Genomic DNA, 71,229 nt, shown 5'->3' with positions numbered 1-71,229 from the left:
GCTGGACTCTTGTTTGTTATATACGCAGCTATCTCTTTGTCTTGCACTGAATTAAGAAAATTTAAACATATCTTATAGACAGGTAAAGAGATCTGCTTAATGGATTCAGAGACTAAACCTTCTGTAGTGACTGTCCGGTGTGACAAACGTGCCGCTCTCCACATCACTCAACAGCTGCACGAACGCCATTTACCTGCTAATGTTGTGTTGATAATGTGCGATTGACCACACGCCTGATAAATAATGCAGCGGCTTGTTTGGGGCCACGAGGAGAATTTAAATAGTATTGATAGGCTAAGCTGCCACGGTGCAGGATGTATGCAGTCAGCGAGCTCCCACTCTATATTGAGTGGGTGAAAAATGGGCTTAAAGCAGAACAGCTCAGACTTTGTGAACAAGTCAGGAGGGTGGAGAAAAAAAAACAACAACAAGAAAAAACAAACAAACAAAAAAAAAACCCTCAAGGAAGCAGAACAATGGCAGGGTGGAGTGATAAGTCAGAGAGGAAAGAAGGTGATTTTCGTGGTGCGGGAAGTACGGGAAGAGGGATGATGAGCAGAGAGATGGAGTGAGAGTTAGACAAGGAGACGTCTGGGGCCGTCCATCCATCCGCTGCATGGCCGGGGGCAGCAGGAGGAGTAAAGTTGTTAACGAGTGTGTGGACAGCGGTGTCAGGCAGAGCAGCGGTCCATCAGGGGAAATGAGAACACTGGGTTCTATTATGGCCCCAGGTGCATTATGGGAGGACAAAAGAAAACTTTGGTGGAAATAGATTACAGACAATGAAAAGGAGCAGAGGGGAACTCACGTGTGGGTTTTATTTTCAATCCGTGAAAGACGAGATTTTTATTTTTGTCTCTTCTGTATTTCTATGGATAAACAGTTGTAGCTGTAATTGTGATCATTTAACACTAATATTAATAATAATATTAATACATTTATTTGCATAGTAACGTGCTTCACAGTTTAAAATGCCGCACATTAAAGTCATCAGTCATTATGCAAATGTACTGTTTATAAGATTTGGGGAAACCTGCAGTCAGCTGAGACTGAAGAAGTCACTCGGATGAGTGATGAAACGTTTCACGTCCAGATGAACAGAATCAACTTTTGGAGATTTACTTACCTGGATGATTGAGCGTGCATCAAGACGCCACACATTAAAGATAAGCATACATGTTCCAACATACAGACACACAGTCAACTACAGGATCCCACATTCGTTCCAACATACACACTTCCATACAGGTAAAAAGATGTACACTAAGATTAATGGAAATTCAGCTCATACTAATTTTTTCTTCAGTCATTTAACACAAATTACAGATACAGCTGACCCGATGGCCAAGTTTGGGTGTCATAACCTCAGAACTGTGATCGCCTCTGGCTTTAAAGTAAGAGCACGGACCAATTACAAGTCCTGCTGTATCTGCTCAAGAGTTTTATTTGCTTCAGTCTGATAAAAGAACGAGATATTTTAAAAAGAAACATTTGATGTTTTAAAAATGTATCTAATTTATTGGCGGTTAAATGCAGCTGACGGTGATTCCTGCTGCTGCATCTCCTACATTAATCAGACTTTTATAGATGCTCAGAAAAAAAACCCTCTGATAAGTTCTATGTTAATGCCATAAACCTTTTTTCTCCCCTTCTGTGATATACAGAGTTGTTCTAATTCATGCAAAGGAAAAACACATTTAATTAAATACATCTACAAACAATCAGATGATATTAAAAAAAACTTTTTTTGTGCAACAATAAGCAAAGTTTAAGACAAGTGTTTCTGAACAATAAAGACAAGCGAATGTAAAGTTCTGTGTGCTAACAGCAGGTTTGACGTGAGACTGCAACTCAAAATCCACAAAGTCAAACAAACAGGGTGGCAGGTGATCCATATGCTGAAAAGCTGACCTGTGTTCTCCCAGCTTTCCTGTCCCCTCCCTACTGTCCTATCACAATAAAGCCAAAAAAAGCCTTCCAAGAAATGTTAAAAATCCAGTAAGTTAATATTGTGATAGTGAACCACAACACTGAAGAGAACCAAAAAGACCGATCGAATACAGAGGTCACAATTCATATTATTTAATTAGCCTTTAATCACCAGGGTCACACAGGTATATTTAACATGGATATTTTTTCAAATTAAATATTAAAATAATTGCGTAAATTTGATGAAGACAGATTGTAGAGGCTAAACAAAAACACTGGTTATCTGCAAACACACTACTGTTGCTCTGATTGTGTCTAAGGCGATATTAATTTCTCTAAAATAAAATGCTTTGTATGTTTATATATGTTTTTAAATGAACACTGGAGAAGGTCCACTTCCTTCAAAGTTTCAGCTCTTCAAAGGATTACTTGTGCTCACACACATAACTCCATCATTTCAATGTGTTTTTCTCTGAATATCTGCTGTACGTTCTAGTATCTGGTGTATATTTGAGAACTTTGTGCTTGGTCTGACAAAGATATTCGTGATAGTCAGAGATTAAAGGAGCACCAAAGCATATCAAATATTTTTCATATCAAAACACACACACAAAACATCTCTTAGCTTGTGTTGTTCTGGATCCTAAGAGGAATTAGCAGCACTTAAAGCGCTATGTCTGACAACAAGCAACTTACCAAAGATACGTATCATGCACCCTTCAGTTATTATGAAGAAACCTCAGCTCTAATCTGTTATGATCAGTATCGCTGAAGGAGAAAAACATGTTTCTCTGACCATTAACATGTACATGCAGAGCAGTGCCATGAGGCCGTGTGCTTAGTGAGGATTGGGATGTGACAGCTTTGGGGCGGGGTGGATTAATGCAGCGCTATCAGATGAGAAAAACACTTCCTGCAGAAGCAAAAACATGCACTAATCAATAGACAACGATAGTATAAATGACCAGATATGATATAAGTCAGGATTTATTGGAGTCTATAGCAAACAGTAGATAAATATCATGACTTTCACCTGGAAAAATGCAATTTTACATGGTTACAACTGCTACCTCAAACGGTTCTCTTAAAAACATTACTTTCTCCTTTCATCTTCAAGTATGTCAAAGGATCATAAGTTCACACTTAGTTTCCAATATTCTAATATATTCTAATATCTATTCTGATAGCTCACCCTATTTTAGCCACCTCCCCTCTTAGCCTCTGATGTTCCCTCTTTGCATGATAAACAGCTTTTCAGCCCTCAGAATATGTATGTGGCCCATATTTATTCATACGTGCGATATATGAGGGCACACAATTCTTTGGCTGCGGGAAGAAGAAATAAAAATATAAATAAGAAAGTAAATAAACAGTCAAATTAAATAGCCAAAGTAATAAGGTTAGCTGTTGGGTTTTTTAAATTTTATATATATATTGATATTTGCAGGGAGAGCTACAGGAGGGGGGAAATTAATGACAGCAAGCATAATGCCATTGGGATACTTAGGAGTGTGTCCAATACTTTAAGTAATAGCGTTAATGGCGAATTTGAAGGAATTTAATTTTCGACATCAAACAGCAGCGCCTTTAGAAAGCCACCACCCTCTCGCCTCCACATGTTTGGGGCTTCCAGAGCGTCTGAACTCGCTTCCTCTCAGAAGGAGGAAGAGGAGAAAATCATCTCTTGGATGGCGGGCATGCAGGGAGGCAGGCGGCTAAAAACTTCCAAGCAGAACAGCCTCTCGACTCACAGGGTGACGCTTGTTAGGCTCAGGCCCAGAGGAGGGAGCATGGCCAGTAAGTAAGGTTATTGGGAAATAATTAGCCTAGCCCGGGAATCAGCAGGGATAGCAAAGTCCTCTGGGGTAGAAACGCCAGTGCCCCTGGCCTCGTTTCCACAGCTAATTAACTTTGAAGAGAGCCCATTAATAAGGTTGTCTTCATGGAAAAAGCCCGGAACTATATGCAGGAGGAACTTTTTGGTTTGGGATTAAATTTATGGTTGAAACACAAAGCGATACGCCAGACAGAAGTGTGGAAATATTAAAAAATGAGATGGACTGGATGGATGTGGTATTTCCAAGGTGCATTGCGGACTATCTAGAAACCTCATCAACCTCCCCCTAAGCGTCAGCTTGTCCAACCAATTCAGATAGAAAATTTACCCCTGATCCCCTGGTCCCCACTTCTACTCGCTCAGTGGACGTCGGCCCCAAGCGGCCACATGTCCCCCTACCTGTCATCCCAGAAACAGCTGGCGTTGCCAGCTCAGGTCCAGGTCTGCTTAAAAAAAAGGAAAAAAAAAATTAAGCCTCATGGCCCGAGGCTGTGGGAGGGTGACGCAGGCCTCAGCACCTAATCACCCCCTCCCACGACACCACTCATCAAGACAGCAGCTTCAACAAATCAATCTCCCTCTGACAGTTCATTTAGACTGAATTAATTTGGAATTAGGGGCCATTACTGCAATTGGCAGGCGTGGATATTCCCCTAACGCAGGCTGTTATCCTGCTTTGGGGATAAAGAAAAAGAGCCGGCTTTTCTTTTTCTTTTTTCCCCCCTCGTAGGATCGACTGGATAAGGTGTTTTTCTTTGCTGATCACAGGGCTGAGGGAGGCAGACATTGGATTTTCAGTTTAACTAAATCATCATTGTTCTCAATCAACAGTCAGACTGTGCTGATTGTTTTTTTTCTCTATCTGTTGATACTAAATGGATGTAAAATAGATTTTTAATGAGGGTCGTTGCTCTATTGACTGTCAAATTGCTGCCAGGGGCAAATTAAGAGTCTGATAGGAGAGTCTGTTGTAATAGCAAAGAAAATGATGAATCTGGAAAAAACACACAAAACAATCAAAGTTTAGGACTTCTAAACTATTTCCGATAAAGGTTTAGCTGGAACAAAAGCAGTAAGTTGTGCCTATGTCACTCTTATTACTGCAGTGCAGAGCCCATTTTTTGAGTGATGCAGTCATTTTCTAATATGTTCCCTAATGTTCAGGGAACATCCTTATTGTTGATCTGCAGCTGACCTGGAGAACAGGCTGACTGAGCCTTTCTCTCATGCTGGGAGGCAGCAGCTTTAAGTTTACCCAGGGTTCACGACCCTATGACCCAGAGGTTTGACCGAAACAGCTCAGCACCATGGAGACGCTGCATTGAAAAGATAAACACTCTAACATCACACACACCACCTCACAAGGATGCACATCGACACGTACACATGACAGAGAGCCTGAACACAAAAATGCACGTGCATGTTCTGCGATGTGAGTTTGAGTCGTTCGTGTGGAACTGATGTCATATTTTGCTGAAGTTTATACATTTATAGGTCAATAAAAAATGTCATCACTGTCTTCTGTCTTTTAACACTTCACAAGACACAAGAAAAGTCCCTCAGAATAAAGAAGCATTTATTTTTAGATAAATTAAAACCCACACACTTCTTTCTTATCCATTTTTAACCTGCTTTATGTGCTAGTTCTCTGTGAGCCTCTGTGAGCCTCTGTGAGCCTCTGTGAGCCTCTGACCTCAAACTCTGTCTGAAATGTGTAGCATTTGCTGCCCAGTGCATTACATTAACCAGCCACTATTTTAGTAGATGGGCAATAAAACTTTCTGCTACAAAGTCCAGGGTCCATCGCTTTGCATTTGATGGGTGCATAAAAATAACAGTAATTATTCAGACAGAGGTGGAAAGACTAGTCCAAACTGCAATGTCCTTCATTAATTCAACTTCACTGTGCTAAACATAAACTCCACTATTTTATTTTATTTTATTTTATTTTTGAGTCAGATATCATCTTGGATTTAATAGCATTTAATTTCAGAGATCAACATATTGGGGACTTGGCAAATTTGGGCAACAAACAAACAAACAAACCTTAGTTTAGGAAAGCCATGAAGTCAAGCCCACACCAACTCATGGCTCAGTCGACACTCTTTTATACTGCCAATTAGTAAATCTCATAGACGGCAGCTGTTTAGCCAACAGTTATTGCATGTCTGCAAGCTGCTTTGCAACCCACCTTAACCCCATATCCAATATATTTGGTGTAGTGCATAAATTAATAAAGAAAATATTTAAAACGCTTACCATTTATTTCATAAGAGCGTTCAAAGAAGAACGTGATTGGTCAGTAGAAATGCTGATCCTTTATTATTAATATTATGACGATGCATGAACAACATCAATGTCACTACACCACAGCTAATGCAGTTAACCTCATGAAACTCCAACATATGTTTTCTAGCTGTAAACTAAGCATCATCTTTATATTTAGAAGTATGCCCTCATATGGGGACGACGGGTTGTATCTTACAGCAAAACATTATGCTATATTTGTACTTGATTGATATAAATCGTATAACATGCTGAAAAGCCAAAACGTAATCTAAAGGCTAAAGGCGTGTGCTGCTGAACTTGGGGAGCCGCTACAACGAGTCTTCAACCTCAGTCTGCGACTGGGGAGAGTGCCCGCCCTATGGAAGACATCCTGCATCGTCCCGGTCCCCAAAAAGAACCGGCCCAATGAGCTGAATGACTTCCGACCGGTGGCACTGACGTCACATCTTATGAAGACTCTAGAGCGGCTCTTCCTCAACCTCCTCCGACCACAGGTACAACATGCCCAGGACCCACTACAGTTTGCATACAAGGCGGGTGTCGGAGTGGAGGATGCCATCCTGTACCTCCTACACAGAGCCCACTCACACCTGGATGGGGGAAAAGGCACGGTCAGGATCCTGTTTCTTGACTTTTCCAGTGCCTTTAATACCATCCGGCCCTGTATGCTTCAGGAAAAACTGAACAGGATGGAGGTGGACCCCTGCCTGGTCGCTTGGATCTCCGACTACCTCACCGACAGACCACAGTACGTCAGGCTGAAGGACATCACGTCTGACACTGTGGTCAGCAGCACAGGAGCACCACAGGGAACTGTGCTGTCCCCTCTTCTCTTCACCCTGTACACCTCTGACTTCTGCTACAACTCTGAATTATGCCACATTCAGAAGTTTGCAGACGACACAGCCATCATGGGGTGTATCTGGGATGATCAGGAAGAGGAGTACAGAAGTCTGGTGAGGAACTTTGTCGCATGGAGTCACACAAACCACCTGCAACTCAACACCTCAAAGACTAAGGAACTGGTTGTGGACTTCGGGAGGTCCAGAGAAGGTCCACTGCCGGTTCAGATAGAGGGGGAGGAGGTGGAGGTGGTCAACAAGTACAAGTACCTCGGGCTGTGGGTGGACAATAAACTGGACTGGTCATGCAACACAGAGCACCTGTATAAAAAAGCCCAAAGCCGACTGTACTTCCTCAGGAGGCTGAGGTCTTTTAACATCTGCAGGAAGCTCCTGAGGATGTTTTACCAGTCGGTGGTTGCTGGAGTACTTTTCTATGCTGTGGTGTGCTGGGGGAGCAGCACAGCAAAGAAGGACTCATCCAGGCTGGAGAAACTGATCAGGAGGGCTAGCTCTGTGGTCGGCATGAAGCTGGACACTCTGGTGACAGTGGCAGAGAAAAGGACATTAAAGAAACTGATGGACATTATGGACAATGCCAGGCATCCTCTGCACACGGCCGTTAACAACCAGAGGAGTCTGTTCAGTGACAGGTTGCTTCTCCCCAAGACAAGAACTAACAGACTTAAAAACTCCTTTGTCCCACACGCCATCAAACTGTTTAACTCCTCTCTGGAGGGGAGAGGGAGGGGAAACAGGAGGACAAAGGAGGGGGGAACAACTAAGCTGTAGTGCCTCTTCACCTCACTGTGCAATACCTTTTGTGCAATACTTTTGTAAATAGTCAACAGTGCAATAGACTCAATACTTGAAATGTGCAATTCACTTGTATTTTTATTTTTTATTTTTTATTCCTATTTATTCTATTTATCCCCTTCGTATATTTTATTTATATTGTCTCTGTATTTATATATATATGTGTGTGTGTGTGTGTGTGTGTGTGTATATATATATATATAATATTCTGTAACTCTGTAACTTCTGTCGGTGCTGTGCTTTTTTGGAAATCAAATTTCCCAGAGGAACCCACCCAAGGGATTAATAAAGTTCTATCTTATCTTATCTTATCTTATCTTATCTTATCTTATCTTATCTTAATCTCGCCATATGACAACGCCGGGTCTCGGGGATGTAATGTAAAGACCTCTGTGACAGAAATTTTGGTGATAAGAATAAAACAATGATTCACAGGAGTTTAATGTTATTTTGTTTCATTTTTTTGGCATTCAGCGTTGTAAACATGGCAAATGAGGTATGAGAGGTGTATGCGGGCCAGTTGGGCCATGAGATCAGAGTAAATATTAACCCTGACACAGTGCTGTGGAAATACCTCAGTGACTTAGAGGGGCTATGGGGAGCAGGGCAGTAGGATGAGTGGGAGGAGAAGAAAGATGAGTGGATGCAGACATTTAGGTGAGCCAAAAGGTAAACTGCAGGGCAGTGCACACACATAATCCTCAGTACACACATGGACAGACACACTGATCCCTGTTAGCCGTCCTCACATTAACGCTCCAAACCCCAAACACCTCGATTCCTCTGATGACACATTCCCTCAGCAGAGCTTACTGAGTGACAAACAAGTTCAACGCAGATCTAAAAACAAGACACAACCCCCCTCTAAAAAATATGGATTTTGTTAAGAATGCAGGCAGCTTTGAAACCTATTTTCTTTTATTATGCAGCGGTATTGTAACAGGACCATGCATTTGCCACATATTATTATTACAACCCTTTTAAACCCTTTGAGAAGGATGTTGTGATCTCAACCCGGCATTAAAGCACATGAGGAGGCTGTGGTTTTGAGAATGATCACATTACAAATACATGCTAAAGCTGAGAGCAGACAGTGCGGCCCTCTATTTATTATGTTTTCAGGCCCGGGCAGAATGTTCCATCAGCTTGAGAAATATGACAGTGATTTCACCGACGTGCTCTCAGGTTTCATTGCAGGTAGGCAGGAAAGTGTGCGTGTGTGTGTGTTGGATATGCATGAGTCACATGTTCGTAGTGAAAAAGGAAGGAGATGGGCGAGAACAGAGGAAGAAGGAAAAAAGAGATGAGAGAAAAAGGAGAGACGCGGTGAAAGTTGCAGCTGAGGTGTAACATTTCAGCACTGGACTGATAATGGAGTCAACATGCTCTGTGCAGGTTTAGGGCTAGAATGATGTATATGAGGAATGCAAGACAAATATATATATTTTTACCCCATAGACTGATACACACTGACTTTTGCATAGTTTTCCTAGTCAGTTAACAGACTCAACCACAACCTCAGTTTTATTCACTGCCCATAAGCATGATTCACAAATAATTAGAAACATTAGTTTGAGTCACAAACCATCTAGTTTCTAGAAAATCTACAATAACTTTCAATTCAGTGACCTCAAGGTGCTTTATATTGTAAGGTAAAGACTACAATAATATAATCTGATGATTACGTGTGAGCAAGCACTTGGCAACAGTGTGAAGGAGCACAGGTACCTAGCATTAACATAGCATGTTAATGTAGCATTATGTTAATTTGTTAATTAGTAATTAATTAACAAATGTTTATTAATTAGTAGGTTTCCATTCATTATGCTAAGCTAGCTTTGTTGGTTTGTGGCCTAATATTTACAATTTAAACAACAGTGGTATTAGTCATTATTCAGGTCCAAATTACAAAAAAGAGTTTTGTATTTTCATGTACACTTACTTTAAATGAATGTTCTTTAGGAAGGGTTCTACTAAAAGAAAAACTACCTGAATATGAGCCCACTGGTGAACCAAAATTCTTCTTGCAATTCTCATCAGTGATGAACTCTTCAAGCAATATTGTGGGAGGCCTTGGATGATTAGTGCTTAAGGCCAAAATGGTGACACATGGCACATGAACAGTGTCATAAGGAAGCAGACAATTACATTATTTATTTAACACAAACAGTATTAAACATTAAAAACTGTAATGTCTTTTTAAAATGGGATTTCGCTGGCATCGTGCTCCTGCACAAACAAGATTTGGAGATTATGAGCAACAGAGATGCAGACTAATCGCTGGATTTGTCATAGTAAATGCCTGAAAAGCCCAGGATTTTCCACTGTGGTTTAGTTTTAAATCCACTATACACAGTGGTACATAGTGGTTCAACATTTTGCCTTTATGACCTCTTGCCTTTACAAGTGTTTTGACAACATGGGGCAATACTCTCAGTGAAAGATCTACAGCTATCCTCACAAAACTCACAAAATAAAACTATGGTACCCTCAACGCCATTATGCTTAGGGTTTTTAAATAGAGGGTGGAAAAAAAGTTATTTTCCAGGCATGTTGCAATCACTTAATTGCTTATTAGTCTATGCACACATTTAACATTGTACAGAGAGAGCTTTCCACATCATCTTCTACGCAGTAGTGAGCAAAACAAAAAACAAACAAAAAAAGAGGATGAAGGGAAAACTGTTTCTAAAGTCTTTTTAAACATTTTTCCAAGCTTAATTTAGAGCATGTCCAGCTTATAATGCAATCTGTCCCAAACCACTTAAGACTCTAAGTCCTGGCAGTGTTTCAGATGAACTTATGGTCTCACGGCGAGGGCCACATCCCAGAGTGCACTGCTAACTGCTACTGAGTGGCGACCGATGGGAGCAAGTGAGGGTGGTGTCAAGGGAAAACACGAGGAAAAGTGCAGCAAAATGGGAGATGAAACAGGTACGAGAGAAAAAAAAACTACAGAAAAAAACTGAGAAAGGGAGACTGTAGGGGGAGGTGAGAGGAGGGTCGGATGGGGGGAACGAGGGTCGTGGTTTTAAGCGCAGGGAATGCTCTCTCTGAGGTAGCAGTGTGGAACCACCCAGGGCCTCGTAATAGTTAAATCATATCAATTAACCATGGGACATGAGGGGATTAGGGGTTAATCTCTCCCATGAGAGAGTGGCAGTAAATTAGAAAGGAAAGAAAGGGGAGGAAAAGAAGAGATCATAAATTGACTTGTTAAACAGGAAACGGCTGGCACGATAATTTAGTAAGCATGAAAAACCCTGTTTCACATAAATAAAAGGAACTGCCTGTGGAGGACTTCTTCTTCGCTTATATTATCAATTACGATGTGACAAATACACTTAAAGAAAATGAGCAGTGCAGCGCTACATTAGCATTTCATTACCAGCACTGAAGGGAGCAGAAGTGGCATTTAGGGATTAAAAATCAACACAAAACAGGAGATAATCCTGCGGCTCGGACACACCCGCCTGGGAACTGGGGACTTACGCTATTTTCATTTTGGATGAAGGCTTCCAAAGAGGTCCGGTATTTTACCACCTTCCCTCCAAAGCCTCATTGCCCCCTCTCGCATTCAGATTTAGAAATTTCACATTGATTGAAAATGAAATCATATGCATGGAGAGATAGTCTGTGGAGGGATCTATATTTGGTGGGATTGGAGGTCTGAGCTTTTTGGGGGGGTTTGAGGAAGAAGAGAGGAGCCCCTCTTTCTTTGGTGTAAATGCAAAAATGGCTGAAGTGGGTAATGGAGCCGTGAGGTAAGAGGATTAAGATTGGCATTGAGTCAGGACTGATAGGGAAGTATGGGCTGATTGGAGGACAAAAGGATGATTGGAAAAGAAAGGAAAAGGGGAAAGAAGGGAGCTGAAAGAAGGGAAAGTGGAAATGGACAGAAGTGGGCAATTTGGAGTGAAAAGATGTGAAATGGAGGATGGAGAAAGTCTTCTTGTCATCCGCTCTCTTTCACAGCCCAAAGACTTGCTTCAGTTTCATACGTGATCATATGAGATCTATGTGTGCCCCCGACAGGGAGCAGCAGGATAATGCAAAACCGGATACCTGAACCAGGGGCCGAAAGTAGCTCTGCGGCCAAGTGACGAGCTTGGATCTAGCAGGAAGGCATGTGGAGACCGGCACGTTTCAGAGTGGAGCTGCAGGATAGCTTTTATAGACGTCAAATTACTTGTCAGCAAGAAAACAGTGTGTCCATGCTGCTGGGTCTTCTTCCTCTTTTCTCCTAGCATCCAAAGGAGTTCCGCAGGGCTCCATATTAGGGCCATTGCTATTTTCTCTTTACATAAACAACCTTTGTGAGAATTTGTCAAATGCAGCATTTCATCTTTATGCAGATGATACAATTATTTATTGTTCATCTCCGTCAGTAGCACAAACCCTGCAATTTCTGCAGTCTGCTTGTGATGTAGTTCAGTCCCATTTAATTCAACTTAAGTTAGTGTTAAATCCAGAGAAATCAAAGTTTATGTTATTCTCAAATGGCAAAGAGTTGTTAGCTACGTCTCCTAAGATTAAAACAATTCAAGGAACTGAAATTGAAATGGTCACATCTTACAAGTATCTAGGGATCATTATAGATCAGAATTTGTCATTTAAAACTCACATTTAAAGGCTTGTGTCGAAGTTAAAACTAAAACTAAGTTACCTTTTTAGAAGTCAATCCTGTTTCTCCCTCCAAGTGAGAAAACACTTAATTCATGCAACTTTTTTACCTTTATTGGATTATGGTGACCTGCTTTTTATGAATGCACCTGCCCACTGCCTGAAGAGGTTGGATACTGTGTACCATTGTGCTTTACGTTTTATTACTGGCTATGGAAATCGTGTACATCATTGTTCTTTGTATGCTGCTGCTAAATGTCCATCTTTCATATTCGCAGACTCTCCCATTGGTTGATCTTTATCTATAAATTTCTCCTTGGGCTGGTTCCATCTTATTTATGTGTTTATATGTGTAAAAACCACAACCAATACAGCCTTCGTTCTCACAATATCATACAATTGATTGTCCCAAAAATCAGAACAGAATTGGGGGAAAAGGCTTTTAAATACGCTGCCCCTGCTTCCTGGAATAATCTGCAGAAGGAACTGAAACTATCAGAATTGTTACTTTGGGAGAGTTTAAGTCTGTCTTAAAGGAACGAGAGAATAGCTCTTTTACTCAGTGTGATTGTTTTTAATGCACTCTTCATTTGATCTGTTATTGTATATTTTTCACATGTTGGTATGGGATATTGTATTTGTTTTAAATGTTATATACTCATGTGGTATGTGTATTTTGACTTTTGTTGCCATGATGCCATGTCTCTCTTGGAAATGAGATTTTTAATCTCAATGAGATTTTTTTTACCTGGATAAATAAAAGACTAATAATAATAATAAAAATGAGTGTGAAGTCCAAGTTAGAAGTCCAAGTTATCTCCTTGTGCAGTAAGGTTAGACATGCACAATTTGACCTGTCTCGACAAACGGGGCATTCAGCCAGTTCCCATGCAGCCTTATGAAAACGTGACAAAATGTCAGTGTTTGCGTGGAAGAGAAGAGTAGACGTTTGGACACATTTTGCATTTGACATCAAGGAAAATTGGCACTTTGCAAACTGTGTGGAGCAACTCTCACTGGTAAAAACATGTCAAACTTTTACATTTTACATTTTAGTTATCTAAATCAACTTTAGATTTAGTCTGCTTTCATCTAAAACTAAAAGAATGCAAATGCTGTCAGAATTAGCACTGATTATAATGACTACATGAGGAAACACGAGCTTGGTGTTGTCAGTTAATGTTTTTGGGGCTTTTGTTTTGCCTTTATTTGACAAAACAGTGAAAACCAGACAGGAGAGCAGGGAAAGAGAGTGAGGGAAGACTCAAACCTGGGCTGTCACATTGTGCCTTTATAGCATTGTGTTGCCAGATTACATTTGCTCAACCAGGGGAGCTAAACATGAAGCCAGTACTGTCAAAATGTAAAAACAAAATGACAGAGTCATTGCAAGTTTTACATTTTCATTTCTGCACAGATTAAACAAACGCCACATTGCATCTTGTGCTGGAAAGTAGAATTCAGCCTTATTAAGCTACAACAGCCAGGTTGTTCTCCCTGTTTCAAGTCTTTATACTAGACTAAGGTAACATCTCCAGGCTCTAGATTCACAGGAGAGTGGCAGTTTTGTCTATCATCTAATTCTTGCCAATAACTTGAATGACAGCAAAAGGCTCAGAAAATGTGTGCCAACAGACCAAAAACTGCATCGAAACTTGTGCACCAGAAAGTAGCTAAAGGTGAAGTTTACAAACTTCTTCTCCATCTGCCTTTGTAAACCAAGTTGGAGCTGAACAACCAGTCATCCAGTGCGGCTAAAGACCCTCATCTAAATGTTCCCCTGACCAATAGGTCTTCCCTTTAGCCAATTAGCTGCCATCGCAGGATCAGACTCAGCTCTTATTTGCCAGCCAAAGAGGCTCAGCTGCTCGACCCCCGGCAGTAGCCTAATGGAGCCACGTTGCCTCCTCGCACCCTTCCCCGCCTCAGTCACCCCATCCCAAGTCTTAATTCATACACTTTGAAGTATCTTGGTCTGTGGTGAGGAGCCACTCAATCAATTACGAATGAAATAATCTCCTTATGATATTTCGAGGTTTCCTCAAGTAGAGGAAGGGGGCGACGCAAGAAAAGATTATGGAAGCCAAATCAGTCTCTCAGCTGCGTCTAAAGTGACAGGGGGAGAATCAGCTGAGAGGATGGTGAGAAATTAAATAAGAAAAAAAAAAGATTATGTATAAGTGTGTCACCTCCAAACACTGCTGTGAAATCTCTAACCTGATCCATGAAGAGTGGAGGAGCGAGAACGGATTATTGCAAGCTGTGTTTAAAAAAAAAAAAAAAAGGGGGGGGGGGGGGTATGATTGCTTTAAATGCTTTTTACTCACCACTGAGAGAACAGTGGGTGTGACAGAAACTGGGAAAAACAAGCACAGACAAAGGGCGATAACGTGAGGGGAGTTTCATCTTATTGAAAATCAGACTTTATCTGATAAACACAAACATACTCCATTTATAGATCCTCTAGGAAAGGTGTAGGCCCACAGATGTAATATATGCTTTATGGGAAAACCCAAGGGGAGTTTGAAATGGATGAATTTTGGAAAATAGGAAGCAACATTACATGCAGCACATCTGGAAGTTCAATAGCTTAGGTATGACTGCAGCAGCATTTGAAAAATGAAGCCAAGAGCTTTTGGTGAGTCTGTTCCTCGACACTCTCCTGTCACAGCTGCCAACTTAAAAGCAGAAACCGGCATATTTACAGTTGTTCTCTCTATAGCTAATATTTCTATTCATGAGTTTTAACAATTACCTATTTAAAATTTATGAAGCATATCTAGACAATCTCTTATGTGCACTTGGTGCTTGGAGTCACACTATTTTAAATTATTTGCACATTTAAAATAGTCCTGTACACATAACCTACATGCCACCTTTAAAGGTATGCAGCAATTTCAAGCATAAACAAAGCATCATGAACCAGCATGCATAATTTCACACTGTCCTCAGAAGCAAAATGTAAAGAAATGAAGGGTGGGTCAAGACTTGCACAGTAAAAAAGTTGCATGAAATCAAATGAGCAGAGATTTGCAGCTAATGGAAATTTAAGACGGAAGTGAGAAAGAGTCACTACCAGATTATTGGTGTGGGAACATAAAAATGTCATCCGTTAACTGATGTAGGTTGTAGATGTTCAGTTAACTTGAGGGTTGATGATTTATCATTTCCTCTGGGATTAATAAAGCATCCTGATTCTGATTTTGTAGCGAGTTGGTATAGATCTGTTTCTCACATATCACCTGGCTTTGTGGTTCTGGCAAATTCTCAAGCATCTGAAACATAACAAGACCTCTCCTCCCTTTCCTCCAACCTCCTCCATCCGCTCTCACACCCGCATCAGTGTTGCTCACACATCTTGCCTCAAGCCCTCTTGATTTTCTCCATGGCTGACTGTTGTTTCTGCTAATGCAAGCTCAGCCATCAGCACACATTGATCGCTCTCCTTCATCCTCAGCGTCCCCTCCGCTATACCTGACTATGGCGACTAATTCCCCCATTCTCACCCTTCTTCATCCCAGATTGAGAGGGTCGGAGGAAAAATCAATAACGGTGCCAAGTGGGACGGGGTCAGAGGTCAAAGAGGTCCTTGACAACTGTGTCAGGGGAAGGAAGCAGTGAGAGAGAAAGAGAGAGAGAGAGAAAATATCTGTACGTGTGTGAGTGTGTGTTACATAAGGAGTGGTCAAGAGAAACAGAGTGACCAAAGCCCTCGTGGGCGCAAATGTCAGGCTTGTCAAAGATTAAATTTATGACCATTGATTGAAGCTGTGCACGTGTGTGCACGTGTGTGTATGTGTGTGCAATTGGATGGTGATGAATGTGTGTTTTTTTGATCGTGGTGGAATCTGACAGGGGTGAGGAGTCATCATATAAAGCTCATTATAGCCAATGAAACAAATGAATCCCATGAGAGGTCCCACTGAAGCACCTGTCAGTCACATGTCCGTCTGTTCATCTGTCCATTTGTCCAGACAGCCTGAACTCAGTAGAAAAAACATATCTAATATAACTATATATAACATAACTAATGATGCAAATAATGTCACTGAGGTGTACCTTTCTTTAAAAGCTTATTCAAACGGCTGAGGATGTGCATGCAGACAGTGGACATTGCATTTGTATGTAACTGGATTCCTGAATCCACAAATGAGATGGAGAACTTACATCCCCGACCTCTGCATTCATGATCATCAGAGGGCCACCCCTCATTGAGAAAATAACCCTACGTCTCACTTAATTTATTATCACAGTAAACACTATATTGAAGAGTTTGTGGTCTTAATTGCTAGTTTAAAGCCTTATTTAATAGAACACCAAGTTATTTTACTAAATTGTGGTGTCATTTGGAGCTAATGAACTTACAAAGAGGCTATGATTTAAGGTGTTACTAAACCTTGTTACTAAAAACTCTGTGCACCATTCTGGGCACGCAGGTCCTGAGAGGTTAAATACACTAGCACAACAAACAACAAAGCCTTCAGACCACGATTCTGCTTGTCACAACTGTTTGACTGGACAGGTAAAAAAACCCAAAAAAACCCCAAAAACAAAACACTATCAAATAAAAAGTATTATAAAAGCACACAAAACAAAACAGAAATAGAAAAAGAAACACAACAAAAGTGGAATAAAAGACAATGGAAAACAACGCAAACAGAAAAAATGCTGCAAAAATGCAAAAAACAAGCTAAGTGAGAAGCTAACAATAAATGGTTAATAGGATACATGTATCTACAGTATGAATCATGTGATTGAAATGCACATTACTTGCATCTATTTCTCCCTCACAAGCAGGTCAAAAACTAAAAGCCAATGTTTTACAAAAACAAACCATCTATGGGTTATTTTAAAGACTGGAACAAACAGGAGACACCCTGATGATTCTGCTAAATTCACATGTCATAAACTTTCTACACTTTTGTGATTGTATGGAATAAAGATTCAAATTTTTCCATCCGTTAAGAATGAAATTAAAATTTTGCAGTGTTTCTCTTTTTGTTTCCTATTAAAGAAATGCAGGAAATGCTTCCCAAGCTAATCTTTTGAACTGGCACCCATGTGAAGAAAAAAAACCACTTCATAATCTTCAGATATCCAGATGTGCTGTTAAAATGCATTCAAACTAAAGAAGACCCCACGTTATCAGAGCATATTGTTAATAAGTGCTTAGCTTAGGATGTCCTGCTGTTGCTTTATTTAATTCCACATCAGTCGTTGTTAACAGCAATCTTCCCAGCCACCCATAATCAGAGGCTTTCAACACCCAGGAATTAGCTCACATCTCTCCCAGGGGATTGTGTGTGTATATTATGTGAGAGGGTGTGACTTGATGACATCTATTTAACAATGACCGAAACAAGCTCCACGATACAGGTAATTATCCCTGTCGTACTTCACTTGTTACTGAGACGCAAATGATACAAAGTGTGACTCGTGTTGGATTTTCCCTTCTGGAGTGAAACTTTTGCTTGATGCTTACAAACAGATTTATGCAGGTGAGTGCTTTCTTCCGCAGACGCGCACCTCTACCGTACCTCCACGCTCTGCACGTGCAGGGCAAATGGGAAGCAAAGATGAAGCCTCGAAGAAATCCATTAGCAATTTAAATGGAAATGTAATGAGTCCATGGTGGCAGTGAATTAGCCTGCTGATCAATTGATCATGTCAAGGACAAATAGGTAAACAAACATATCCATTAGCCTCCTGCTCCACCTCCTCTCTCTGCTCCCTGCTGTGGAAGGGAGCTGGAGGATCACTGAGAAGAGTGACGATGGTGTGCGTCTGTGTGTTTGCACACGAGATGAGTAGAAGTAAGGGTGACGCAGCCAGTACCGCTTCAAGTGTGTTTTCATGGGGGAGGCTCCCTGAAAAAAAGTACAAGGTGATCCCTTGCAAACACATATACACAAATGTAAACACATAGACACTCACAATAGCATACCCCACTGTGACTGCCCAGCCCAGCTTGTTACACAGGCAGTTGGGCCCAGCAAGGTTCCTTTCAGAGGCAATGGAGAGAGCAGAGGAGGGGGAGGAAGAGGAGGGGGGGGGGGGGGTGACAGGGCCTGTGAGACTCAAATAAGGGGCAAATAAGGAAGGAAGGAGGAAACAGGAGACGCTGCCAGAGGACAGAAGGCTGGAGCCAGATGTGCTGCCTCGTCTCACCCTAACCTGTCTGCGACTTTCTAAGAGCAAGAGATCACGTCTCTCAGAAGAGACAAAGACCAATCAAATGTTTCATTAGTGATGAACTTATTAGTCATGAACTTATTTATTGCTATGCTAAAAAAACTGCTAAATCTGACTGGGTGTCTGGAAAAAAAGAAGTAATTTTCTGCTCAGATATTTGAATTTGCCAAAATATTGATATTCCATAAATCACTTCAATCCACATCCCCCATCAGACTCAGCTGATTGTATCTCTAATCTATCTGTCTGTGACAACTCAATCAACGCAGCTAATTCACGTTAATAAAAACCCAATAATGTCCTTCTCTGTTTAAAAAAAAGAAGCATGAATACTCCCTGTTAGTCAAGACAAACAGGATGCTCTGTTACATGGAAAAAGCTCGTGTAAACCTACACTTTAAAAATGTGTTTGTATGGGAAATATGACTGAATCTCATCAAGGCCACGTGACATTACCGGGTTAGCGGTCTCAGGTGGCAGCTATAAGAGAGACTGCCCTTCTGCAACCTCTTGTGATCCTGTGAATAAATTAGTAAAATGTGGTCTGGTGTTGGGGCTAAACTTGTCTACCTGGAAACCCCGAAGAGCTATTAGCTCTTGGCTTAATGTTGAGAAAGAGTGCATTTTAACTAAAACCTTTTAAATATCCTGCATCTTAATTTGTGTCCTAAAGTGTAACCAAAAAGCTAAATTAGTAAGCATGCATGAGTTGTGACTGAAAGAGATATTATTACTGAATGATTTATCTGTGCATTTATTTTAAATAATCTGTTAAAAAATAAATTATAACAGTGCAGAATAGACTCAATAAGTGCTATAGCTAAATGCATGATAACTTGTATTTCATTTACTGCATTAGTAAATCACTTTAACAACCACAATTCAACCATAAATTGAATTCTGCTTTATACACATTTGTTATGTTTTATGTGCTTCACAATGATCGACACCTGATTCGTGTCATTTCTTGAATTTTTCAGGTGTAACACGTGCAATCGTCATGCTCAGTAAAGACAGCACTGGAGACAAAGGAGAGGGTGACAACTTGAACATTTCTATCAGGAGTTATTTCATGCAGACTGCCTGTTCAGCAGGCAGAAAAAAAACCCCACCGCCACCATCTCCACATCCAAAGCAGGATAGGACATTACCCTTAGCCTCGGAGGGCAAGGACACATAGAAAAGCATTGGGAAATTCACACATTCCTGCGTGTGCTTTATCTGTTTTGGTGACACTTACGATTACAACTAGGTAACAAGCGGAAAGTGCACTCTTGCTTTGCAATGTGAGCATTATGGATGCACATTCCTTGTGTCTAATTAGACAGCTCATTTGCACGTTACATGTATGCATCAAAGAAGGGAATTGTGTAAATATAGACTCTTATAATAGACGATCCACAAACGTGACAGGCAAGTGAACAAAAAAAATTAAAAAGTGCTGATGAGGGAACGGCAGGTTAATACGGGATGAAAAGAATGAAAAAAAAGAAGCGCCCGGCAAAAAGAAAGAGCTTTTTAAAGAAGACCATTTGTAAAACAAGGAGTTTAAAGCCAGATTATAGGCCAACAATGACACAATCCCTTATGTTCATTCCTGTAATACGCTGTGAAGAAGAGGATTTATACTTTATTGTGGTGGAATGCATCAAGGCTGCTTTCTGCCTCCTTCTGCGTCTGCCTGCCTCTTTGGGAACCATTTTCCTCCTCCTGAGGCCAGGTGTAATCCCTGCATGAAGGAAAGCAAGATGCCTTCAGCCAACTTATAATGGTTCAAGTATTACGAGCGATGCCACCGGAGGGAAAATTACTTCAATCCAGTCTAAAGCATTTTCTCTACACTGGCTGACTGCTTGCACAGAGCGATGTTTGGTTTGGGTGGCTGCTCACTGGATCTCTCCCTGATTTCTCTCCGTGTCTCCTGGTCTGAGATGGATTGCAATGGATTGTCTTAATTGTCTCTAATGACTAAATTGTCCCAACTATTTGCTTCATTAGCCGTATGCTAGCTCTATTAGGAAGGAATGAAGCCAAAGAGGAGAAGGTAATTGAGGGTGTTAATGAATGTAATATGAGTGCCATGCTGAATGTGCCTAAAAGTAAAAGAAGTGGGGAGACAAGCGGAGATGATTTTGACAACTTTGACAGAGTGGTGGGGCATTTTATTCTGAAAGGGTCTTGAATTAAATACATATTTAAAGAGTAAATAGTTGAGATTTAGCTAAAAAAAAAAGGAAGATAGTTAAACAAATTTAACTAAGCAAAAATTCATTATTTTAACAGCAATTTGCTCCATAAAATGCTGCAGATATCTCGCTTCTCCCACCACCTGTCCCTCAGAGCTATGACTTAAATTCTGTGAGCACTCAGTCAGATAAATCCAGCTCCAGATTAAAGCTTGATTGTCCAAAGTGGAGCCGATACAGTGAGATTTTCTTTGGTAAAGACAGATGTTTGAGAGGAAGTGAAGGGATTCAGGCTGCACGAGAGGCTTTAGATAAGTCATAGCTGAACAGGTGGACACATTTCTTTTACTGCAAGAACAACCTGGGGCAAAGCAGGTGGTGTCATAAGGAGCCACACCTGAGAAAAACTGAGAATTAAAAATTGATCTTCTTTAGCCTGTAAAATAACAGGTGGCTAGTTAGAGAATATAACCCAAAGCAGAACAGCTGAAACAGGGGTAACACGATGGGCAGTGATTTAGAAACAATTTAAGAAGAACTGTTTTAAACATAAAATTGCAAAGAATTCTGGGTTTCTTTGGCACATGGAAATCATTAAACTATTCAGAAAGTGAGGCTGAAAACCAACACTGAATCACTGGGATATTTGCACCACTGCATTAAAAGCAACATGATTCTATGGAAATGTTCATGGATTTGCAAACTGCACCCAAAAAGACAAAAAGCAAGCAAGCAACAAACAAAAAAACAGCCAAAACGCTGCCATGTAATGAAAAAATATGAAAATCTAAGACTTCTCTGGGCGAAGTGGAAAATCATTATTTAGTCTAAAGAATTCAATCAGAAATTCCTTTTTGTAAATGTTAGATGCCATGTCCTCGAGGCTAAAGAGGAGAGGGACTGTCCAGCTTGTAATAACCCCCTGGTGGGGGTGAGGCTGACAGTGGGCACTAATGTACACAGCAGGACTGCTGAATAGTAATATTTATAATATGCAAAGGCTTTTTCACCAGAATGCGCTGCCATCCAGACATCTTTGCTTATTTCAGCAAGACAATACCAAACCACAGTATGTAAGCAGCTTCTCAGGAAACAAATAATACTAACCCATAAACACTGTTGGGACTCTTAAACTGCACAGTCAGCGGTGCTTGCATTAATGAATACACATTTAATGTTAAGTGTGAGCCGATGCTGCAGGTTTTAGCCTCAAAATCAAGCCACATATTAATCAGACTGACTGAAAGGCTTTTTTAGAACATCGCCCAACCCTGTTAAACAACGTTTTCTCATCTTTTGTTTACATTGATCAACACACTTTTATTTTCAGTCATGGCCAAATTGGACACAGCATTAACACATTTGTGCCCACGTCCACTTTGGTGTTATCTTCACTTGTCAGCATAAAGAGATCCTCGTGTTTTCTTGACAAATGCATCTCTTAAAATAATGTCCTGCTTAATGAACACACCAGCCTCCTTCATTTCGACTGCAAAACACGAGCTGGGGTCTTTAAGTGAGAGATGCGCTACAGTTTGGCAGCACTTAACACTTGAAGCTTACCCGCAGGTGAGAGCTTGTCAGTATGACTTACCTCTTCCTGAAAACTTCTACCTCCTCCGTGTGATCTCCTGTTCAACCCGAGAGCGCGTGAGATTTTTCTCTCTCTCTCTCTCCAACATCTCTTGTTTTCTCTCTTTTTTTCTCCCCCTCTCCCATTCTCTGCCACTCTCCAGTTTCTTCCTCTCTTTCTTTTCAACACATAGGTGGATTAAGGCAGAGGGGCTTTTGTTTAGATAAAGCAAAGGATTAGGGAGAGATTTGCCCCCATAAAGTTGTGGGCTTGATGGGCCTTTTATCCCTGCATGTCCCTAAAGCTGTGTTGCCTCTGGATTAGGACTATACAATGGGGCCCCTTGTGCAGAGGGATCCGAGCCAGAGAGAGACAGAGAGAGGGAGAGAGCAGAGAAGGCAAGGAAAATAAACGAGACAGAGGGATTGAGACAAGGGAGGAAAAGAGGGCAATAAGAAAGAGAGATGGGGATGGACAGAGGAAAAAAGAAGGGGAATTATCCAGCTTTTAGAGGAAACTGACAGGTTGAAAACTTTTAGAGGAGGGATTTGCCGAGGAGATCCTGAGATCTTGTCACAAATAAAAGGGATTTCAGGAGGATTCAGAGGTGTGGTGCTGACAATAAACCGCAAAATTGTTGCTGTCTCTTTAAATTCATATATCAATTTTTAAAAAAAGATTTATATATATATATGGAAAGCAGCTCTTACTGTGGAAGTGCTCCTATAATATTGTGTGTAAGAGGTGGCTCCTCCTGGCAAATTGCTTTGTTATTCTTGTCAAAAAAAAGGTCTCCCGCAAGAAGTCGGTTTTAAACTACACATCAAAATGATTAATTGCTCTGGGATGAACAGATGCTGAAATACCCTTGAATGGTGCAGGAGAGGCTGAGGCTTGCTGGATTGCACACCTAATGTATTCATGAAGTTGCAGAAACATCATTAAGAGTATTAATTAGCTGGCAGAAGTGAGCGCATTAAAGATAGTTTTGTTCTTTGTCAAATAAAAAGCTTGATTTGTTAGTTATGCAAATAGGCTAAATATTATGTGATAAAGGTGGAGGGTAAAACCCGAAAAGAAAATCAATAACTCATCCTGAGCCCTCCTGAGTTTTCTTTCGTTTTTTTTCTCCATATAAAAGGAACATTTTCAAATTTGGCGTTGCTCATCGTGTGGAGGTCATTGTTCGCCCACCTCGCTTTCAGCGGTGCATGGCTGGATGCAGGGGTAAGGGGAGCTGTTTTATGGCGTTTAAGCCCCTCAGATGCGCTGGACAGCTCTAGCCGCTCTAAGGAGCTTTAGGTGGAGAGGCGCTGAGAAGAAACTCTTTCTCGCTTTAATTGCTTTAGAGACGGTCCTCACAAAGAGACAGTGGCCAGATTTACCTCCCGTTTAAGTTCTTATTTCCATTGGTTCACAAGTTAATCCTCTTTCTTTCTCAGACCTCGGAGAAAACCGGAGTGATAGGAGCCTACCAAGGAGACACAACCAGAGAGGCACACGAGTATTTATTTTTTATTTATTATTTTTTTCAGGCGAGGGGAAAGAAAAAAAAAAGACTTTGAAGAACACATGAAAAGGTTTTAGGTTGTTATAAAAAAGACTGAAAAAGAAAGATGACATAATAATAATAATAATAATAATAATAACAACAACAACAATAATAATAATAATAATAATAATAATATAATTTTATTATTTGACAGCCTTACAATTATTAATTTTATAACTTCTGAAACATACCACTATTTCTTTATTGTTAGGCTTTGTTTATACACATCTAACGCCATTTTTGCTTTCAAATAAATAAATAAAAATACGTGTGGACCCTCACCTTTACCCTCTCTCTCTCTCTCTCTCTCTCTCTCTCTCTCTCTCACACACACACACACACACACACACACACACACACACACACACACACACACACACACGTTTAACTTTCAGATGACCCACGCAAACTTTTTCTGATACAGGCGCGCACACCGCTGGTTGCTCCTGTGAGTGACGCGCTCAGAGGCAGATGTGTTTTCTACGTGCCAGCACGCGTTAACATTAATATTCTTTATTCCGTGAAATCTTTTGTCTACCGTTCAGATTTGTTAGAGTGAAAAACATGGTCAGAGATTATTTTTTTTAAAAAGGAAGAAATAAAAGCGTTATAGGCCAAGCACTTTCCCAAAGAATCTCCCAACAAAATATGCAAGCTTTACATTAAAAGGATACTTTGCGCTGCCCTTAATTCGCTACCTAAACGGTTTTGCTCCGGGAGAAGAAATCTTCTCTGAAAACCCTTCAAGAAGAGAAGGGCATTATTGCCCTAATCCTCTTACCCGCAGTCATTTTAAGACAGGGGTTTTTGGAGGCTGAGATGGCGTCTTGTCTTTCCTATCCCATCCCAAATCCTTCCAGGCCGGGAGAGAGGCTAAAGGCAGCACCCTGGCATCTATTAGCCATCTCTCTAAAGTCTCTCTCTCCTCCACGGCATGGAGAAAAAGCCGAAAAGCAAACAAACTATGGGTCGGATGCTTGTGCTCTCTAAAACTAACGAAAGACAATCGGATTCGTGAACAAGTGCAGACAATCTGTCTGAAGACAGATTTGAGGAAAAAAAAATACTAAATATATTTCTTTTTTTCTCCATAGTTGTGTTTTCTGTATGCCTTATCGTGGGAGAATAGCTTTACTCACCGATTCAAGGTTTAAGCTTAATAAAATAAAAATAAAAAATAAAAAATAATTACTGTGTTAAATTACACCTCATATATTCGCATAGTAATGTAATTCATACCACTCCATCACGATAGTAAAACAACATAGCCTACATTCCCGTAAAGCATCCAATATAAACCTTCACTTGTCACGTTTCAGGTTTGTTTATCAACTCCAGAATAAGAAGGGAAAAAATGTGTCCACGGTCACGGGTGGATTTCAGCGGGCGTAATGTGCTTAAATTGATCATATTTGAAAAATAACTCCAGACGTCAGTGCACCGACACGCCACTAGACCCTCAGCTGTGTCGCTCCCTTAACTGGCAGCACCGAGAGCCAATAGAAAGCTCGTACGACCCCAGCGAGGCTCTACTTAAAATCCCAGCTCGGGGATCTCGCGCTCCAGCAGATGGCGGCTTCCCACTTGTGCGCGAGACGCAGAGAGAGAGAGAGAGAGAGAGAGAGCAAGAGGAGCGCGAGCGGACGGGCTTTGAGCGAAGCAGCACTCGGAGAGGACTTTTTCCATTGAGCTGACTTGTCATCTCACTGGCGGACAAAAAGGACGGTAAAGAGGGCAAAAACACACCCGACAGAGCCGCTAAAAGATCCGAAAAGAAGAGGAAGAGGAAACGAAGGAGCTTGGGTTCTTTCTGTTTGTGGAGGAGGTGACAACGAAGAAAACTACCGGCGCAGGAGGTAAAAAACAAACAAACCTTAAAACAGAAAAAAGTCTTTAACTTTCTCTTATTTATCTAGTCGTGTCTGTCTGTTTAGCTGTGTGTGTATATATGAAGAAAAACGGCAGACTCCTACAGAGCAGCAGCGAGTCATATGAAGTTTATAATGTTTGTAAAGTTTGTATGAAACGAACTGCAGGTTATTAGATGCTGTTGTGCTATTAGCTATTTGCAAATTGCATGTTTATTTTTGCACTTGATGAAAATGAAAGCAGAGCTTTGGGTGATTTTTTTAAATTTTGTTTTAGTTATTTATTTTTTGTAATCGTCTGAATGCGAACGAAAATACACCCCATACTATTCACATAAGAAAACAATTAACAGGATAACGTACAAAAAAATATGCGTACATATTTATTTGTGCGCAAAATTAATATAACCTCAAAATTAAAGGCCTCCTGATTTTTTGACAGCGTCTCACTTATTGTCTTCTTTTACTTTTATGAACTCCACTGTAATTTTTCAAAAACAGTTTCTTAAAAAAACAAAATAACAAAAGTTTCATTTCAGTGTGATTAAAATGGCTTAAAATGTTAATTAAATGCTGACAATTAAATATATATAGACAGTGAAACACCTAAATTTAAATCTGGTCTGAACGTAACAAATATCATTCATAACAGCAGCTCCGGGAAAAATTACAGATGTTCCTCGCCCTCTGACAGTTTTACACTAGTGACACAGCAAAGAGCAGATTGTCAGGTCGACTCAGTCCCCGGAGGGCTGTTAGCAAATAACATTTTTCCTAATTTAGTCGGATCAAAGAGTTGCACTGTACATGCCAATTTACATAATGACGGTTTCATTATTGAAGCACTGAGCAGGGCAGCCAGGAGGGCCCAGCGCCTGGAGCAACGAGAGACTTATGAATGACAATAACACCGCGGACACGGCTCACAGCGACGGGCTATTGTGCAGAATCTGATAGGGACAGGAGATACAGGCTACAACTAGTATTTTAAAGCTGGAAACAACGGGAAGTCGGGTATAAAGTAAAAGTTTACCTGCCCACTAAACACGGGAAAAGCATGCAGACGAGCTCACGCTACGCTTATTTGCAGCTTTGGTGGATTAAAACCAATGACAGATGGGTTTTATTCTATCTCTGCAGGCATGCAGGTTAAAACAAATACAAACATGTACTTTCTGCTCTCACTCCGCTGGATGGTGATTCTTTTTTTATTTATTTATTTTCTTAAATCTTTTGCGACTAGAGGCTTAATTTAATTTAATTTCAGAAGATGTAATGCAGAAAAAGGTAGCTGAGGAGAACCGAAGTCTGCCTGAACGCGCTCGCATGCACGCACGCGCACACGAGGGAGCTCCGCCGCAGAGCTAAGCGCTGGGTCCCACTGTACGTCCGTCCATGTCAGCGGTGATGATAAATGGAGGGCCTCGCAGTCGAAACCTATTTGCACTTCCATTAGACGGGGAGCCAAATGGGGATCAACATGCATATTTTTACCCGCGGAGCAGCCATACATCTCAGCCAAAACGTTGCCCCGGGGCGATGGGATAAGAGGCCGCCAGAGAAGGGAAGGGGAGGTGTGTGTGTGTGTGTGTGAAGGGGAGGGAGGGGGTACCCATTCAACTCAAATACTTGGGGGAGTAAAGTAAATGTTTAGCGAAGCACCTTCTGTCCCCGCGAATTAAACTATTCCCCACTGCCCTCTGATCACATTCATCAGCCGCCGGAGCCACTTAATAGGCTGGGAACGGGCACTGCGGGCGTCGCGCGCACACGCCAGAGCACGCACGCACGCACACGGCACTAAAAAGCCAAGAGAGGAACAGAAAGAAACGCCTTTTACAACGACGGCAACCCGTGTGTGCTAAAACTGGCTCAACATCCTAAATGGTTTACATGTTATTATCAATAATAATAATAATGAGGAGACACAGAAGTTACCTAACTGAAATGAATCACATGTTTATCATAGTCGCAATCAAATTAACAACAAAGTCATAAATTACTGTTATCCATCACAGCATTGAACAATTTAAACTCTTCACACTAACATGTACTGAGTTACTGGCCCCTTAGTATTACTGCATATTCTGATTTGTTACACGAAGAAGTCAAATTCATCTAGTTAAACAAAGCAGTTAAGAAATTAAATCACGCCCTTAAAGTTTTAATTGATGATATTATTTGAGTTCTCCGTTTAAGCGCAAGAACTTACAGCCACTTACAAAGCTGTCATCCAGCAGGAAGATTTATATCTTCTCCCTGTGGTCCCTCTGTTATAGTTATAATAACTGTTTGGGCCTCGGAGATAGCCCCTTCTGTCAGCCTCCTTGGTGCTAATACATATCTAATCGTGTCCTCAAGCGGTCTCATCTATGAAAATCTCGGTCGTGAAGGAGAACTACAAAATAGAGTTTTTGGAAATTGCTGCCTGGTGGACGATTTCCCTTCGACGAGTTTCCTGCCTTTAAAGCTGCAAGTGTTCAGGCCTGTAAGACTTATTATTAATAGCAGAAGACTACCAGCAAATGACTACCTTTGCTGTTAAATATGGGGACAAAAAAGAAAAATATAGCCTTGAAAATTAACATCACTTGACCGGATTATTCATGACTTAATACTACTACTACTAATTATAATCCTGCTATCTGGCTGCACCTTTTACCACCGACACTCTTAACAATCAGCTTGTATCATGTCCTAACACATTTCATGAGCGCGTTGATCTGTCAAAGCAACGTTTTCAGTGGGGATTTAGGTTCTCTTGAACACACAAACGCCGGGAATAAATTCATGAATAAGGCATCCGTCACGGTTCATTATGGCGAAGAGTGATAATTACCCCAATTAAAAGTCTTTTGTATAATTAATGGATTGAATAGAGCGGTAATTGGATGTTAATGGATAACACTTTAGTCTGACTGAAAACATTAAAATCTATTGGCCCCTGAGTGCGTGGGCCTACTGTCACTTACTAATAAATACGCTGTGTGTGTGTGTCACAGTTCATCTGAACTGGATGTCTCGAAACCATTTGTTCTTCTAATAAAAAAGGTTTTAGATCACGTGTTCAACAATGTTGCCTGCCAATCAGCAGTCACGCGCCCTCCCCTAACGCCAGATGCCCATCCTTCTCTTCCCTTCCGCAGGTAGCGACCTCTCACCATGCAGCACTACGGGGTGAACGGCTACTCTCTGCACGCCATGAACTCCCTCAGCGCCATGTACAACCTGCACCAGCAGGCCGCACAACAGGCGCAGCACGCGCCCGACTACCGGCCGTCCGTGCACGCGCTTACGTTGGCTGAGAGACTAGCTGGTAATTGAATGCACGCTCACACACACAAGCAGGAGACAGTGTTTATAGAAACGAGCTTGAATTTGTTTGTTTGTTTTTTGTAAAAAGAAAAAAAAGAGTATACATAGAGCCAAAATTCGCGTCTGTGATTGTTCTAGAATATTTTTAATTAGGTGTTAATATTCGCTTTCACGATTAATCATCTTACACCGTGAAGGGATATAGCTGGGATCAGACTAAATAAACAAGTGAAATATGTGCTGTGGTAGGCCACAAAGACATTTAGTGACGTATTAGACTTTTTTTTATTATTATTTTTTACAATTAGCCATCACAAAAATCTTTTTTTCCTTTTTGGAAAAGCAAAAGAAGAGAGTGGATAATATTAAAACGTGTCTAAGCCCTCAAGCTTTTTTTTTAAGCAATAAGTAAATTAATTAAATTAACAAATAAGCTGCCCCAAGTATGAAAGTGCCACACAAACCCACCCTGTTCAGTGAAATAAAACTTGCCGTGTGTTTTCTCTTCCAACGGCTGCACATTTCAAGACATCATCCTGGAGGCTCGCTACGGCTCTCAGCACCGCAAACAGCGCCGGAGCCGCACGGCCTTCACTGCGCAGCAGCTGGAAGCGCTGGAGAAGACTTTCCAGAAGACCCATTACCCGGATGTGGTGATGAGGGAGCGACTTGCCATGTGCACCAATTTGCCCGAGGCCCGCGTGCAGGTAGGCACGTCCGAAGAAGAAGAATAAAAATATAATATAAAAATATATTATTTTATATTAGTGTTGGGTTTATGACGTTAGAGATAGAGATTTTATAAAAGATGGGAGACAGTTTTAAGTAAAACAAACAAAACTTCTGTCTTCATTTCACAAAAACACAGCTTGAAACACTTCAATAAAAACGTGATTAGCAGTGATAAAAACAGTATCTAAACGATATTTATAAGCAGTGCTATGGCTTTTGTAGATTGTGAAGTTTTGCATTATCATCCACAAAAGATTGTTCATCTGAACAACCTAAAAAAAACAACCTAAAAAAAGTTGTAAAAAAACTGCCAGCTAATAAGTATAACATTTTTGAAGCTTGATTGTGAATTTAAAGCGTGGGCACTTGAGCATATTATATTTTATTTTTTGATTTAAACCCCACCCCCCCCCCCCCCACCCCCCAACAAGATCAAAATTAAGAACACAACAAATTAATAAAAACAAAAAACTTCTGGAACATAGAGGATCACTTATCGCAATGCACTAAAGTCTCTACCCCAGTTTCCTATTAACGGTCTATAATAATCTTTATCCTCCAGGTTTGGTTCAAAAACCGCAGAGCAAAGTTTCGTAAGAAGCAGCGCAGCCTCCAGAAGGAGCAGCTTCAGAAGCAGAAGGAGGTGTCCGGGGAAGGAGGAAGCGAGAAGGAGGACATGCCTCCCTCCACCACTATCCTTTCTGATACCCAGCTTCCACCTTCATCCTCCTCCTCCTCCTCCTCCCCGGAGACAGAGGGTCCTGTGGTTCGTCCTGTTCCGCTGGACATGGAGCTGAACGTCACGTCAGCAGAACATTCAGGCAGCGAGTCGGCAACAGAGGATAATGCCACCGATAAGGAGGACGAGAGCAAATCCCAGAAAGAGGAAATGAAGTGTGAAAGGGCGGTGACACCTGGGGACGACTCTCCAGCTTGTAAAAGACTCAGCCCTAAACCAGGTAAGAATACTAAGTACAAGTCCTTTTATCCTTGGCAAACTTAATGCATTAAATCAGCTGACTACTAAAGCATATATATAAAACTTTCTTAACCCTCCTTGTCCCTGTACAGATTCCCCCCTGGTCTCTCCGTCAGTGACACCTTCGTCCTCCAGCAGCAGCCTGGCCAGCACCGGTCCTCTCTCTCAGAGCCACTCTTACTCTTCGTCCCCCCTCAGTCTGTTTCGTCTGCAGGAGCAGTTCCGCCAGCACATGGCCGCCACCAACAACCTGGTGCACTACCCCGCTTTTGACCTCGCTGCCCCGTCTTCACTTCCCTACCTGGGAATGAATGTTAACATGCCCCCTGCGCCACTGGGCTCTCTGCCCTGCCAGTCCTACTATCAGTCCCTGTCCCATCACGCACAGCAGGTGTGGAACAGCCCACTGCTGCAGGCATCAACTGCAGGCGGCCTCACCAGCCACAACAGCAAGACCACCAGCATTGAGAACCTGCGTCTGAGGGCCAAGCAGCACGCCGCCTCGCTGGGACTGGACACAATGTCTAACTGAGAATCAGAAGGGGTGAAAGATGGCGTAAACTAGGCCAGAGCCTGCACATTACCATACCCTACCATACGTGTGGCTGTGATAGCTCTTTAGGAAGCATACAAGGACTCCTCCAGCAGATGGGCACAGAACATACAGAGATGTTCGTAAATAAAACATGCCAAAATGCTTTGGACCTACAGATCTCCATTTAACATCTCTTCAAAACGCACCACATGTCGACCACCTGCTCGACTTCTCATAGCTTCTGTTGCAGCTCAGCGTATCGTTGGAAAAGAGAAAACCCCCAAGATAATGGACAGCACTGCTGTAAGATGCAACACTCCATAAAATGAAAATACTTCCAACAGTCATGCAATGCTGGACCTTCCTAAATAAATGAAAAAGAATCATGAAAAATGGTGTGAACGGCTGGACGCGCTCACTTAAACAAAGCAAAACAAGAAAAATAACAATGCAAATAATGTTTACAAGAACAATGTGAATAAATGAGGCACTTTGGAAGGAATCACTCGTGCAGCAAAGAGACATTTCAGTGAAGCCGTGTGGTTATGTACATACCACGTAAAACACAACAGCACATAAATAAAAATAAACCCGAGTCATGTTGTCCTCAACACCATAATTATAAGTGACTAATTCACTAGTTTAATAGCCACTAATATGCCACTTTGTACAGAGGCTGGCTTGATAATGAGCAAATGATTTCAGTGAGTAAATTCTCAGAGGTTTTAATTACATTTTGCCCTGGGCTGAGGGAGCTGGGGCGAGTGCAATTACAAACACGCGTAACACTTAATGCAGCATTTTTAGATTCAAAGAGTCCGTATGCCAAAACTGTTGACTGAGGCAGACGCACGACTTTGCAATGACTTGTTCATCTTCTGTGAATACAGAACGATGGTAAACATATTAGGACTCGGTTAAAGATCGTCTTGACTTGTATTATTCCCGCCTTAATAGTCTCTCGAGGAAACATGCAGCTTTTCATTGAAAGCCACACCGTCAGCACTTGATGAGAATCACACACGTCTCTGATGTTTTCCGTTAATGTGTTTTGGAAGATAATGTCTTCAAATAAAAAAAAAAGCACATTATTTTAATATGTAAAATACAAAAAAAGTCTATCTATTAATGTTTACTGGTAAAGTAATTGTAAAGTTCCTATTATGTTGTATAATTAATAATAATGGACTCTGTCTCAGATAAAATTCCTTGTCAGATTGTAAGATTGTATTTACTGAGCTCACCGACAGCCCTGTCCACCCCCTCCTGTCTTGGTTGTCATTTTAACACTCCTGGATTGAACTGATATTTAAAATTTTAAGTTTTTTTTCCTTCTTCGAGAATTAATTTAAAAGAAGAACCTGAGCACATTTAAATTTTCTGGAGAACTACCACCCTCCGTGTTTTTCAATCAATCCAGGTGTAAAAGCAAAAGAAGGAGAAGACATCTCAGTGAATAATTGACCTGAGTCCTCTGTGTTCTGCTGTCTCAACTCTATTTGAGTTCTGTTGTTGTTTCTAATGCTGTTCCCCGACTGTTTCTGTCAAACTACTTGGTCCGGTGCTAAATAGATATGTAAAGGTGGAGGAGAGCGACCGGACCATCCGCAGTGTTGTTTTCTTTGCTCCTCTCAATAATGTAGACTTGAACTTGTGTTGTTGTAAAATAACTTCAAATAAAAACATTGCCTGAAGATCTTTACAATGAAGACTTCTTGATTTTTGCTGAAGATTTAGACGGGACGGGTGTTCACGGACAAACCTTGAAAAAAAGTCATTAAACAGCATGAAGTTAAAGATATGACGAGCATATGATCAAGCTTTATATTTGTAATATTGTTACACCATTTTTCAGGTAAGCAAAACATAAAACCAACTGACTGAGTGAAGGACCTCAAAGTCCTGCAATTAATATAAGCAAGTACATATTTAATATATCAGTTTAGTCTGAAGACATGGATGATGAGAAGAGAGAACGAGCAAAGCAAAGAAAAGGCACGGGGACGATGAAAGAGCGGAGGGAAGGTCAAATTTAAAGAACACTAAAAATACAAACACAAATACATGAGAATTTGTAACAAGACAAAGGGTACAGGAGCAACGAAAGAAACACGTAATCTGAAATATCTGGGAAATAAAAAGCAGCGTGGGGACATACGGCATCCCCAATGAATAAGCAGGCCATTATCCTGAAGAATGACAGCCTGGGGCGGTGATTATGCTGCTATTATATCTTTAACAGCATGGTTTGTCAAAATGCAGACCCCCACCCAACCGTACTCTCTCTCTCACACACACACACACACACACACACACACACACACACACACACACACACACACACACACACTCAGGGCAACTGGGCATCTCTGCCACATCCTCTAAAGCACGCCCTTGCTCCTCTCACAGTAAACTTTACATGTATTGTATGTGACATTGTTCTGCTCTTAAATGAATTAGCCTTGAATATACATATGTCCCTCTCAGTGTGTGTGTGTATACGTGTGTGTAAATAACTAATGCACCTCGGCTGCAGTTATGAACGACCGCTTCCCAAAATTTGGACAGACGGGGATAATGATCTCACCAGATTAGCAGCGTTAATGTGGGTGTAACACCTCACCCTAAACCTTGTTGTGTTTTATTACACCACATACACGCGCGTGTCCTCGGCCAAGGGCACGCTGATGTGTGACTGATATGTCTGCATCCAAAGTGAATGTCCTTGTTATCCAGAGGAGGAATCTGTCCAGGTACATGGCAGGATTTCCTCCCATGGGGCTTTGGACCAGAGAACATAACAATAGTCTTGTTCCAAATGTTCACTCCCCCCCCCCTTAACACCCATTCCTCCCCCAACACACACACACCCTGGGGGCTGAACAGGGATTGCTTGATTGTACTGCTTCAGGGTCAAGTGTGTTGAGCCCTTGATGCTGGATCAGGCGCTTCCATCTCTAACACTCAGGGCTTCACTGAGGCCATAGCCACTTATTTGTAGGCAGTTAGAGATGCTCATTTACTTTCCTTAAAGCAAGTGATGGCGATGTGTGTCCTGTGTGTGTATCTGTAAAAAAATCCATCCAGTCTTGCAAACTTTTAGTTTGTAAAAAGCATGAAAATATGCTTCTGCTTCTCACACACACACACACACACACACACACACACACAGCCCCTCGGAGCAAGACCCCCACACAAAAATCACAGTGTACCATTCAATCAGTCCTTTTTCTCCCTCCTCTCCATGGTTCTCTCAAAGGTTTAAACCATGGCGAGAATGAAAACTGCCAGTGTTGGAAATCTCGGCCCATTGAGTAGGTGACAGGGTCTGCCAGAATATGATCCTAATCCTGTTTCCAGCATTCTTTTAGCCCAGTGGCATTGCCATTTCGCAGCATATTCTCTGAGCTGTCAGACCCGGGGAAATCCCTCTAATAGTGCATTGCCCAGATACACATCAAAGCTCTCCTGGAAACCACCAGCACGAACTTAAGGGAGAGGGAAGCACAAGTACAATCAGACTCACAGCTGCCCAGGAAAAAAAAAAGGCTTCGTCATTTAACTCACATTTTCTGCCGAAAAGTGGAAACAATCGTTGCCACTTTCCCTAACACCTTTCACAGACATAAACAGAGGGAAATGGGTTACGTGGACAGAGAAACAAAGAAGAGAGTGATATCAAGAGGCCGACAACAGGTGGCTAAACTGTGTATCCAGGGCCACCCTCCTTTAGTTCCACTTCATCTTCCATTTTCTTCTTGCCCTTTTTCTCTTAAACACTCTGACTGCCATCTCGCCCCTTCCTGGGTAATCTTCTTAAAGAGAAGAAAACCCCAATTCTCTCTCTTCTTAATCTGGCTGCAGTCTAAACCTTGGGGTGCATTTCCAATGTGGGCGTCACTAAACCAAACGGGAGCTCTCCCAGCCACTTCACGGAGCATCGAGTCTGTCGACGGATGCTTAGATTACACAGTGAAAACACGTCTAGTATATGAACCTCATTTTATGAAAACCGTTAAATGGTACGGTGTTGGTATGGGCCTGTTGGATCAAACTGTAAGGTCCATGTGAAATATTTAAGTCACAGATTAGTGGCTCGTGATATGGATAAAACCTTTGCATGATAAACTCAACAGGTAACACAGTAGTTATAGTCACTGAAAACAGACCCCTGTACGTGTGTAGAAAATCCACCACAAATTCTTTTTATTATTTATTTTAAAAAGTATCTTTATTTACCACATTGAAAACAAATAAAACAAGTACATTCAGTGTGTATAAAACCTTGTGTCTATTGGTGAGGTTTGCTTCACTGCTGTGGCTGTAGATCTACTGTTCCAGTGTAACCGTTGAGTAATTATAAATTATTCAAAGTGGAAAAGTCTGAAAATTAAAGAAAAAGGCAGGTCAACTGCTCTCAGTCCGTCTCCACCTCTCTCAAGTTTCTAACATTTCCACACAAGCATCAAAAAAACACAACGTGCAAATGATCTTTTGGTAAAATGTAAATAGACGACTGGATGCCTGTAAATATGAGCGAGCTGTGGAGCTGAACAGTAAAGAGACGAACAGCTGCACTCTGAAAATGAAGAAGGAAAAACGCACACACACACACACACACACACACACACACTCTATAGCATTTCTGTGCACTCTGTGGTTGAGAACAGCAGAGAGCACATCCTGCTGGGCTCAAGTCTACATTAATGTATCTGCAACAAAGACCCCCACTGCTGAGATCTTCTGCCCCGCTGCTAGCTGGGACACGAGTCTGAACTTCACCTCTGGGCTGGAATCTCCACAGCAGGAAGAGCAGCTTAACTACTACAACCTGCAACATTCCTCCATGTGTGTCTTTACCAAACAGACACCTTAAAGTTTACTTTGAACCACTGACGGCACAAACACCGATTTAACTATTAAAACAACCTGCTGTAGATACTCAGTTTTAACATTCATTCCGAGCTCGTGAGGCACAAGGTGAAAACATCAAACCATTAGTGTTTTTGCAGGTTTATTAACAAAAATTGTACTAGAAAACACAGCGGAAGCATGTGGGTGTGTAGTTAAATCCATAATATTCATCTTTCTAATACACAGCATGTCTCCCTAACACAGGCTTACACATAGGGACACAAACGCACAGCGCTTCATTGGCTAATTCAATAATAAAGCAGGCAGCCAGTCGAGTCTATAGACAGGCAGAATAGAGAGTAACTCATCTCTAACAGTCTGCCGTCTCCTGAGTGTTAAAACATGTAAATTTATGTAGGAGCCCATAGGAAACACATATTTACAATACGTTTAGGTAATCACAAGATATGCGAGGAGGCATTCGAGGCCCTGGGGACGAACGCAGTCAATACAAAAATAGTTTTTATGTGTCATTAATTCCCCCTGCATTCCCCGATACATCCCCCTTTTACCGCAGTAATACAGTAATCACTCACAATCGCACAGAAAATTATCTGCACTCATCTGTGGAATAAAAAAAAGCGGAGGGGCAAAACGGGGCGAGTCGTCCCATTTTAGCTCTCTGCTGCCTCTTTAATGTTCATCTGGGAGCCGCATGGCTGACGTCCATCCCGGCACGGGGATGGGAGTCAGCTCCGGAGCAGCTTAATGACAGTGGGATGTGGATGGTGGACTCGTTAAGAAACACGCACACACAGAGACACACACCTTTTTTCATGCTACATTGCCTGGGCCAGGACAACATAAAGGGTCATCGGCGGTGTGATGGAAAAAAAAGAAAAAGAGGCACCTCTGCGCTCACATTAGGCTGTGATAAGAGGAACCATTTCACCTCTGAGTGATGCCGATGCAAAAACGGACTCAATCCAGCTATAGTAATGAAAGCTGCGCAGATTCAGATGTGAGAAGCCAAATGGTCAAAGAAGTCATTACCTGCCTTTTCATTACGCCCTCCTCTCACACAGCCATATATCGCATTATTAGGCAAAGCCATCAAACCTGATGAATAAGCAAAGAACAAGACAAGCCCATTTTCATTGCCGAGCTAAAGAGAGCAGGTAATTCTGATGGAAATTTGTGTTTTTTTCCCCAAACCACAAACATCATCCCTGTGCAGCTGACAAAGTACAGCAAGACAAACACACATAGTGGAATTACAGTAGCATTTCCACATATAAACGCTCAGTGTCCTCTAGTGGACAAGGAAGATACAGGACACTTGTAATCTTGATCTACTGTTGACACCTAGAGGGCAAAAATTAAACAGCAACTCATAAATAGCTATATATGAGTGGAGGAGACCTTTAAAGAAAATGACACATCCTTCCTAATTGTAATCTTAATCCTCTGTCCATTGTTTTCTTGTAGCTATCGCCTGTAACTTACGAGCACCACTTAAATATTAACATTTAATCACACTCAAAATGTGATAAGAACGTAAAGTGCTGACTAACAACTTATTGAATGACTATTTGACTTCTTCTCACACGGCCATATGCATATCCTGGTTGTGTGTCACATCTCTTTAATATGTCACAGTAGAAAAGATCTGTGCAAAGAACACTCTGGTGCACAGTGTGCCCTCGGGTGATTTCTAGTGATAATGTAAATTTAACTTACATTAATTTGAATGGTTTACTGATAAAAACCTAAACATCCACATCGTCAATAAGTGCTTCCGCATCAATCATGATGACCAGCATGAATGATGAGGACACTGACAGGACGGGTCAGTGCAGGCCAGACTTTAGGAAGTACTCCTCACGTCCCTTTGAAACTAAAAAGAGGTCATTCATCAGCTCGTGCAGCTAGTTTTAAAGCATAAGGACCCTACTAGAAAGCTGCAAAAAAAAAAAAAAAAAAAGTGTTAGGATTTGGATGGGATATTGTGCGCTCAGAGTCACCTGTCCTCGTGTCTGGTGAATTGACTGATCCAATTCTGCACTGAGGAAAAATCTCTTTCCTGTTTGTCTCATGCTTTACCTGCACAATCTAAAACTGATATTATTTACATGTGCTGTGTAGCCTGCAAAGGTGACCCAGTGTTAAGGCTTAGTAATCATATAGGACTGAGAAAACAGAGGAAAAAGGAGAAACGTCTCTGAGAGTCATGGTTGGCTTAGAAGGCTTCAAAAAGCTCCGGAAAACAGTTATGATGAAAGCCCGGGTCCACCAGAAGCAGTTTGCAAATCCAGCTGACTCCAAATCTGGCAGCAGAGTTGCTCAGTATTTGAAAGTCTCAGGCGAACTTGTGCAAGAGTCCACGTCCTACGTCAGCCTCTTTAGCTTGCACATGTAAATGGGTCCAAAGTTAGCTGCTAGGTGCGGGATGACCATCTCGCCCAGGTGGAGGTCCGGAGCGAAGTGAAAGGTGTTCCCGAACATGCGCATCAGGGGCCTCAGATCCACAACCTGAATGTGATCGAGATATGAGGAAATAAAAGAAAAATGGGCAGTTATTCGAGGTCTGATTTCAGTTTCTGTGCGTTTTATATCTCCCACAACTTTGACGTGTTTCTTATTGATACAAAAAAAGTCTCTCACTAACCTGTAGATGGATGCCATCTTTCTCTCGAGCTTGGTAGATAGCCTGTTCGACCACACTGAGGTTCTGGTTCTGTGAGAGCGTGCAGGTGGAGTAGAGGATCTCCCCACCAGGACAAGCAGCCTGGATTCCCGCTCTGCAGGAAACACAGAGGGTTCGATTTACATAACATCTAAATAAAAGTTCTCACTACCAGCTGTTATTTTGCTTAATTGTGCGCATATTTATATGAAACCATGCAAACTTTAACAGCCTCAAAGCCCATTTTGTTCACATTTCCTCCAAACTTACAGCAGCAGCTCCAGCTGTAGCTGCGGGAGCCTGCGTCTCTCCCCAGTCCGATTCTTACTGAATATGTTGTTGTCGTCCTCCATGAGTGAATGTCTGTCTGTGGTGCAGGGAACGTCAACAAGGACCTGAATTTAGAGGGAAAAAAAAGGAAAGGCTGAACAAAACAAAGTTTTTGAATAAAAACATAACGACAAAGAGCAAAACGTGAAAAGGATGACTGTGACAATGTGGCACTGGCTTACTCTGTCAAAAGTGTTGCTTTCAATTTCCCCCCATTTGGTGCCATCGAAAGAGGTGATGCGCAGGTTCTCATTTGTCAAAAAATGCTTAGGAACATAGCTGTGGAGGACCTTCCTCAGTCGTAGTGTTCGAGACACTGAGCTGTCATTTATGCACAAAAACCCTTTGACGTAAACACAAACAGGTGGACGGTTAACAGCAGAACAGCAAATAGAGCATAGGTGATAAAGACTTTTGGCCCGGCGATTCAAAAAACAAACTGAAAAAGGGTAAAAGTACTTTGACTTACTGATGGCCTGGGTCTGAAGCAAAGCCAGGGTCTTGCCTCCTGGAGCAGCACAGAGGTCAAGCACGCTGTGACCTTCTTGAACATCCAGTGCAAGACAGGGCAGCAGAGATGCTGCGTCCATCAGGTAGTAACCCAACAGGCCGTTCTTGTCTGGCCTGAAGAGGAGAAAAGAGAACTGAGGATCAGACTGCACGCTGCTAGAAGATGCTGTTGTTAGTAGCAGGATAGGAAATATTGCTCACCTTGCAGGCTTGAATCGTGTCACGTCGCCTCTCGGAAACACTAAACACTTGATGTTTGGGCTTAGAGATAGCTGCTCGCCATCAGTGTCAGAGCTCTTCATGGAAACATCACTAGGTTCCTCTGATTTTTCCTCCAAGCAAGAAGGAACTGCAAATTACATGCCAGTCAATAGATGATATACAGTGGGGGAAAAAAGTATTTAGTCAGCCACCGATTGTGCAAGTTCCCCCACTTAAAATGATGGCAGAGGTCAGTAATTTGCACCAGAGGTACACTTCAACTGTGAGAGACAGAATGTGAAAAAAAAAAATCCATGAATTCACATGGTAGGATTTGTAAAGAATTTATTCATAAATTAGGGTGGAAAATAAGTATTTGGTCACCTCAAACAAGGAAAATCTCTGGCTCTCACAGACCTGTAACGTCTTCTGTAAGAAGCTTTTCTGTCCCCCACTCGTTACCTGTATGAATGGCACCTGTTTGAACTCATCATCTGTATAAAAGACACCTGTCCACAGCCTCAAACAGTCAGACTCCAAACTCCGCCATGGCCAAGACCAAAGAGCTTTCGAAGGACACCAGGAAAAGTATTGTAGACCTGCACCAGACTGGGAAGAGTGAATCTACAATAGGCAAGCAGCTTGGTGTGAAAAAATCAACTGTGGGAGCAATCATCAGAAAATGGAAGACATACAAGACCACTGATAATCTCCCTCGATCTGGGGCTCCACGCAAGATCTCATCCCGTGGGGTCAAAATGATCATGAGAACGGTGAGCAAAGATCCCAGAACCACACGGGGGGACCTGGTGAATGACCTGCAGAGAGCTGGGACCAAAGTAACAAAGGTCACCATCAGTAACACACTACAACGGCAGGGAATCAAATCCCGCAGTGCCAGACGTGTTCCGCTGCTGAAGCCAGTGCATGTCCAGGCCCGTCTGAAGTTTGCCAGAGAGCACATGGATGATACAGCAGAGGATTGGGAGAATGTCATGTGGTCAGATGAAACCAAAGTAGAACTTTTTGGTATAAACTCAACTCGTCGTGTTTGGAGGAAGAAGAATACTGAGTTGCATCCCAAGAACACCATACCTACTGTGAAGCATGGGGGTGGAAACATCATGCTATGGGGCTGTTTTTCTGCCAAGGGGACAGGACGACTGATCCGTGTTAAGGACAGAATGAATGGGGCCATGTATCGTGAGATTTTGAGCCAAAACCTCCTTCCATCAGTGAGAACTTTGAAGATGAAACGAGGCTGGGTCTTCCAACATGACAATGATCCAAAACACACCGCCCGGGCAACAAAGGAGTGGCTCCGTAAGAAGCATTTGAAAGTCCTGGAGTGGCCTAGCCAGTCTCCAGACCTCAACCCCATAGAAAATCTGTGGCGGGAGTTGAAAGTCCGTGTTGCTCGGCGACAGCCCCAAAACATCACTGCTCTCGAGAAGATCTGCATGGAGGAATGGGCCAAAATACCAGCTACTGTGTGTGCAAACCTGGTAAAGACCTATAGTAAACGTTTGACCTCTGTTATTGCCAACAAAGGTTATGTTACAAAGTATTGAGTTGTATTTTTGTTATTGACCAAATACTTATTTTCCACCCTGATTTACGAATAAATTCTTTACAAATCCTACCATGTGGATTCATGGATTTATTTTTTTCACATTCTGTCTCTCACAGTTGAAGTGTACCTCTGGTGCAAATTACTGACCTCTGTCATCATTTTAGGTGGGAGAACTTGCACAATCGGTGGCTGACTAAATACTTTTTTGCCCCACTGTAAGTGAGTTTTTAATAGTGTTAATTACTAAGATATTGACTTTTCCCAGTGAAATGTTTTAGTAAATAGTCTATTGAATGAATTTAAATCAAATCATTCACACTCCAGCGCTAGCTTCATAAAATTTTCTGAACTCTTCAGAGCATCAGAGATTGCCACAGCACAGCATTTCCTGCATCAGTAATAAGCAATAACCATAACTGTGACTGAGGCTAGCGCACTTACCGTCTTTCTCTCTTTCACTGATGAAATCTACGCATCCCTGAGCTTTGAGCTCTGTCAGAGCAGCGTTATGGGAGAAATTATTGAGCAGGGCTCCATATTTTCTCTCTGACAGCATGGCGAGTCGCACTGAGGGCCACAGCTGCCCCAGCTGAGTGCTATAGGTGGCGTCAAAGTGATGCACGGCCAATCTGGTGGGTGGGAGCTTGGGACGTGTAGCAGCCTGTCAGAGAGCAAAGGAAGAGGACATTTAATATAAATGTTAATTCATTTTTATCAATGCTCTCTTTGTGCCAATTTCAATATAAAATTTAAATGCCCAGGAGAGTGGAAAGCTGGCTTTAATACGTGTAAAATTAGAGTAGACCTATAATGTACATCTGTGTACAAATATATGTACCTGACCATTTTCAGAGGCAAGTTTTCTTTTTGTAAAGCCACACAACACTGACCTATGAATCATTTCAGAACAAATGATGATGAACCAGGGTTGTGTCTTAACAAACAACTTAACAACTTAACAAAGAACCAGTTTTAAATTGTATCTTTAGGCACTTTGTTACTACCAGGCTGTCACAAAACACATCATCTCTTCCAATTTCTTTAATTGAATGTAAAATGAATGTAAAAAAATGCCAAAGATAAAACAGTTTGATAGACAAAAAACATCATTTTTGGACTGATTTGACCAAAGAAACCAGACGAATCGAGAAAAAAAAGGGGCTAAAACCCCCAAACTATCTACAATATGAACAGCATCTGAAAGTCATGTTGGGTGTTGGGGATCTCGTCAAAATGTATGAAACTATAAACACAGAAATGTATGGTCAAATTTCAATCCACTTTGCAACACATCTAGGAAGTGTCTGACTGGCAACAGGATAATACAAGTAAATCTGGATACAAAAACACAAAGTGAAACACTATCAGTCATGGATTGGACCTCCCCAGAGCCCGGATTTCGACGTTCCTGAAACAGTGTGGGGTCATCTTGACAGATAACAAAACAAAAGGCAGCCAACATCCAAAGATGAGCTCTGAATGTCCTTCAAGAAGCCCGAATAACTATTTCTGAAGATTACTTAAAGAAATGACAATAAGCTTGAATAAAGATTAGGATCTCAATCTCACTAATAAGAGAGTTCCTGCTGTGCTGAAGAATAAATGTAGTCAAGGCAAATATTAACTTTCAAGGTATTTAGACCTGTACAACCTCTGTCTTTACCTTATATCAGAATCAGAGTGAGAATACTTCATTAATCCCTAAGGAAATGATGTGGGTTACAGTTGCTCCAAGACAGTAACAGACGAAACGATTTAACTAATACAATATGTTACAGAGTTTACCATTTTTTCTCTTTTTCACTGTGTTTAGCAGCCACACGAGATCTAAATGCAAATACTGTCTGGCATTATTAATGTTGAGCACGTACCCATTTCTCTTTCACTCGGTGTCGTCTGGGTGTCAAACATCTTAAATCTTTAACTTTTCTTAACAGCAGGCTGGTGTCCCAGAGCAGCGCCATCTTGCCGTGCCCCTGCTTTTTTTTCGTCCGACTTTGCGCTGACAGTTAAACAATGGTTCCGCACGCATTGAATATTTGAATGGGGTAGGGCCTTATACAAAATGGAGATCTGTTATTGGTTCACATGGACATTAATAATTTCAGTCAACCAATAGGAAACGTTATCCGGTTATCCTTCTAGTAGTTTCCGGCGTGTGACCGACCTCGCGTCCTCGAACAGAAGTAGTGAAACCGAGGAGTTTCAGCTTTCTGAGTTTTATTTTGTAAAATTGTCAGACATAACCATGGTTTTCGAGAAAAAAATGCTCACACACGGGGACCCCGACGATGAGGTACCGAAAAATATCGTATTGTGTCTTTATAGACTGGTCTGTGTGTGTGTTTGACGAAGTTACCCAAATCTGCTGCTCAGTTTAGCGGTGTAACCTGCGAGTTTACTGTCAGCTCCTTTTAAGACCCTTTAATATAATTATCGCCATTAAACGAGGCTGGCAGCTGACGGTGTTACCCTGAGAGACTGCTTATTTTAACTGTGACTGATTCAGTGCGTTTCATACGGCACAGTTTTATTAGGTGATTACAATATCTGGACATTCTTTAACGTAATTAATAAAAATGTACACAAAACTTAAAAAAGCCCTATAAATCTGTAAGCTGTGCTGGGTTGTAACTGGATTTTAAAACATTGATATAAATGTCTCTGAATAGGAGGAAGATGCCCCTGCTGAGGAGGAGGAGGAAGAAGAGGAGGAAGAGTTGGTGGTAATTGTTTATTTATTAATACTTATTATAACAACATGTATTCTGGTCACAAACAGCTTTTTATGTAGGACGAAAGGTTGAAAAAACCCCTCATACCGGATGGGTTAAAGTCTGACTGATTTATCGGCGGGCCAGTATTATCAGCCGATATTACCTATGTGTCTGTGTATTGGTATCAGCATTTCTATATAACGAATTATATATTTAAAAAAGACAAACAAAAGAAACACCCTTCTTCTATGGTATAAGTGTTGATGAATATTTTGTCCGCCAGAGGGCACTCTGCAGCTTCCCTGCTTGCAAAACTTGTTTGATGCACAACAAACCCAATAACCAGCTGATCTGAACAGTGTAAATAAGTTGATTAAAGAAAACAAAATGCCAGTAATGGATATTGGAGAAATCAGTTTGTTTTCTGTGTTTGAAAGGAAAAGAAATGTATCAAAATACCAGATTTTTACATCACTAGATATAGTATAGGTCTTAAAATATTTACTGGAAGAGCTAGGAATGAGCATAGTGGTGCACAACAAGGTAAGTTTAGTGGCTTAGTGACGGATCTCAAGCTTAACATCAGAGTTTTATATTTTAGGAAATCAGCTCTCTGTGTACCTGGTAACTTACGCTGAAAACATATAACCTAGTCTGGAGGTGATCTTCAGAGTTGTGAGTTAAAATCAGTTGGAAGTATTTTCACTGACTCATGTGCGTGTATTCATTTGGTGATGAAAAACATGTATAAATGTTTTATATTTTGTTTTAATCTGCTATTAAGTTTCTTTTGTACTGCTAGTATTGCACCTACTAGAAAACAGAACGGACAGCAGAATACCTGTTCAATCATTCAAATTAATTTCACTTTGATCTGCTAAAATAATAATGCAGTTTCCACATTAGGCTGTGGGACAGTAACCTTCAATGTTTAAATGGATCCAGTTTAAAATTTCTGAGCGCAGCCATGATGTTAGAGATAAACGGCAGCACTGAGAGCACCCAAGTGTTAAAATAATTAGCTTAAAAGGTTTGTTTTATTGCTCGGTAGAGTAAATCACTTGATTAACATTTTTCTACAGAAATAATAAACAGCACTCCAAAGGGCACTCGTAGGGATCATTTTGAGTAATATGATGCTTCCACAGCATGTCTTTTGTCCTGTCTTCCTTCTCTCACCCCAACCGGTCGCAGCAGATGGCCGCCCCTCCCTGACCCTGGTTCTGCCTGAGGTTTCTTCCTGTTAAAAGGGAGTTTTTCCTTCCCACTGTTGCTAAAGTGCTTGCTCATAGGGGGGGTCATATGATTGTTGGGTTTTTCTCTGTATGTATTTATTGTAGGTCTACCTTACAATATGAAGCGCCTTGAAGCAACTGTTGTTGTGATTTGGCGCTATATAAATAAAATTGAATTGAATAAAACGCCCCATTTTGAGCACACAAAGCCTGGCTTATTAAACCTCTAACTTCATTATAAAATCACCTTCATGGTTTGAGAGTTGTTGTTTTCCTACCAGAGTTTTTGCCATCATTTTCCTGATGATTAGCATGGCTTCCTTTCTTTTTAGGATCCTCTAGAAGCGATAAGAGCCAAGTGTGAGGAGACTGAACACTGTGTGCACTACAAGGAGCGTCTGGAGCTCTGTGAAACCCGGGTCAGTTCAAGGTCCAACACTGATGAGGAGTGTACAGAAGAACTCTTTGACTTCCTGCATGCGCGGGACCATTGTGTAAGTGTGCGCTAGACAAAGGAAAGATTATTCTCCTAGTGAAGATGCTCATCTTCACTTTCTGTCTCTACAGGTCGCACACAAGCTGTTCCACAATGTGAAATGACAACCCGTCCAGTAGACCCGATATAATTTCTGATAATGTAAAATAATCTACAAATGAAGCCTGTTGTTGTTCTCCTGAATTCCCTTTGACTACGTTCCTGACACCTGTTTGTATGCAGTGCATACTAATATAGCTGATAGCAGTATCGACATCAAGAGTCACTAATAACATATTGGAGCATACACTTTAAAAATTTGTGTCAAGAAGGGATTGGCTGTAATGAAAATGTGATGAGGTGGAATGTTGGAGCAAATATGCTGCTACAGTAATGGAAACCGGCTCAGGTTTGGTCATGACTTCACTCTGCTGACCAGAAAATAAAGGTTGTCTTTGGATTCCACTTAGTCTGAGCTGCTTCTTTTCAGAGCATCCGCGTTCTCGGGAGGACTCCATGACTGATGGTTTAATTAGTTTTATCCAGCCACTAACGCTAAATGGTCTCACTGATGTTTACGATGACACAAAATTGGTCTCTGGCATTTCTATTTAATGGCGCATGCACTGGAACACTTGTCCCACGTTTGCAATTTTTGAAAAGCAGTTGAGGTAAAGTTAATTAGATCAGAGCATTTTTTCTCTCCCCACAGCTTTAACACAGACACGGTTAATTCCCTTACATCATCCCAAACGGGTGGGAGAATGTTAGGAGTGGATGCTGCCACTCGGTGACTAAAGGCAGCTATAGATTTTATTTTCTCCCCGAGACCTCTAAAGCCAAGGAGCGTCATTGTTTGAGTGTTTTTCCTCCCTTAAATATTAAGGACTGATAAAAAACTTCACACAAATAATTTGGCTAAAATTTTATTTGAATACATGTAAAAAAATAATTTAAAAAAATAACCTCTGGAAAAAAAAAAAAAAAGTATAGTGATGAGCAGATGGTGGCAGTGTGACTCCAAGTAGAGATTGAAGTCTCAAGAAAATAAGGTTAAATGGTGAAATAGCTCATGCACATAGTGCATATCATTAGAGTGGATTTAGAGCCAGCCTCACCATGCATTTTCTTTATTGTTGCTAACAAAATCATCCATGGAGGCCTGCAGAGAAAAATGAGGACAAAGAAGATCATAAGTACAGCTGGTGAATGAAGTTTTTCATCCACAGCACTCCAGTGTAGTTTGATCCATCTCACCAACTCTAGGGAAAAAGGAGCTTTCCAAAATATTACCTGAGAGATTTGGTCTCATTTTGTTCTGCTTAACATAAACTTAACATTGAACTATATAAAAATGAAAATGAGAAACTGAAAAAAAAAAATGAAAATGTGAGATACGAATAAACATTTTCTACAGGCTGAGGTAATATTTGCCCTCACCTGCATGAGCAACCTTTCCTTCCTCAGTTTTCTGTAGAAGAGGAGGACTTCTGGGTCTGCCCGGACCACGCGGGGGTCAAAGTCCATGACCCTTAGACCCTCGAGGCTCCGAGCCCGAGACAGGGCCACGTAAGCCTGGCCACTCTCAAACACACGAGCCAAAGATATTTCCACACAGTCCAGCGTCATTCCCTTCAAAACAAAAGCATAAAACCATAACATGATAACCATCATTGTTACATAAAAACAACATGTACTGATGGAAGTCCAGTGTTTGAAAAACCCAAAAAGCTGACTACTCGATTCTAGGATTCAACTACAAACCCCAATTAGAAAATTGTTATGTTGCTGCTTAAATTGCAAATAAAAACACAATGTACCATTTAAAGAAAACATTCGCTCATTTTGAATCTAATGGCAGCAACAGCTCTTAAAACAAAAAAGTTGGGACAGGGTGTAGCGTCCACTCTTCTTTTAGCAACAGTCCATAAACATCTAAACACTGAGAAAACCAGCTGCTGGACTTTGGAGAAAATTATTATTATTCTTTTAAAACCCAATAATGTTTCTGACCTGATGTTCATCCAGCTGTTTCTTTTTAATACCACTTTTCCAGCCTTTGTCGCCCCCATTTTTTGAGACATTTGCCGCCCCCATCAAATTCATCACGAGCTAATATTTTTCAGGACATGGTAAAATGTCTCAGTTTAAACATCTGATGTGTATTTTTGTTTTGTTGTGAATAAAATCATTGCATTTTTAAATTTGACAAGATCCCAGCTTTTTGTTAGCTGGAGGGAAACAAACAAAGGGTAATTGTTTAGTCTACAGTATAAGATTTGTGACAGGCCAGGAGCATCAACTTTCAGATTCACCTGACCAGCGTATACACCTCCAACCTGAAATTATAATTTATTCAGGTCACACTATGAGGACATTTGTATGGAATCTAATTTTTACATCCTTGTGCCCTGACATGTCTGCTGTAGATCACCCCTTTGCACTCATTGGTCATTACCAATTAACCCAATTATCCAGAGATGACCCTTTTACCTTTAGCTAGATTCTCAGATGGAGGTTAGGATATTGAGTGTGTTGGTGCAGCAGAGCGGAAGATTGCCAATTGTTGAGTTACAGCTTGTGGTTAGATTGGGCCTCTATAGCAATTTTCCTTCAAATTGAATTGTTGCACTTAGTTTTCCCTGCCTGTTATACGATCATTATAAGATTTAAAATGGCCAGTGGGACTTTCTATGTGATATTGTTGTTTTTGTGCTTTCTAGGTGGCATTAGAACAGTGAGGAAGGGAGAAAACAAGAGAGAGGAAGAGGACAGACCCTGGTCTGGCCAACTCTTTAACAGAGAGCCAGTCAAGTAAATTTGTGTTAAAATCTCAGAAAATGAAGAGATAATTAAAAATAAATAAATTTAAAAAAAAAATCAAAAAAATCTTACATTTATAAAGATATTATTCTGGTATATTTTAAGATGTGAAAAGAAAACTAAATTAGTGGTGTGTCCAACAAGCCAAAACAACTTGTTACTTTTACAATATGTTTGCTAATGTCAGCTATAGACAATAAAAAGCCTTTGAAATCAAGCTGAACATTCAGAACATGTTAAACAGAGGAACTCTGTACTTCGCTCATAGTGACAAACAGGAATCTGCGATTAACTGATTTTTAAATTGATCACAATGTGAATTATTTTATTTTATTTTATTTTTTTAAATAAAGTCAGCAATTGTAGCGATTAGGTTATGTAGTTTTTACTGCATAGCCACCACTGTTCCATTTTTGTAACTGGTCCAAACTAATAAAGATAAAAGCAATAAATATATTGGATGGCAAATATTTCCATGTAGTGGAACATAGAGTAAATTAAATATTCATTATATTCCATATATTCCTTTTTCTAATTTTTTATCCCACATTTTTAATTTATTACACTGAACACTGACAAAGTGCAGCTTTTCAAAGTTGGTGACAGAGAGAAAAAGATGTTTAGCAGGTATAATGTTCACCATCTGCAAACCATGTGACTAGATCAAGTTTAAAACAATATTTTTATAGTTACAAAAGGAGAGAAATATGTTTCCAGTAACAAGTGCAAACATGTCCAAAGAGTTTAAGGCAACTAACAGGCTCTGCTTGTACAACATTTCAATACAATCCATTTTATAGCTGTTGCAAGGCGGTGGACCATTGAACATAATTTGGCATGCAAGACAATCCAAATATAAACATACTCAAGCTTTCTTTTTAAAAAGAAAAATACAAAAATGAGCACCATCTGCACCTCTGAAATTGCCTTCTGTCTTCCTCTCACTCTCATGTTAACCAGGAGGCAAAGTGAATAATATGATGCTGGAATTAGACCTAATCATGCCATTTTTTTGTTGTTTGTTTTGTTGCTGTGAGGCAACAGTGCACCACCGTGCTTCACAGTTTTGAACTAATTTTTCATTTTTTAATTTTAACTTTTTAAATAATCATGTAAACAGTTTATCAAAGACAAACGCACATAAAACACTGGTGTCCCATGGCAACACCAAACAACGTGCTCTACAAAGAAAATATAAGGTCATCATCGGGAAGTGAGCACCGAATGTTTACTGACCTGGCTCTTGTGGATGGAGATGGCCCAGGCCAATTTGAGTGGCAGCTGCTGTCGGCTCAGGTGGATCCCACCACCGGACTTAAACACCCAGCGCTCTGGCTTCAGCACCTCTGTGACGCCGCACAGGAAACGCACACGTGGGAGTCCTGTGGAAACAAACAGCATTGGACAAGATGCCAAGGATGTAGACAAGTGTGTTTCCTAAAAAAAGTCAAACTAATATGCAATCCTGTCTTGCCATTGCTTCCGTAGGATTTTTAACAAATATATTTTCACAGCTAGGTACGGACCATGTTTTCCAGACTCAAAATCAACCACGACACCTCGTGCTCCATTCACCAGACCTCGAGCAACATCCAAGTTCTTTGTTAGCATGACCTTAAAAATACAAGCAAGCAGCAGTAAAGCAGGTGTTAAAAAGGGTTTGTGTAAAATAAAATGGTTTCTCTGGGAACACACACACACACACACACACACACACACACACACACACACACACACACACACACACACACACACCTGAGCTCCCACTTTGAGTTGGATCAGCCTGCCGACAGGACTGTGAGCATCTATAGTGTTGACCAGCACTGGGTCGCTGTCTAGTGCCTCAAACAGACGCGCTGACCCTAAGGAGCAGTGAGAGATTAATTCAACTGAAAACTAGTGGTACTTCTTAAAGGAATGTGTAAACAGACAGTAAATGTGATGGGGGAAATGAAAGGGAAGACCTTAAACATACATATAAAAATCTGTTGCTACTGTCGGCCAAATACACTCTAAAGTTTCCTGAATAGTTGTGTCCATGAAAATACTGGTACACCACTACAGGAAATGACAAAATCAGCACCTTGTTGAGACTGAAAGCACCTGTTTGGGGTTCATCTTGGGTGAAACTGGGCATTTGGGGAGGCAAAAACATGTAAACACAACTTGAATGTATAGAAACAGCAGGAAAAAGAGTCAGAGTTGAGCTTTTCACAAAGTTATGGTTTTTTGTTCAGACGATCAGAAATGTCTATGCCAGTTAATGAAACAGTTTGGAAAATAAATAAATAAAACATTTCTCAAATTGCCAGGCAGGACAGACCACACTCTTGAGAGGAAATGGATTATAACAAGGTTGCCATATGTGTTGTCCATTTTCAATTGGATCCAAACCAAACAAAGTAACACGTGTTTCTTTTTTTGTGGGCGGGGCAATCAGAAGAATTCAGACCTGGTAATTGCTGGAGTTTGTTCTCGTTGGTGAGATCCACGTCATCTTTGTGTGTGCACAGCCTGGTCGCTAGGATACCGTCCCTTTCAATCTGATGGTTGGCACTTTTGATCAGCTTGGCTGTGACTTCCTCCGTCACCCTGAATTGTGTTAATTGACAAAAACAAACAAACAAACAAACAAACAAACAAACAAACCACAACCTTCCTTTAAAACTTTTCCTGCCCAATCAGACCAATTCAAAAACCTTAACAGCCTCGAGGACATTTATAATATACGTACATAAGTGGAAACAACATGGTGTAATACAATTTCAGGTGAGATTGCATTAGTTGAACAAAACAAAATGTGATAATGAAACAGGGTTACCTCCCCACCCTCACTGCCTGCAGGAGGGAGATGAAGCTCTGGTCTGTTTGCCTCCGCACTTCCGTTAACTCCATATTGATCTGGATCACCTTACGCCAACTCCTGGCCTGAAGGGTCAGAAAGTGGAAAAGTTCATCTTCCCCAAAAATGCATTAATGCTCTCGAGGAAATACGCAGAACAGAATAGACGTGTTGAAAAATGCAACGACTCAGTGCAGTCTCTCAGCACCAGAAAAGTAAATGCTTAACAATGCATAGAAATCACAGCCTTAACATCTAGTTTACACAAATAAATGCATTAAATATGATATTGTCATCTTTTAAAAATTGCTCTTCTAAGTAAGCCAGTTTCTTTCCAAACTTCTTTTACTTTAAATAATAGGCCTGGAACTAAGGGCCTAATCACTCTGTAATTAAATGGATTTTCACTATTTTATTTGAAATTACAATGCAAGTTTATTTACATACAAATACTAGAATAAGCGCGTAAGGGGGTTAGACTTTTACAGCAACCTGTACTCTAAGAAAATTTAAGTTATGGCAATTTTATGATAATTTTGCAGAAAAAAACCAACAATATTTCCTTATAGTGCATCACAAATACGCTGTACTTTTCAGGACACGGGCGTAGCATGGAGTGGATCAGTCTCACCTTTTTACATCACATATGTGGATGTGCATAATGGATGTTCTATTATTGAAATGTCCTTTTATTTTAGCAAATTAAATGCAATATGGGCCATTTTCCATTAGCAACTTACAAGAAAAAAAAAGTAAATACCATCAAAATTTGCAAGCGTATGTTTCCTTTCACAGTCACTGTTCAAACATAACTTTCAAAACGAGTGTACAGGAAAAGACCGTCTCTTATCCTGTAAAATACCTGGAAGTTGGGCACCATTTAAAATTACTTAAAATGAATAACAGAATAATATGGGTTTCCTTTTCTATAAAACACCCAAAGTTATGCAACACTTCAAAAGTACTTGCACATTACGTCCAATTATTTAAGCACACTTAAATTTACTTGCATGATAATTAATAATGCTTTTTCCTGACTTGTTACCGCCGTATTCTAGTGTACCTACGTCTTTGTTTTATTTGTAGGTAAATATTTTTACATTGTCATTTAAAATTTTAAAAAGTGGGAAGTTAGACCCTTAGTTACAAGCTGTATTATAAAGCGTTACCTCAACTTCTAAGAGGCTCCACTATGATCTGACCTGAAAACAGAAGCTGGCTTTTTCTTTTCCCTTAGAAACTGGAGGCAGCTGAAGAAAGTCACCACAAACGATCAGCTGGATCCCTCCAAATGGCTCGGTAGACCTCCTCACCGACCTGCAAGATTTCAAAGAGTTTTAGCCAAGCATTTGTCTGTCAGACAAATTTGACTCTAGAATACTTCGACTCAGAGAGGAGTTTGTGGTAGAATCAGTGACACCAGAGTGTCCACGTCCTGTGGCTCCAAACCAAGCTCAAATCAGCACACCACCAGTTTTTATGATGCGTTTGTGCTGACATGCTGTGTTTGTGTGGTGCTGTGTGTTATGAGCAAACATCTCCACTTTAGTCTCATCTGTCCAAAGAACATTGTTTCACAAGCCTTGTGGTTTGTTTAGATAGAACTGCTTTAAATTTCTCTTTTCAGAGATTTTCTTAGTGTATTTAATTCTTGGTCCACATGTGTGCGTTGTTTTAAGGCAATTTTTACAATACTGCAGATCTAATTTAAACTGACTTGTTACTGCCATCAAAATAAAGAAGTAAAATAATATTTAACAAAATAAAAGATCTTCTTGACTTCAGCTCTAACAAAACCAAACTTTAAGCAAACACTTGCTATGGACTATGCTAGTATGTACATTTACATTTTGGAATAAATTAACATTACAAAGTCATTTTCGATCTCAGTCCAGGAGCCCATCTTTGAATCACCATCCTCACCTAGCTACTGCCTCGAGCTTGTCAAAGAACTGAGCCTCCACCATGGAAATCTCATCAATGATAAGGTGTCGACAGCTAGTCCAGTGCTGGAGCACCCCGGGCCTCTGAGCCAGCTCGATGCACTGCTCCACTGGGGCAGAGCCTGAGCCAATACCTGGAAAGAGCAATGATTCAGAGAATGGTAAGAAGATAGCCAGGAAGAACAAAAATGATTAACACCCTTGCAAATACTCAGCTCACATCCTACTGTATATTAAGATTTAATTAAAAAGGTCTGTTAAAAAGTGAAAAGATATCCGAGGAGCCCGCCTCAAAGATTTAAAGATTCATAAAGTGAAATGGGGCATCAAGCAGACATTGAAATGAGTCCAAGGATGTGGTTTTAATTAACCGAGTAAAGAAACAAAGAAGGGGCCAATTATAAGGACAGCTAAAACGATTATCCATATTTATCAGCTATATCCACTAAAACCTGTAATTTTAAGCAGTCTGTACTTATATAAAGTTTTTCTACATTTTCTATCCAATTTGAGCATTCAAAGTGTGTTCTTGCCACACGCACATTAATCTGAGTGCTTTTTTGTTTGCTTAAGGCTAAGCACTTAACCTCACACTCCAATGGAAGCAAATCAAGGTTCAGCATCTTGATGTATTCACAATTTAATACATGCAGGCTGGGGAGCCAAGGATCTTCAGACCTTCTGATTAGAAAAGGAGCTGCTCTAACAGTTGACTCCAAGAAAAGGATCGGCAGAATAATTATGTTTGTGCTTATAACCAATTTTCCCATTTCAGTTTTAGAACAAGCTTTAAAAAAATGATACCTGTAAATTGACCAATTATTTGTGTCATCTTGTTGATGCTGTGGGAAATAAATTGAGCTCCAGATAGTCACAGTGATTATATTAACACACTTCAGATAATTGACTGACCAGCAAAGTTGTGTAACGTTGTTCCTCCGATGTGACACGCAGCCACTCCCGTGCTGGCTGTGGCAAAAGTGCTCTTTGGTGGAAGAGATCCCATGATTCTCTTGAGCAAGAAGGACTTCCCTGTACCTGAAAACACAACCGAGCAATATTTACACCAAGCTGTGTTGATGAAAATGTCACAAGAGGGATTTTATAAGCAAGATGCAGCCTGTAATTTAGCAGAACAGTCAGACAAAACAAGTAGTTTCTCAGTGTCATCACTGTGAAGCTTTATCTTTGTGCACTTTTTACCTGCACTTCCGGTGAAAAAGACATTCTTGCCACTCAGCACTGCACTGAGAACAGCAGCCTGCTCTTTGTTAAGCTTGCGTGATGGTAAGGAGAGGATTGGCTTCTTACTCGGGTTGGCCTTTACCTGGAACAATGACAATATCTGCTGTCATCTTTGTTTAAGTGTAACCCACAGTGTGAACAGAGAGAATGTGTTCAGGACACCAGTGCCTCCTGTGGGAAACAGTCCTGCAGTTTGCTGTGACGCAACCTGAATGTAAATGGGAGAGAGTGCTGTGTGTACAACTCACTGGGCTGAAGTTACAGTCACTCCTGGAGCGTTTGACCTGCTGTCCTGTACCTGCAGCGGTCATCCTATTACTGCGGTCCGTCAGTCCGTTAGGAGCCACTTTGCTTCTCAGCTCCTTGACTTTCTGGATGTCTTTTTGCTGCAGGGGGCTGATGGCCTCGAAGCTGCGGGGCAGGCCGGCCTTGAGCTTCTCTCGGTTGCTCAGAGGCTTGCTGCCCTGCCAGGCCTGGTGTTTGATGCTCAGGGTTTTGAGAAAGAGGCTAAGCTGGTCAGTTGGACAGTTTGACATGAGGACCTGGATGTTTTCAGGGACCAGTTTCACGGTGCACTTCCCATCTCTGGCAAACTTGGTGAAAAGTTTGAACTCTTTCAGATGGTAGCTTTGGGGCACTTTGCCGTCGTGGACTCGCAGGATGATCTCCTGGTACTCATTCCGGCCCAGAATTACTGAGGCTTTGCGGATGACCTTCCTCCGGGTGGCCTGTCCCGAGCTGTTGAGCTGCTCCACCGTCACAGTGCACTGAAGCTGTGCGCCGTCCTCTCCCGATAACATCACAGCGACTCTGAGCACAAAAACATACTTAACATGAATTAACAGTAAAACTAATAACACTGTAGCTGCCAGAGTGCATGAATCTTACAAAGAGGAAACGCTACTATGGTTTAAGAAAGTCTGAATTCAAAAGCAGCCGTGCTTGTACTACTCAACCTAAACAAACAACAAAGCTAAATATGCGATCCGGGTTTAAAATCAACCTCTTAACACTGTTTTAAAATACATTTGTGCTAACCTTTGTGTGTCAGCTGCTCCTGCACTTCTGAACGCCGATTTTCAAATTGTCGGTGCGTGAGATCAGCCAATAGCAAAGCGATGCTCCCGGCCAATCAGAGAGAGGAGATTTAACATTACAACCAATGGGAGATGACAAATGACGCCCCCTTGCTTCCTGCGACCAATCAGTGAGCCCGTTGTCGTGACGTTGACTTTTGAGTGAAATACACATGGCTATCCGGAAATTACAATGAAGGCAGACAAATCAGTCCGGTGAGATCTCAACAAAGCAGCTATTCTCACTTCAAATTTAACAGAAAACACATTTAACAGATTGTTTTTGAGTCCTTCGGAAGCATTTGTAGTCTACCTTAAGTGCGCATGCGTCAACCAGTTGTTCCTCCTTTTTTTCTTCAACTTTTTTCTTACTTATTTCTTTGTCTTTTACTTTGACAAAGTAAGTCATGGGGTGTTTGTCACATAATGCCCTTAGGAATTATTAATGTATTCTGATCAATTCTGATTGAATATTATCTTCAATGTATAAATTCGTAAATATTTTTGTGATAAGACACGCTACAGTTAGCAAGAAACCACAAAGACAAAGTACTGTGCAAAAGTCCTGAATCACACGTCGTTTCTTAATATTTTTATATTTTATATGTTACTAGGAAATGGGAACTAGGTGCAGAGATTAATGACTGAGTGAAATACACTGGAAATACAGTATGTGGATATTGGCTGCCTTTTGTTCTGCTCTGTTAATCCTGTATTGCTTCAGTAATGTTGAGGTCTGGGGATGCCATGACTGATAGTGTCAAAGGTGTGTTTTTCTTTTCATGGATGAATCGTTGGCAGTGTGTTTAGGATCACGGTCGTGCTGAAAGATGTAACTCTTGCTAATCACACACTTTCCAGATGATATTACACAGTGGATTAAAATATGGCCATACTTTTTGCGTTTACTATTCCATTGATTTTGACAAGATCATTAACACTGCTGGCTGACATGCAGCCCCAAACGATGACAAGCCTCCAGTGTCTTTTAAAGATGGATGTAGACACTCTCCTGACCTCCTCTGTCCATACTGACGGTGATTTGTTTCCTCAGTTCTCCTCAACACACTGCACAAGCAACAAAGTGTTTAAAGAAACAATTTAAAACTGTGTTGTTGGTTTTTTTTTTTAACTCAGTTGTCTGTAATGTGTAGAGGCAACACTGTTTCTACAAAGCCAGTTGGTAAATCATTACATTAAATTCTTTTAATAATCAGACTTCTTTTTTTTTTGGTAAAATAATTCTAAAAAAAGGAAAATAAATGAAACAAACCAGTACTTGAATCTGGAAAAAGAAATGTCCTTCTCTTCTTTTGATTTCTTTTAGTCATTAATAGTATTTCTCTTGACATTATGACTATTGTGGAGGCAGATTTCTTTTCTCATGTATTAATCACATATTTAATCATATCACATTAGTTATAGTAATATCACTTTCTCACTTTACTATAGTAAGAGCACCAGTTTGCAGTGTGCATATAGAATAAATGTGGAGTAATGAGTCCTTGGCAGAGAATGAAGATATTCCCTTTGTGTGTTTAAATCTCAGTTTTACTCTTCAATCTTTTTGCTGCCAGTCTCGTTCTCTGTGCATCTGAGTCGCTTCCTTTGGAAACGGCCTTTTAAGAAATGTGAGTGAAAATGAAAAGTCAAAGCGGGATAGCAGGATGAAGTCCACTTGTGATTCATAAAATGACCTGTCTCCCCAGAGCCAGGACCTCAATGTTAATGAAGCAGTGTGGGATCATCTTGACGGTAAATGGAACAAAGGCAGCCAACATCCAAAGATGAGCATTGAATGTCCTTTGAGAACCCTGCAGAACTATTCCTAAAGACTACTCAGAGAAATTACAATAAAGCTGCCCAAGCAAGTTCAGGCTGTGTTGAAGAATCGTAAAACCCAATCTTTGCCGCTACTACTGTGTTTCCATGTGTGTTTGCACGTCTTTCAATAAATCACTGCACATTTTTCCCATTTTCCTTTGCTTCTGACTTTTAAAGGCTTACTTAAGTGAATAAAAAATGTCTTGCTAAACATTTCACTTACACTTAGCTGTGATCATCCACATTGATGTGATTATGGTGCAAATTATCTTTTTCTTTTTTTTTTACATTGCTTTATGTGACATCTAACTTTCATTGTCATGTCTTCAATGTTAGTTAACATATCAAAGATTTTATGAAGTATCTCAGTGTCATATTTGCATGAATAAATGGACTCAAACTCAAAACCCTGAAGACCAATGCAAGTTTATTAAAAGAGCTCAAACACAATTAGAGAATGAAATTACAGTGCAGAGGCTGAGCATCGGGACACCAGAGAGAAAGTCTGATTGAGATTTTATTGCTCTTATTTACTCGTGCTTACCTTGTTTACTCTCAGGTGGGTGAGGCGGGGAGCAGTGACAGTGGACGGTAGACATGCAGGGAATTTCCAGGTAAGCGAGACAAACAGCAGCCATCGTAGTTTTTCAGGAAAGTCTTTACTTATTACATGAAACAGCCAAACCTTGAGAACGAGAAGGCAAAGTCAAATTATGGGAAATAGTGGAAGTTTCACCTGGCCCTTTGAATCTCAGTGTAATGAACAGATGTTAAGCAGCGGTGCTAGCTGGAGCTAGAGACAGCAGTAACCTCACATAAGTCCAGGACAAAACCAGAACCCTACCCAAACTCCACCTGAGAGCAAAGAGAGAGAGAGTGGCAAAGAAGGACGAGAAGGGCTTAGCCGAATGATGATATTCAAGACTTGATTTAAAGATGCAGTGTGTCTGCACACTCCCATAAAACTCTGATAACTCAGTTCAGACTCAATGAATTTCAAACAGAATGCCCTGATCTTTCTGTCAGGGAACACTGTGTGCTTTTAAGGCAATATCAGGGCGTCTGATCGCTTTAAGAAGTCAGACACTCAACCTTGACATGTATTTAAATATATGATTAATGTATTATTTAATTACTCGGCAGACAGGTACCATATATTCATCTTACATTGAATCCCTGTCTGTCTGGAACATCTTTAATGTTGTTTTTTAAATATATAAATACTCATTCATTTCACAAAAAAACTAATAATGCAGCCTTTTTTCTGGGGTCACTATTTGCCCTTAACATTTAATCTGTCCGTCAGTTCCATTTCACCCATTTTGTTTCAAACTTTTTGTGGCGTAATAATAAAAATCCAAATTTAATGTTGTGGAGAAAAAAAAGTAAAGCTTCTGGTCCCGACCAGAACACGTTCTTTTGATTTTAGCACTGCTGGGATTATGTCCATTGAAATTGCAACTGTGCTAACCTTGCTGCAGGCAAAATGATAGTCAGCTAGAGTTTCGACCTTAAGCTGTATAACGTCAGAGGAACTTTAGATGCTCTGCAAGCAAAAGCAAACCACATTTAAAGCTCTGAACGTGTTTTACTGTAGAGCTCATTCTTTTGGGTGAGAGTGTTCCTGTTATGAAAAACAGCACGTTGTACATCAGGCTGCGCTCTCTTACAGTTCAGCTGCTTAACATTTAAAATGTAATCAGAGGTGTTGCATTCTCTTCGGACAATGGACTTCACCATCTGCACCGGTGGTACATTTATAGTAAACACTGGCTTCTGATGTTTCTGCAGATACTATGGTGACCATAACACATCACATGGCCCTGTTGAAAAAACAAGTTTTAAGACTTTGTATTCTAGACAAACAGAAAGCCGGCAGCATCAATACTGGTTTCCCAGCATTATGAGGAGATGGAAATATGCATTTCAGAAGAGGCTGTTTAAAAGCTTAAGTGCAGATGCGATCATTTAAATGCATTTTGACCCATTTTCCCTCAGCAGTTGATGCATTACCGTTCACTACTAAATCCCCATTTGCACTATTTGCCTATTTTGCACCACTATGCCTTCTTACTTGAATATTGTATATTGTATATTGCATAGCTTTTTTTGTTATACGTAAAATTGTATTGTATTTATTTAAATTTATTTAAATTTTTACTTTTTAATTATTTTATTTGCATTTTTCTAATCACTAGGGTTTGAGAGTAACGCAATTTCTATTCTGTGTATGTCCTGTACATGTGGCAGAATTGACAAATAAAGTTGACTTGACTTGACTTGATTAGAACACATTTTCATTAAAGGTGACGGTCTGGGATCGGTCTGCTTTTATATAAAGAGATGGAACCCCAGGACAGTATATGCAATTTTCATCTGACCTTTAACTTTGGCCATTAGGTGGGCAAATGGTAACTGTAGGTGGCTTACATCTCCCACAATCCCATAATTAATTTACTGGTGGCGACCTGTGGGAAATGTGTTTGTATCAGATTATAAACCAAATAAAAGTGATTGATAAGATACATGTGAGATTTTGCACTGACTTGTGGATGCCTGCATTACACTTGACATAATTTTTACATAATATTTAGGCTATTTCTTTCTAGGTTTCTTCTCTTCTTCCTTTTTGCCTTTGTGGCATTTCACCACAGTAGTAGAGAGCAGGCAGAAATAAATCTTACTTGTACGCTGTTAAAATAAAGAGCCCATCCACCCAAACATATGCCTGATGACACTTGATTGCGCCTTTTCACAATCCCACACTAATCACATATAAATAATGTGTAGTTTCTCACCATTGTTGTATGTATTTTTTATGTGGCTCTTTTGTTATGAGACAGAATATTAAAAACAACCTGTACACCAACTGTGACACACAGTGAGCGAAGCTCTCCACGTTATCCATTTGTTTTCACTTCCACAGACAGAGAATGTCAAAAGGCTCCAGCGAGAGAAAATAACCAATTACTAAAAGCATTTAGGCAAGTTTGTTTAGTGCTTTATTAGGTACACCTTCATCATTAACACAAATATATAATCAGCCAATCACATGAAAGCAACTCATTGTATTTAGGCGTGGTCTAGATCGCCTTCTGAAGTTTACACTGAGCATCAGAATGGGGGAAGAAAGGTAACTTAGGTGACTGTGATATGGTTGTTGGTGCCAGACTGGCTGTGTCAGTCTGACATGGCGGACCGTGTGGAGAGAAGAGAGAGCAGACCCAAGTGCAGGTAGTGAGTAGCTGTGAGTGAGTTTTATTTATAGTGAAAGACAAAATGCAAACAAAAGCGGATCATGGTAGGGACTTAAACTAACAAAACAACATGAGGAATGTAGAAAACATTACCCAAAAAACCCCTGAGCAGCAGGCGTGAGGAGCTTGAGACATAAACACCAAGGAGGCAACAATGAACAGACAATCTGACGGGGGGTAAAGGAGAGCACACACTATATATACACAGAGGATAATGAGGAAACAGCCAACAGGCGGGGAACACAGCTGTAACTGACCAGACAAGACGAGACCAAAGGGAAGCAAAACTGAAAACTTTAACAAAGGACACGGAACTATCAAAGTGAAACAGGAAACACACGAACGCAGAGACAGCGAACATTACGCACAGAGACAAGAGTAACTTAACATGAAACGTGGAACACTGGAAAGGTAAGGTAACAAAACCTAAGGACTAGAACTAAGAATATAACATAAACAGAAAACAATAATGAGAATCAAAACCATGAATAACAATAATCAAGGAATATCAATTAATCCACAACCACAAAACACTGGGTCACAGATCCAGTGCTGTGACAGGCTGGTCTTTGGATTTTGGAGATTGCTCATCTGCTGGGATTTTACCGCAGATGATGGTCTGCGCTAAAATGTCAGAGTTTAAAGGAGAATGACCACCAAATAACCACTTGTTACAACTAAGTTACGCAGACGAGCATCTCTGAATGTGCATATCAAACCTCGAAGCAGACAGGCTGCAGAGGCAGAGGACCACAATAGGTCCCACTCCTGTCAGCTGAAGAACAGGAAACTATAATTTCACACAGACTCACCAAAATAGAAGACTAGATAAATATAGTCTGGTTTGATGAGTCTCAGTTTTTTCTACAACTTTCAGGTGGTGTGGGGTCAGAATTTGGTGTAAACAACATAAAAGCATTGATCCATCCTGCCTTGTATCAGCGCTTCAGGCTGGTGGTGGTGGAGTAATGACACGGGCAATACTTTCTTGGCACACGTTGGGTCCCTTAGCACCAACTGAACATCGTTTTATTTACCACAGCCTTCCTGAGTATTGCCGCTGATCATGTCCATGCCTTTGTGACCGTGGTGTACCTGATGGCTGCTTCCAGCAGGATAACGCACCATGTCACAAAGCTCAGATCATCTCAAACTGGTTTCTTGAACATGACCATAAGTTCACTGCACTCAAATGGCCTTCACAGTCTCCTAATCTCAATCAAATTTGCTTTGTAAATATCTGAGGAATGTTTCCAGCATCTTGTTGAATTTTAAGGCAGTTCTGAAGGCAAATGAGGGTCTCACAGAAGGGATTTTAGTGGTCCCTGTCATGCTGTACCTGAGAAAGTGTCCGAGGAGAGTATACTGAAAGAAAAACAGATTATCTCTGTATCTTTTGTACACACAGTTTACTGCTTTTTGAAAGTGCATAAAGCTAATGGAGAAAATTCAGTTCACCACTGTGTAAGAATATTGCAGAATCTGCTGTGCTGTGTACTTTGGAAAAACCATGAGAAGGGCTGGCTGGCTGGCTGGCTGGAGAAGAAATGATAAATGTCCTTTTTTTTAACCGTTCTCTCGGCCCGCCGTTTGGCGTATGATGTGTGGCAGAGCACTCTGGTACAGAGCGCCGCCAGTTCGAACCCCCACGATCTCGCTGCCACGGCCCTAGCTTGGGGGGCGGGGATCCGCATTCGCGTTTCCCCTTTTGCCTTTTCCTGCTCCAGCCAAGTCCTCCGCCTGCTCGACATCTCTCCTATTAGCTTTTATTACGCTTGCACTCATGCCTTTGCCTTTCACCACTTCAAAACTGCGCCTACTTCAATATTACCTTCATATGCTCTCTTTGCTTTTCGCCTTCCTCACTACACTAAGTACCATTTTTTAACGCTGTGTACTCACTCTTGCTAAGTACATGTGAACAGATCTTGAAGAAAAAAAACAAAACAAAACATACTTTTCTTTTCTCTTTAATTCAAACCACTTTACAGAAAGTACAATTGTTTACAATGAACAAAGAAGTAGGTAGGTTTCCAATGCTTAATTAGTGTGTAAGAATATTGCAGAATCTGCTGTGCTGTGTACTTTGGAAAAACCATGAGAAAAACAGCTGGCTGAAGAAGAAATGATAAATGTCCTTTTTTTTAACCGTTCTCTCGGCCCGCCGTTTGGCGTATGATGTGTGGCAGAGCACTCTGGTACAGAGCGAAAAAACATGAGAAAAACAGCTGGCTGAAGAAGAAATGATAAATGTCCTTTTTTTTCAAGCCTTCTCTCGGCCTGGCTTGGGGGGCGGGGAGACGTGCACTCGCCTTTCCTTTTTGCTTTTTCCTGCTCTTGCCAAGTCCTCTGCCGGCTCTACATCTCTCCTATTAGCTTTTATTAGGCTTGCACTCATGCCTTTGCCTTTCACCACTTCAAAAGTGCGCCTACTTGAATATTACCTTGATAGGCTCTCTTTGTTTTTGGCCTTCCTCACTACACCGTGAAGAGATGTTGAATAAAAAAAAGCAAAGAAAAGATGGTTTTGTTTTGTGTTTTATTGAAAGCACTTTCCAGAAAGTGTAATTGTTTAGAATGAAGACAGAAGTAGGTAGGTAGGTTTCCAATGCTTAATTAGTGTGTAAGAATATTGCAGAATCTGCTGTGCTGTGTACTTTGTAAAAACCATGAGAAGGGCTGGCTGGCTGGCTGGCTGGAGAAGAAATGATAAATGTCCTTTTTTTTTAACCGTTCTCTCAGCCGGCCGTTTGGCGTATGATGTGTGGCAGAGCACTCTGGTACAGAGCGAAAAAACATGAGAAAAACAGCTGGCTGAAGAAGAAATGATAAATGTCCTTTTTTTTCAAGCCTTCTCTCGGCCTGGCTTGGGGGGCGGGGAGACGTGCACTCGCCTTTCCTTTTTGCTTTTTCCTGCTCTTGCCAAGTCCTCTGCCGGCTCTACATCTCTCCTATTAGCTTTTATTAGGCTTGCACTCATGCCTTTGCCTTTCACCACTTCAAAAGTGCGCCTACTTGAATATTACCTTGATAGGCTCTCTTTGTTTTTGGCCTTCCTCACTACACCGTGAAGAGATGTTGAATAAAAAAAAGCAAAGAAAAGATGGTTTTGTTTTGTGTTTTATTGAAAGCACTTTCCAGAAAGTGTAATTGTTTAGAATGAAGACAGAAGTAGGTAGGTAGGTTTCCAATGCTTAATTAGTGTGTAAGAATATTGCAGAATCTGCTGTGCTGTGTACTTTGTAAAAACCATGAGAAGGGCTGGCTGGCTGGCTGGCTGGCTGGCTGGAGAAGAAATGATAAATGTCCTTTTTTTTAACCGTTCTCTCGGCCGGCCGTTTGGCGTATGATGTGTGGCAGAGCACTCTGGTACAGAGCGCCGCCAGTTCGAACCCCCACGATCTCGCTGCCACGGCCCTAGCTTGGGGGGCGGGGATGCGCATTCGCGTTTCCCCTTTTGCCTTTTCCTGCTCCAGCCAAGTCCTCCGCCTGCTCGACATCTCTCCTATTAGCTTTTATTACGCTTGCACTCATGCCTTTGCCTTTCACCACTTCAAAACTGCGCCTACTTCAATATTACCTTCATATGCTCTCTTTGCTTTTCGCCTTCCTCACTACACTAAGTACCATTTTTTAACGCTGTGTACTCACTCTTGCTAAGTACATGTGAACAGATCTTGAAGAAAAAAAACAAAACAAAACATACTTTTCTTTTCTCTTTAATTCAAACCACTTTACAGAAAGTACAATTGTTTACAATGAACAAAGAAGTAGGTAGGTTTCCAATGCTTAATTAGTGTGTAAGAATATTGCAGAATCTGCTGTGCTGTGTACTTTGGAAAAACCATGAGAAAAACAGCTGGCTGAAGAAGAAATGATAAATGTCCTTTTTTTTCAAGCCTTCTCTCGGCCTGGCTTGGGGGGCGGGGAGACGTGCACTCGCCTTTCCTTTTTGCTTTTTCCTGCTCTTGCCAAGTCCTCTGCCGGCTCTATCTCTCCTATTAGCTTTTATTAGGCTTGCACTCATGCCTTTGCCTTTCACCACTTCAAAAGTGCGCCTACTTGAATATTACCTTGATAGGCTCTCTTTGTTTTTGGCCTTCCTCACTACACCGTGAAGAGATGTTGAATAAAAAAAAGCAAAGAAAAGATGGTTTTGTTTTGTGTTTTATTGAAAGCACTTTCCAGAAAGTGTAATTGTTTAGAATGAAGACAGAAGTAAGTAGGTAGGTTTCCATGTGTAATTGATGTGTAAGAATATTGCAGAATCTGCTGTGCTGTGTACTTTGTAAAAACCATGAGAAGGGCTGGCTGGCTGGCTGGCTGGAGAAGAAATGATAAATGTCCTTTTTTTTAACCGTTCTCTCGGCCGGCCGTTTGGCGTATGATGTGTGGCAGAGCACTCTGGTACAGAGCGCCGCCAGTTCGAACCCCCATGATCTCGCTGCCACGGCCCTAGCTTGGGGGGCGGGGATGCGCATTCACGTTTCCCCTTTTGCCTTTTCCTGCTCCAGCCAAGTCCTCCGCCTGCTCGACATCTCTCCTATTAGCTTTTATTACGCTTGCACTCATGCCTTTGCCTTTCACCACTTCAAAACTGCGCCTACTTCAATATTACCTTCATATGCTCTCTTTGCTTTTCGCCTTCCTCACTACACTAAGTACCATTTTTTAACGCTGTGTACTCACTCTTGCTAAGTACATGTGAACAGATCTTGAAGAAAAAAAACAAAACAAAACATACTTTTCTTTTCTCTTTAATTCAAACCACTTTACAGAAAGTACAATTGTTTACAATGAACAAAGAAGTAGGTAGGTTTCCAATGCTTAATTAGTGTGTAAGAATATTGCAGAATCTGCTGTGCTGTGTACTTTGGAAAAACCATGAGAAAAACAGCTGGCTGAAGAAGAAATGATAAATGTCCTTTTTTTTCAAGCCTTCTCTCGGCCTGGCTTGGGGGGCGGGGAGACGTGCACTCGCCTTTCCTTTTTGCTTTTTCCTGCTCTTGCCAAGTCCTCTGCCGGCTCTATCTCTCCTATTAGCTTTTATTAGGCTTGCACTCATGCCTTTGCCTTTCACCACTTCAAAAGTGCGCCTACTTGAATATTACCTTGATATGCTCTCTTTGCTTTTCGCCTTCCTCACTACACCGTGAAGAGATGTTGAATAAAAAAAAGCAAAGAAAAGATGGCTTTGTTTTGTGTTTTATTGAAAGCACTTTCCAGAAAGTGTAATTGTTTAGAATGAAGACAGAAGTAGGTAGGTAGGTTTCCATGTGTAATTGATGTGTAAGAATATTGCAGAATCTGCTGTGCTGTGTACTTTGTAAAAACCATGAGAAGGGCTGGCTGGCTGGCTGGCTGGAGAAGAAATGATAAATGTCCTTTTTTTTAACCGTTCTCTCGGCCGGCCGTTTGGCGTATGATGTGTGGCAGAGCACTCTGGTACAGAGCGCCGCCAGTTCGAACCCCCACGATCTCGCTGCCACGGCCCTAGCTTGGGGGGCGGGGATGCGCATTCACGTTTCCCCTTTTGCCTTTTCCTGCTCCAGCCAAGTCCTCCGCCTGCTCGACATCTCTCCTATTAGCTTTTATTACGCTTGCACTCATGCCTTTGCCTTTCACCACTTCAAAACTGCGCCTACTTCAATATTACCTTCATATGCTCTCTTTGCTTTTCGCCTTCCTCACTACACTAAGTACCATTTTTTAACGCTGTGTACTCACTCTTGCTAAGTACATGTGAACAGATCTTGAAGAAAAAAAACAAAACAAAACATACTTTTCTTTTCTCTTTAATTCAAACCACTTTACAGAAAGTACAATTGTTTACAATGAACAAAGAAGTAGGTAGGTTTCCAATGCTTAATTAGTGTGTAAGAATATTGCAGAATCTGCTGTGCTGTGTACTTTGGAAAAACCATGAGAAAAACAGCTGGCTGAAGAAGAAATGATAAATGTCCTTTTTTTTCAAGCCTTCTCTCGGCCTGGCTTGGGGGGCGGGGAGACGTGCACTCGCCTTTCCTTTTTGCTTTTTCCTGCTCTTGCCAAGTCCTCTGCCGGCTCTATCTCTCCTATTAGCTTTTATTAGGCTTGCACTCATGCCTTTGCCTTTCACCACTTCAAAAGTGCGCCTACTTGAATATTACCTTGATAGGCTCTCTTTGTTTTTGGCCTTCCTCACTACACCGTGAAGAGATGTTGAATAAAAAAAAGCAAAGAAAAGATGGTTTTGTTTTGTGTTTTATTGAAAGCACTTTCCAGAAAGTGTAATTGTTTAGAATGAAGACAGAAGTAGGTAGGTAGGTTTCCATGTGTAATTGATGTGTAAGAATATTGCAGAATCTGCTGTGCTGTGTACTTTGTAAAAACCACGAGAAGGGCTGGCTGGCTGGCTGGCTGGAGAAGAAATGATAAATGTCCTTTTTTTTAACCGTTCTCTCGGCCGGCCGTTTGGCGTATGATGTGTGGCAGAGCACTCTGGTACAGAGCGCCGCCAGTTCGAACCCCCACGATCTCGCTGCCACGGCCCTAGCTTGGGGGGCGGGGATGCGCATTCGCGTTTCCCCTTTTGCCTTTTCCTGCTCCAGCCAAGTCCTCCGCCTGCTCGACATCTCTCCTATTAGCTTTTATTACGCTTGCACTCATGCCTTTGCCTTTCACCACTTCAAAACTGCGCCTACTTCAATATTACCTTCATATGCTCTCTTTGCTTTTCGCCTTCCTCACTACACTAAGTACCATTTTTTAACGCTGTGTACTCACTCTTGCTAAGTACATGTGAACAGATCTTGAAGAAAAAAAACAAAACAAAACATACTTTTCTTTTCTCTTTAATTCAAACCACTTTACAGAAAGTACAATTGTTTACAATGAACAAAGAAGTAGGTAGGTTTCCAATGCTTAATTAGTGTGTAAGAATATTGCAGAATCTGCTGTGCTGTGTACTTTGGAAAAACCATGAGAAAAACAGCTGGCTGAAGAAGAAATGATAAATGTCCTTTTTTTTCAAGCCTTCTCTCGGCCTGGCTTGGGGGGCGGGGAGACGTGCACTCGCCTTTCCTTTTTGCTTTTTCCTGCTCTTGCCAAGTCCTCTGCCGGCTCTATCTCTCCTATTAGCTTTTATTAGGCTTGCACTCATGCCTTTGCCTTTCACCACTTCAAAAGTGCGCCTACTTGAATATTACCTTGATATGCTCTCTTTGCTTTTCGCCTTCCTCACTACACCGTGAAGAGATGTTGAATAAAAAAAAGCAAAGAAAAGATGGCTTTGTTTTGTGTTTTATTGAAAGCACTTTCCAGAAAGTGTAATTGTTTAGAATGAAGACAGAAGTAGGTAGGTAGGTTTCCATGTGTAATTGATGTGTAAGAATATTGCAGAATCTGCTGTGCTGTGTACTTTGTAAAAACCATGAGAAGGGCTGGCTGGCTGGCTGGCTGGAGAAGAAATGATAAATGTCCTTTTTTTTAACCGTTCTCTCGGCCGGCCGTTTGGCGTATGATGTGTGGCAGAGCACTCTGGTACAGAGCGCCGCCAGTTCGAACCCCCACGATCTCGCTGCCACGGCCCTAGCTTGGGGGGCGGGGATCCGCATTCGCGTTTCCCCTTTTGCCTTTTCCTGCTCCAGCCAAGTCCTCCGCCTGCTCGACATCTCTCCTATTAGCTTTTATTACGCTTGCACTCATGCCTTTGCCTTTCACCACTTCAAAACTGCGCCTACTTCAATATTACCTTCATATGCTCTCTTTGCTTTTCGCCTTCCTCACTACACTAAGTACCATTTTTTAACGCTGTGTACTCACTCTTGCTAAGTACATGTGAACAGATCTTGAAGAAAAAAAACAAAACAAAACATACTTTTCTTTTCTCTTTAATTCAAACCACTTTACAGAAAGTACAATTGTTTACAATGAACAAAGAAGTAGGTAGGTTTCCAATGCTTAATTAGTGTGTAAGAATATTGCAGAATCTGCTGTGCTGTGTACTTTGGAAAAACCATGAGAAAAACAGCTGGCTGAAGAAGAAATGATAAATGTCCTTTTTTTTCAAGCCTTCTCTCGGCCTGGCTTGGGGGGCGGGGAGACGTGCACTCGCCTTTCCTTTTTGCTTTTTCCTGCTCTTGCCAAGTCCTCTGCCGGCTCTATCTCTCCTATTAGCTTTTATTAGGCTTGCACTCATGCCTTTGCCTTTCACCACTTCAAAAGTGCGCCTACTTGAATATTACCTTGATATGCTCTCTTTGCTTTTCGCCTTCCTCACTACACCGTGAAGAGATGTTGAATAAAAAAAAGCAAAGAAAAGATGGCTTTGTTTTGTGTTTTATTGAAAGCACTTTCCAGAAAGTGTAATTGTTTAGAATGAAGACAGAAGTAGGTAGGTAGGTTTCCATGTGTAATTGATGTGTAAGAATATTGCAGAATCTGCTGTGCTGTGTACTTTGTAAAAACCATGAGAAGGGCTGGCTGGCTGGCTGGCTGGAGAAGAAATGATAAATGTCCTTTTTTTTAACCGTTCTCTCGGCCGGCCGTTTGGCGTATGATGTGTGGCAGAGCACTCTGGTACAGAGCGCCGCCAGTTCGAACCCCCACGATCTCGCTGCCACGGCCCTAGCTTGGGGGGCGGGGATGCGCATTTGCGTTTCCCCTTTTGCCTTTTCCTGCTCCAGCCAAGTCCTCCGCCTGCTCGACATCTCTCCTATTAGCTTTTATTACGCTTGCACTCATGCCTTTGCCTTTCACCACTTCAAAACTGCGCCTACTTCAATATTACCTTCATATGCTCTCTTTGCTTTTCGCCTTCCTCACTACACTAAGTACCATTTTTTAACGCTGTGTACTCACTCTTGCTAAGTACATGTGAACAGATCTTGAAGAAAAAAAACAAAACAAAACATACTTTTCTTTTCTCTTTAATTCAAACCACTTTACAGAAAGTACAATTGTTTACAATGAACAAAGAAGTAGGTAGGTTTCCAATGCTTAATTAGTGTGTAAGAATATTGCAGAATCTGCTGTGCTGTGTACTTTGGAAAAACCATGAGAAAAACAGCTGGCTGAAGAAGAAATGATAAATGTCCTTTTTTTTCAAGCCTTCTCTCGGCCTGGCTTGGGGGGCGGGGAGACGTGCACTCGCCTTTCCTTTTTGCTTTTTCCTGCTCTTGCCAAGTCCTCTGCCGGCTCTATCTCTCCTATTAGCTTTTATTAGGCTTGCACTCATGCCTTTGCCTTTCACCACTTCAAAAGTGCGCCTACTTGAATATTACCTTGATATGCTCTCTTTGCTTTTCGCCTTCCTCACTACACCGTGAAGAGATGTTGAATAAAAAAAAGCAAAGAAAAGATGGCTTTGTTTTGTGTTTTATTGAAAGCACTTTCCAGAAAGTGTAATTGTTTAGAATGAAGACAGAAGTAGGTAGGTAGGTTTCCATGTGTAATTGATGTGTAAGAATATTGCAGAATCTGCTGTGCTGTGTACTTTGTAAAAACCATGAGAAGGGCTGGCTGGCTGGCTGGCTGGCTGGCTGGAGAAGAAATGATAAATGTCCTTTTTTTTAACCGTTCTCTCGGCCGGCCGTTTGGCGTATGATGTGTGGCAGAGCACTCTGGTACAGAGCGCCGCCAGTTCGAACCCCCACGATCTCGCTGCCACGGCCCTAGCTTGGGGGGCGGGGATGCGCATTCGCGTTTCCCCTTTTGCCTTTTCCTGCTCCAGCCAAGTCCTCCGCCTGCTCGACATCTCTCCTATTAGCTTTTATTACGCTTGCACTCATGCCTTTGCCTTTCACCACTTCAAAACTGCGCCTACTTCAATATTACCTTCATATGCTCTCTTTGCTTTTCGCCTTCCTCACTACACTAAGTACCATTTTTTAACGCTGTGTACTCACTCTTGCTAAGTACATGTGAACAGATCTTGAAGAAAAAAAACAAAACAAAACATACTTTTCTTTTCTCTTTAATTCAAACCACTTTACAGAAAGTACAATTGTTTACAATGAACAAAGAAGTAGGTAGGTTTCCAATGCTTAATTAGTGTGTAAGAATATTGCAGAATCTGCTGTGCTGTGTACTTTGGAAAAACCATGAGAAAAACAGCTGGCTGAAGAAGAAATGATAAATGTCCTTTTTTTTCAAGCCTTCTCTCGGCCTGGCTTGGGGGGCGGGGAGACGTGCACTCGCCTTTCCTTTTTGCTTTTTCCTGCTCTTGCCAAGTCCTCTGCCGGCTCTATCTCTCCTATTAGCTTTTATTAGGCTTGCACTCATGCCTTTGCCTTTCACCACTTCAAAAGTGCGCCTACTTGAATATTACCTTGATAGGCTCTCTTTGTTTTTGGCCTTCCTCACTACACCGTGAAGAGATGTTGAATAAA

The 71,229-nt window shown here is 41.2% G+C and overlaps 4 protein-coding genes across 5 annotated transcripts; 2 read left to right on the top strand and 2 right to left on the bottom strand.

The window, feature by feature from the left end:
- Positions 1-25,417: 25,417 nt before the first annotated feature.
- dmbx1a (diencephalon/mesencephalon homeobox 1a) lies at positions 25,418-32,962 on the top strand. The gene is made up of 5 exons (XM_085439683.1): positions 25,418-25,695; positions 28,854-29,023; positions 29,551-29,729; positions 30,317-30,713; positions 30,826-32,962. Exons 2-5 carry the CDS (start codon positions 28,870-28,872, stop codon positions 31,263-31,265), a joined length of 1,170 nt encoding a protein of 389 aa, XP_085295809.1. The 5' UTR covers positions 25,418-25,695; positions 28,854-28,869; the 3' UTR covers positions 31,266-32,962.
- Positions 32,963-35,486: 2,524 nt separating this feature from the next.
- Positions 35,487-43,435, bottom strand: nsun4 (NOP2/Sun RNA methyltransferase 4). Its single transcript, XM_085438360.1, has 8 exons — positions 43,294-43,435; positions 41,864-42,083; positions 39,850-39,997; positions 39,608-39,762; positions 39,321-39,481; positions 39,079-39,203; positions 38,791-38,923; positions 35,487-38,654 (listed from the first exon to the last, which is right to left on the bottom strand). The coding sequence occupies exons 1-8, from the start codon at positions 43,384-43,386 to the stop codon at positions 38,511-38,513; spliced, it is 1,179 nt and encodes a 392-aa protein (XP_085294486.1). The 5' UTR covers positions 43,387-43,435; the 3' UTR covers positions 35,487-38,510.
- Positions 43,436-43,550: 115 nt separating this feature from the next.
- Positions 43,551-46,314, top strand: LOC146687975 (cytochrome b-c1 complex subunit 6, mitochondrial-like). Its single transcript, XM_085438361.1, has 4 exons — positions 43,551-43,718; positions 44,095-44,148; positions 45,707-45,868; positions 45,942-46,314. Exons 1-4 carry the CDS (start codon positions 43,671-43,673, stop codon positions 45,972-45,974), a joined length of 297 nt encoding a protein of 98 aa, XP_085294487.1. The 5' UTR covers positions 43,551-43,670; the 3' UTR covers positions 45,975-46,314.
- Positions 46,315-46,765: 451 nt separating this feature from the next.
- Positions 46,766-55,805, bottom strand: pif1 (PIF1 5'-to-3' DNA helicase homolog (S. cerevisiae)). 2 transcript variants are annotated; one of them, XM_085438359.1, is made up of 13 exons: positions 55,741-55,805; positions 54,951-55,512; positions 54,661-54,784; positions 54,370-54,495; positions 53,438-53,591; positions 52,717-52,831; positions 51,494-51,600; positions 51,125-51,264; positions 50,428-50,534; positions 50,199-50,286; positions 49,909-50,054; positions 47,290-47,481; positions 46,766-47,011 (listed from the first exon to the last, which is right to left on the bottom strand). In XM_085438359.1, the coding sequence occupies exons 2-13, from the start codon at positions 55,500-55,502 to the stop codon at positions 46,964-46,966; spliced, it is 1,899 nt and encodes a 632-aa protein (XP_085294485.1). In that variant the 5' UTR covers positions 55,503-55,512; positions 55,741-55,805; the 3' UTR covers positions 46,766-46,963. The 2 variants fall into 2 exon arrangements, with proteins under 2 accessions (XP_085294485.1, XP_085294484.1); XM_085438358.1 differs by lacking the exon at positions 46,766-47,011 and having other exon boundaries at positions 47,079-47,481.
- Positions 55,806-71,229: the final 15,424 nt, after the last annotated feature.

This window comes from Copadichromis virginalis, linkage group LG18 (assembly GCF_057382275.1).
Source record: "Copadichromis virginalis isolate Kocher_CV1m ecotype Utaka linkage group LG18, C_Virginalis_male_GT1.1, whole genome shotgun sequence".
NCBI lineage: Eukaryota > Metazoa > Chordata > Actinopteri > Cichliformes > Cichlidae > Copadichromis > Copadichromis virginalis.
Note: the sequence above shows the minus strand (reverse complement) of the source record. Positions and strands in the feature narration are given on the sequence as shown.

Bases quoted from the DNA above. Each gene is read 5' to 3' on its own strand.
- nsun4 (XM_085438360.1), bottom strand. From the start codon at position 43,386: ATGGCGCTGCTCTGGGACACCAGCCTGCTGTTAAGAAAAGTTAAAGAT. The intron at 39,998-41,863 runs GTAAGTGCGCTA...TGTAATTTGCAG, and splicing joins CAGTGAAAGAGAGAAAGACG to TTCCTTCTTGCTTGGAGGAA. The intron at 38,924-39,078 runs GTAAGTTTGGAG...TGTTTCCTGCAG, and splicing joins CTACAGCTGGAGCTGCTGCT to AGCGGGAATCCAGGCTGCTT.
- dmbx1a (XM_085439683.1), top strand. From the start codon at position 28,870: ATGCAGCACTACGGGGTGAACGGCTACTCTCTGCACGCCATGAACTCC. The intron at 29,730-30,316 runs GTAGGCACGTCC...TTTATCCTCCAG, and splicing joins TGCCCGAGGCCCGCGTGCAG to GTTTGGTTCAAAAACCGCAG. The intron at 30,714-30,825 runs GTAAGAATACTA...GTCCCTGTACAG, and splicing joins AAGACTCAGCCCTAAACCAG to ATTCCCCCCTGGTCTCTCCG.
- LOC146687975 (XM_085438361.1), top strand. From the start codon at position 43,671: ATGGTTTTCGAGAAAAAAATGCTCACACACGGGGACCCCGACGATGAG. The intron at 43,719-44,094 runs GTACCGAAAAAT...GTCTCTGAATAG, and splicing joins ACGGGGACCCCGACGATGAG to GAGGAAGATGCCCCTGCTGA. The intron at 45,869-45,941 runs GTAAGTGTGCGC...CTGTCTCTACAG, and splicing joins TGCATGCGCGGGACCATTGT to GTCGCACACAAGCTGTTCCA.
- pif1 (XM_085438358.1), bottom strand. From the start codon at position 55,502: ATGTTATCGGGAGAGGACGGCGCACAGCTTCAGTGCACTGTGACGGTG. The intron at 51,265-51,493 runs GTAACCCTGTTT...AACACAATTCAG, and splicing joins CAGGCAGTGAGGGTGGGGAG to GGTGACGGAGGAAGTCACAG. The intron at 47,482-49,908 runs GTCAGTAAACAT...TTTGTTTTGAAG, and splicing joins TCTCCATCCACAAGAGCCAG to GGAATGACGCTGGACTGTGT.